General features: G+C 37.2%; 2 protein-coding genes across 2 annotated transcripts; one reads left to right on the top strand and one right to left on the bottom strand.

Annotated features, from left to right (window-relative positions):
- Window positions 1–43,318: 43,318 nt before the first annotated feature.
- Window positions 43,319–43,714, bottom strand: LOC110608871 (secreted RxLR effector protein 161-like). Its single transcript, XM_021748157.1, has one exon. It carries the CDS (start codon window positions 43,712–43,714, stop codon window positions 43,319–43,321), a length of 396 nt encoding a protein of 131 aa, XP_021603849.1.
- Window positions 43,715–59,091: 15,377 nt separating this feature from the next.
- Window positions 59,092–66,896, top strand: LOC110608868 (probable disease resistance protein At4g27220). Its single transcript, XM_043953817.1, has 6 exons — window positions 59,092–59,218; window positions 59,311–61,930; window positions 62,859–63,422; window positions 63,560–64,078; window positions 65,194–65,866; window positions 66,724–66,896. Exons 2-6 carry the CDS (start codon window positions 59,810–59,812, stop codon window positions 66,750–66,752), a joined length of 3,906 nt encoding a protein of 1,301 aa, XP_043809752.1. The 5' UTR covers window positions 59,092–59,218; window positions 59,311–59,809; the 3' UTR covers window positions 66,753–66,896.
- Window positions 66,897–72,089: the final 5,193 nt, after the last annotated feature.

The raw sequence follows: 72,089 nt of genomic DNA, 5'->3' as shown, positions 1-72,089 counted from the left end.
GCGGCTTTAAGCCGACCTGAATCCTAGCGCCGGTGACGGTCCATTTTGGGGTCGTTACAGATTGGTATCAGAGCCCTAGGTTCACATGATCGGACCTATAGAGACAGTGTTGGGCTCAGACAGGTTAGAAGTGGTCAAGCACAATAGGAAATCATGTCCACTAGGATAGGGTCTTGAGTCCTATCTGCTATGATATGCCATGAGTGTTGTATGTGTATGATTGATATGTGCTGTTTATGTGCTAAAGTGGTATGTTATATGTTGTGTCTCCAGAGTAAAGATGCGAGGAACTCGTCGATCAGCTCGATTGACTGGAGTCCCACCAGAGAATGAGAGACCAGCTGCTCGTCCTCCTGCATTGCCAAGGGCAAGGTCTCAGAGATCTAGCAGGGAAGGTACGTCAATAGACCCTTCAGTATACAGTGTACAGGGACAGTCCAGCAGAGTACAGGAAAAGTAAAGAGATCTGTAATAGCTTAGAGTGGACATGTAATATTAAAGAGATGACCTAGTGATGTATGTTTTGTACATGATCTGTATATGTATATATGTTTTCCTGTATGTGAAAACCAGGCTTAACAGGTATGAGTTAACCCATCTAGAGCAAGCTCTAGTCAGGGATACAGAGTACAGAGTACATGAGTACAGAGTACAGAGATAGTGCATGCACAGGTTAAGCCTTGGTTCAGAAAAGAGTTTTATTTTCACAGAAAATGTATGATCATGTATGAGGTTTATAGGTACACAGAGAGTATAGCAGGCTTGCTACGGGTTCTGGCGGCCTTAAGCCGACCTGAATCCTAGCGCCGGTGACGGTCCATTTTGGGGTCGTTACATCTACTATCTTTCCATCAAGCTTGGATTACAGCTTTGGACAAGATAGTACCTTTTAGTCTAAAACAGCTCTGAAATAGCCTCTGTTAGTTCCTTTTCACACTTTTAGTTCTAACTCTATCCAAAATCAAAATCAAAGTAAAAATCCTATTGTTTACCATCAAAATCATAATAAAATCATGGAAACTAATATGAAAAAAGTGGTGAGTTTTACAACTCATCAAGGAATAATTTATATTTACACAAAAGCTCCTTTAGAGCCTAAACTAATAGGGTCCTCTAATTTCCGAACAATTTCACACTAAAGTCATCATGGCGATTCAAGTGGTTTTTGAGCCATGTCAGCCTTAGCAGAATAATCACTAGTAATGCTGATCACTATATTAGAAAAATAATCCCCAAATGATCATAAGTTAGCCCACTAGATGGAGGAAAATGATGATGCCAAGTTATTTTCAAAAAGCGTATTTTCATAAACTTTATCATGAACACTAAGTCAACTATATAAGTCAAAAAATAATTTATCACGATCTTGCTCCCTCAAAACAAAATAGGCAAGAAGCAAAACCTTATGGTGAGGCCTTGGATGCTTCTTGTTATTTGGCCATATGAAAATAATAGCCATGTCTTACTTTGTTGCTTAAATGAAGTGTGTGCAAAGGTGTTTAGCCAAACTGGGAAGCTCACTTTGTCTATATCCTTAACACATGAAGCAACTTAATTATGCAAGCACAACAGAAGATTCAATATCGAACCAAGCTGTGGAATGCGTCTTGTTCAACTTCCTGATTTCAACTTGAATTCCTTCTGCGACTTAGATTCATGGTTGAAAAAAGAAAATAAAAGGCAAGAAACCAGATAAAATATAACTCCAATCCTAAGAGAATAATAAAAACTTCAAACCTTAATCACGTCGTAAACTTTCGAGCTATTCCAATCATATTGATGCATAAATACCTGTGACCTATTTTAGTTTTCTTCTGTTACATAAATTGCCCTTGAAATTTAGTTATTCACAAAGCAAAGCAACCCAATTAGTAATTGTCTTCCAGTCATCATAAACCCAAAGCATATTCAAAACCCTTCTCTCTTCTTCCTCTCTTTCTCTCTCTCTTTTCTATTCCTTTCTCAATCCCTTTTATTCTTTAAATTGAAGAGATTGCACTAATCATTTTATTTACTGTAGCTCAATTTTATATCCTTTAATTATTTAATTACTTATTTGTATTCTTGTCAAATACTCTAAATAATAACAAAGTTAAATTTAAATGGAATGCATTATTATTTTAAAATATAACTATATTGACAAGATATTCATTAGTCTTATTGTAATTTTTTTTAATAAAGAGAAAAATATCATTAATTAACTCAAATTAGTAATAATAAATGGTAAAAATTCACTAGGAAAATCCTTAACCCACACATGAATCTCATTGTAAAATGCAATATGATAAGTAAGAAAATCAGCTACTTCATTTCATGTTCAATGAACACAGGACTATCGGCAAGCTTTAAAAGTATGAGCTATCACATGACAATCCTGAACAAAAGACCCTATGGAAAAAGGATGGAAAATCTAACTTTTTAGAATTTGTTTAGATGTTGGCATTCAAAGTTCCATATAATGAAGAATCCTGCTTTGAAGTTAGCTGCTGCAATTTCTCAGGTATGAAAAATCAACAGAAAACTCATGAAATAAGTTATCATTAGCTATTACTTTTATTTTACTATTTTCAATTATAATAACTCTGTTTTTATATAAATATCTCAGTTTCAATGATATAAATGGATCAACCTATTAACACCCAAAAGACTTTTTTTTCCTCTTCATTTGCTTTTGCAAATTTATTTATTGCAACAACTCCATTAACTTTGTTCCAACAAGTGGTATTAGAACCCCAGTTGGTCTTAGAGGATCTGTAAAAAAAATAATCCCCAAAAAACACCTTTTAACCTAAAATGTCAGCCAATAATGGCCTTTCTTCAATAGTAAAAACTATCAAATCTAGTCAGTAAAAATGAAAACCTACTTAAAAGCCTTTGATCTTTAGGAGGTTGTAGTTGAAGATAAATCTATCTCTCCTCTCTTAAGAGACCCTACCTTAGCACACATCAAAGCCCACTCTAAAGAAAAAAAAAAAAACAAAAGGTCCAAAGCCAGGACTATTATTCAATAATCTGTAGGAGATTCAATCTTCCCCTCAAATCATAGTATGCAAGACTGCTAAAGAAGCTTGAAATAGACTTAAAATGAAACATCAGGGAAGTGATAAGAGTAGAAAAATGCAGGTTTTGAATTTAGAAAGGGTTTTTAAAGCTTTATGCATGAAAGAAGATGAATTTATAGACAAATACTCTAACAAAATTTCCTTAATCGTCAACTAAATTTGATTGCTTGGTGAGGATTTTCCAGACAACGGAACTATGGAAAAGGTTCTAATGACACTTTCAGAGAGGTTTGAATATAAGATTTCCTCTATAGAAAAGTCCAAGGATCTTAGCAATATTTCAATGGCTAAATTGATGGGCTCTTTAAGCTCAAGACCAAAGGAAGGCCATAAGACAAGAAAAAATCATTGAATTTGCCTGTCATATGCAAAAATGGCAACGTGATAAAGTGGAAAAAATAACTCGAAGAAAAGCAAAATTATGAGAGTTGTATCAAAGAAGGATCTAAGCAAAAGAAAAATATATATACAAAAAAATTAACAACAACAACAACTCATTTGAAGAAGTATTACTGGAAAAGACCAAATGAAATATGTGGCAACTGTAAACAACTAGGGTATGTTGCTAAAGTTTGTAAACAAAAGAACAAAGGCACTCAATTTCAACAAGCACATGCGGCAAATGTAGAACCATAGGGGGAGCATTTTATATCGCATCCCATGTCTGGAGTCATGATTCTTGTAAAAATTGGCTTATTGATAGTGGATGTATATACCATATGTGCCATGATGCTACTATGTTCAAAAATCTTGATAAATCCTACAACTCCAAGGTGAATTTGGCAATCGAGAATATGTAAAACTTAAAGGAAGAGAGATAATATATAGTTGTAAAAACAAATTCAAGTATCAAACCTATTTCAGATGTGCTATCTGTACCTGATATAAACCAAAACCTGTTGAATGTAGACCAAATACTTGAGAAAAAAATAAGCTTAGCAATTCAAAGGCAACCAACGGACCATTATTGATCCCTTAGGAGTAGAACTGATTTCTATAAAGATGAAAAGAAAAAGTTTTATTATCAATCGAGAGTAGATTGCTGAACATGCCTCCATTGGAATACTCAAAGTACTTCAAACCTATGGCATAAAAGGTTGGGACATTTCAATCAAAGGAGTTTGGTATGTTTAAATAAGCAAGAGCTGGTGAAAAACATGCCTAATATCTTTGAAAAAAAACTGAAATATGTGAGACTTGCTAACAAGGCAAACAAGCAAGGTTTTCGTTCCTAAAAGATAAATCTTGGAGAGCCATTGAGAAGCTTCAGCTTATGCACACTGATGGCTACGGTCCCATGAAGGCTAAACCACTAAATGATAATAAATACTTCACTCTCTTCATTAATGACTATACAAGATTATGTTAGGTATATTTTATTGTACAAAAAGGTAAAGTATTTTATATTTTTTAGCAATTCAAAGCCATTATGGAGAATCAAAGTAACATAAAAATTAAAATTATGCGATCTGACAACGAGACCAAATATACCTATCAATTTGTTGAGTTTTGTAGCAATTTAGATATAGAAAATCAGCTTATGACACCATACCAGTTACAACAGAATGGTGTTAATGAAAGGAAAAATAGGACAATAATAGAGATGGTCCCTTTACTCTTACTTGAAAAGAAGAGGTTAAGCAAATTTTAAGGAGAAGTTATTAACATTTCAGTGTACTTGCTGAATAGGTTTCCCACTAAAGCATTAAAGAATATAACACTATATGAAGCATGGTACAGTGTTAGACCATTGGTGAATCTTCTTAAGGTGTTTGGAAGCATATGTTATTTTCAGGGCATTCTTATTAGTTATGGATCATTAACCAAAGGTTGTCAAATTTTTTTTTTTTCAAAATAACAATTTTATTTTAAGTAGGGATTTCAAGGTTGAGGAGGCAACAACTTAGGATTGGACAAAGAAAATGATTATGCAATCAAATGTTACAATTAGACATCAAATTCATGAAGAGAACTTTGATAATATACTAGTAAGAGGCACAAGATCCCTGCATGAAATCTATTAAAGTTGCAATTTGGTAACTTTTGAACCTACAAGCTACCATAAAGCAAAAGATTCTCAGAGGAGAGTAATGAAAGAGGAGTTGGAAAATGATAAATATCTACAAAACCTGACAGTTAGTGGAAAGACCCAAGAATCAGAATGTAATTAGAGTCAAATAGTTCTTGAAAACAAAACTTAATCCTGATGGTGCAATTTGTAAACACAAAGCTAATTGGTGGTGAAGGGCTATACTCCATAATATAGTATCGATTACTAAGAAACTTTTGCTCCTGTGAAAATATCTGCCACTGTCAAGCTCCTTATTTTTAATGTTGCTCAAAATTTTTAGAATATTCAACATTTAGATGTTAAATTAGCCTTCTTGAATGGCTTCCTTAATGAAGAAATATATGTGAAGCAATCTGATGGGGATTCAACTCTAAGAAAGGAAGATCATGTATATCTATTAAAGAAGGCGTTATATGGGCTTAAAAAAGCTCTTAGAGCTTGGGATGAGCGAATTGATAAGCACATAAATTAACTTGGGTTTAGTAGAAGTCAAAACAAAGCAGCTTTATATGTTAAACAGAAGGAGTTTAGTTGTTAATTCTCTACTTACATAGATGATGTGCTTGCAACTGAAAATTAAATTGAAATAATTCAAAGGTTCAAGGAGGAGATGAAGAAAGTATTTGAAATGACTGATTTTGGAATTATAAATTATTTTTTAGGCATGAAAGTCATACAATCACATTTGGACATCTTTATATGTTAAAAGAAGTATGCCATGGATATGCTTAAAAAAATCAAAATGCAGGATCGTATGCTCGTGTCCACTCCAATGAAAATAAGTGATAAGCTAAGCAAGGATGACGGATTGAAAAAAGCATATGAAAGCTTGTATAGAAGTTTAGTTAGTAGCCTTTTGTATATAGCGACTAGGCCTGACATATTGTTTACTGTAAACATACTTTTCAGGTTTATGCATTCATAAGTGAAAAGCATTTTTCTATTGCTGAGAGAATATTGAGGTAAATCAAAGGAACTATTTCCTTTAGAATAAAATTTTCTGCAGGTGCAAATTAAAAGTTGATAGGCTACTCTAACATCGATTGGAGAGGTTGTTTCGATAGTTTAAAATGCAAATCAAGATATTTATTTGCTTTAGACTCTAGTTTTTTCACTTAGAGCTCAAAGAAACAAGAACTCATGGTAAAGCAGAATATATTATTGCCATTGTCGCTACAAACTATACAATTTGGTTATGAAAATTATTGAAAGATTTGGATCATGAACAAGTTGGGGCAACCAAGATTATGTGTGACAACAATTCTGCAATTTCAATTTCAAAATTATAGTATTTCATGATCGAACAAAGCATATCCAAATTAAGTTTCACTTCATTAGAGAAATTCAGCAATATAATGAAGTGTTACTTATTCATTGTTCATCAAAAGACCAACTAAATGATATCTTTACTAAGCCACTACCAGAAGAAGGGTTTGAAGTTCTTAAGCAAAAATTAGGTATTTGTCACTACTTAAATGTTGGCATTCAAGGTTCCAAGTAATGAAGAATTATTTCTTGAAATTAGTTGTTGCGATCTCTCAAGCATAAAAGATAGAAAAAATCATGAAATAAGTTAGTATTAGCAGTTATTTTTATTTTATTATTTTCAATTGTAACAACCTTGATTTTAGCAAAAAAATTAGCTTAAGTTGTTACTAATTTGTGTATAAATATCTAAATTTCAATGAAATAAATGAATCAACTTTTTAATACCAAAATACTTTTTTTTTTCTCGTTACAAATTTATGTATTGCAAGAACTTTATTAACTATATTCCAATAATGTTTATAACCTAAATATTATTAAATTTAACTACAAGTCAGCGAAAATCCAAGTTTATTGCCACATGCAAACTTTCAACATCCCATAGCTTTAAAGATTGTTGGAGTTCAAGCACCATATACCCATTTTGTCGCTACAGAAAGAAACACACCGTCATAGTCTGAAACATGATGCCTATACTAATAAAACCAATATCTAACAAACCCACATGTATATTCATTTTCACAAAATCAAAAGTAATGTGAGATTAATCACATTGTAGCACAAGTCTAAATATCGATAATGATGGGGAGATAGAGCAACACAACTAGGAGTATTTAGCTAAAAGATAAAAGAATTAGTAACTAATCTCATGTGCATCTACCTACTTCCATTCAAAAAGCAACTTGTTTCTTCCTAGCCAAATAAGAGAGCAAACACAAGTAGTTTTAACCAATTCATCAAGAGACAACATAAAGATACGATCCATCCACCATTGCTTAAAAGATATGATATCTGAAGCTCTCAACCTATTGATACGCAACAAATTATACACATCACATAATGGACTACATACACAAAATAAGTGCATTAAAGTTTCCAAAGAACTACTAACCATACACTCCAAGGCAACTTGTGATAAATGAGCATGAAATAATACTCTCATTGGCACAATGTTAAAAGGCAACCCTCTAGATAAAATTGAAAATTTTAGGAGGCAAATGCATTTTCAAATAGAGTTCTAAAAGCATGAATCATCCTAGACGAAGAGGCCTAAGTAATATGAGATCTCCCTGCTAAAATTAACATAATTTTATAGCCACTTTTTATAGAATAATAGCCTCTAAAATCAAAATGTCATGCCTATAAATATAACCTACTCAAGGGGTTAAGATTTTTCATTGCAATTGGGTCCATATGCATTCGATGAAAAATGCAAGATTTCAAAGTCCAATTTCATTCCCTGGTACTAAGAAAAAATAACTCTGAAATAGTTACATCCTCATGAAGCTTAGTATGTGGAGAATAACTTAAAAGTATGTGGTTGAGTTACTTAGGTATCTTTTCAAATACGCATAATAGACCTATCTCTCACCGTTCAACTTAAACCCCATTAAGCATATCCTTTCTAAAAAGAATACTTCGCCATATAAAGCTTGGAGTAGCACCCATTAAAGCTTCTAGAAAATTCAAATGAAAAAAATACCTAGCTTGAAACAACCAGCCAACCAATGAATGAGACAATTTGAGAAGTCATTGGCCCTCCTTAGCTAATAACAGTTTGTTAAAGCACTCAAAATTGTGAAAACTCAAACCTCCCTCATCCTTAGGTTTGTATAATTTGGACTGAGAATGTACATAAAGTTACCTCTCATCATGCTACTAACCCTACCAAAATTTAGATTTCATCATCCATGGCTTATTACATAATAAAATTGAAAACTGAAAGTATTGTATAAGATAAGTGGGAATGGCCTAAGCGATAATCTTAATAAGCAAATCCTTAGCAACCTTTGTTAAGAACATTTCCTTCTAACCTTGGAGCTTGTTTCATACTTTCTCCTTTAGCTTGTGAAACCCTAATCGTTTATATCCACCCACAAAGGTAGGTAAGCTCAAATATAGTTGATGATTGGTTAGCATCGCAAACACCCAGTGTAGAAACTAAACTTTATTTAAGCTCATTCGACATTTTATCTCCAAATAAAAGCTCAAATTTCTATCCGTTCACCTTTTACTCAAATAGACATAGATACATCTTTAGTACTTTAGTAATAATAGACACTTTATGATTAGAAACACATTAAAAAAATTAAATTGTCATCCATGAATGAAGATCAAAGACCAATGTAGCTCTCCTATAAATTCAGACACCATGTAAATTACTCTTCCTAATTTTATGATTTAGTAACCCTATTAGCTTTTTAGTGCATAATAAAAAAGATAAGGAGAAAGCGAGTCCCTTTATCTGATTCCATGAGATGGTAACTCCAGGACCACTTGCTTCCTATTAACCAATATTAAATAGCTTATTGATGTGACATACTGCATAACAAGAGAAACTCAAACTTGAGAAAATCCTAACCGCAACAATTTTTTTTGCAAAAAAAAATCACTTCGCTCCATTTTAAGCTTTGGTCATGTCCAACTTTAGAGACATAGGAGGTCGAGCCAAGCGTCCCCTTATCTTCATATGATATAAAATCCCAAATGCCACTAAGACATTATTTATAATCAAATGCCCATAAACTCATCTACAGCATGACCCAAATTTTTTTTAGCCGATTAGCACTCATCTTGTTATAATCTTAAAAAAAATCTCATTGAAAAGGCTAATAGGGTATATTTCACTAATCTGCTAAGGCCTCTTCACCTTTAGGATGAGACAAATATGCATTTGATTAAGCTCAATAAGGATAGCACCACCATGCAATACATGTGAAGCCAACCAAAAAACATCAACCCATGTATCACTAAAAACAATGGAGGAAGGCCATTCCATCTAAGGACTTTATTTAAATGCACATATTTAACTAAGTAATGAATCTGCTTAGAAGTGTATGTCTATAACAACATTGCATTCATGTACTTAGATACTTTATCAACATATCAATCTTTTATAGGGATGTAAACGGATAGAGTACCCGCAAAAATTAAACTACCCGAACCCGAACTTGATTTATATTAGTAATATCCGAACCTGTTCCGAACCTGATTAAAAATTAATTTAAACCATCTGAATCCGTCTCAAACCCGATTATTATTATCCGAATAAAACCCGAACCCGTTTAATCTTATATATTTTAATTAATAATTTATATAAAAAATATTTTTCATTAATAATTTTCATTTAAAAAATCTAATACTTCTAAAGAATATTTAAATTTAAATTTTTAAATAAAAATATATAAAAAAAATTTATAAATATTATTGTAAAATATATTTTTTATATTAAATTAATTATTTATATAAATGGATTCGGGTAGTGGGTACCATGTACATAAAACCCGAATCCGATCCGAACCCGCAACGGGTATTATTTTTAAAACCCGAACCCATCCCAAACCCGGCAATAACTACCCAAATCCGTTCTATTAGGGTTCGGTCGGATCGAGTACCCGAAAATACTCGATCGATTGCCATCCCTAATCATCTATTCCGCCACAGTAATTTGGATTAGTACTCAGCCAATACCTACATGTAGTAAGAGTATGGATAGAGCAACAGATTCTCAGTCTTGGAGATACCCGATTTGTTGCTAAAGACTCTCTTGTCCTGTAGGGAAATATTTTTGAAAAAGTAGATGTGATTTTTGTCCAAATTTACCCTCTGGGTAGAACTAGTGCATAAATCCTTTAAAACATTAATAATAGTTTCTACTTGTGCGCTTGAGGCCTCTGCAAAAAGAATAAGGTCATCAGCAAAAAGTAAGAGGGAAATGGGAAGGCTACCTTTACCAAGAATGATGGGTCTCTAGTCTCCCTTATTCACCACATCATAAATGTCATGAGCCAGTCTTTCTATATAATTGATGAATAAGTAAAGGGATAGAAGGTCTCCTTATCTTAAACATATGGTTGGATAAAATTCTTCGGTCAAAGCTCCATTCCATATACCCTACATAGAAATTGAAATAACATAGTTTATGATTGTACATATGAAATGTGAAGGGAGAGCTGCTTCAGAAAGCATCTCCTAGAGGAAGGCCCAACTAATTATATCATAGGCTTTTTCCAAATCTATTTTCATAGCAAGGAACCCTTTAACTCTGATTTTTTGGGGCATGGAGTGAATGACCTCCTGCGCAATAATGACATTATCAGTAATTCTTCTTTCAAGAACAAAATTGGTCTGGTTGGGGCCAATCATAGAAAGGAGCAGAGGCTTGAGACGATTGACAATAACCTTAGTAATAATTTTATACATGACAGAGCATAAAGCAATAGGTTTGAAATGTTTGATAGAAATAGGAATGGGGACTTTAGGGATATGGGAGATAAGAGTATTATTTATATTATCATTAAAGGCACCTATTGTAGAACTTTGTTTACCTCGGCACAAATGTCCTCACCAAATGAGGGACCAATGGTTCTGGAAGAATCTTGGATGAAAGTCATCAAGGCCAGAAGCTTTTTAGGGCATCATTTCAAAGAGGCCTTTCTTGACCTCATCAGTGGCTACTAAAGAGATAAGACCTATCACAGAAATTTGAGAGAGAGTAGGAAACTTACATGTGATTCCATAAAGGGGGGCGCAGAATCTCCAGCCTAGAAAAGCAAACGAAAAAAGTTACAAGTATGGCTGCTGATAGAGCATAAATTAGTCCATTTTATATTAATATTATTGATGAATATTTACAAGATTTCTGCTTAATTTAGTGCTTTTAATATTATTTTGCAGAAAATAGTATAAAAGGACAATTTGGAGAAAATCCCCCTAAAACTGCCTTGTTGGAGCAAAGAGAGTAAGCTTGCCAAGTTGGATTCAAGTCAAGCTAAATGAGGAAAAGATTTTGAAGCTTAAATATTCAAGCACTTGGGCCCACGCACTTGGACAGCCCAAGCTCTCTTCACGTGGATCAAGCCTGCACCGCCACTGTAACAATCCGAAAATCGGACCGCTACCAGCGCTAGGATCCAGATCGGCTTAAGGCCGCCGGGACCCGTAGCAAGCCTAACATACAATCTGTATACCTGTTTAATCCCATACATGATCAACATATACATAAAAATTTTGAACTTTTCTCATTCATTTACCAAACTCAACCTGTGCATGCACAATTAATGATCATAATCATCAACCCCACATTGGAGTCCTCATCTATGCTCCAATGGGGTAACATAACATAATAAAAGTTTGGTTAAACCTGAATATCATAAAAACATTTTATAAATCATGTATCAAAGGGGATAACCATACACATAGGGTCAAGCACAATTCTAATCCTCAATATCATTATTACATAACTAATCAATACTTTACAATTCATCATATCCACATCTAACTATTACATAAACATAACTTTACTCTTCTTGATCTCCTGGCCTATCCCGTACCTGCATACCTGTGGGATTAGGGAAATGGGGTGAGCTACTAGAGCCCAGTGAGCAGAATAATAAAACATTTAAAACATATGCTATAATGGAATGCATCACATCACAAACAAATCATATCAAGGATGGACTTGTCACCAGTAGTCCTCTACATAGTCTAACTGTGCCAGGGGCGTAGAATGGGCCTCACTGGTCTTTCTCTTACTGACCAAGCATAATTTAGCCATGTTTTTAATATATTATTTACTGTTTATTTACACATTTTTCTAGCTTAAATTGTGTTTTTGTTATGTTTTTGTAGAAAAGGAAGAAATTGAAGAGTTGGAGAAAAAGTGCAGAAAATGACAGCAAATATGATTTGCCCAGTGATTTGCCCAAATCACTCGAAGAAACTGGGCAAATCACTTGCAGCGACAGAGACAGAAACTGGACTGAATCCCAGAGAGCGATTTGCCCAGTGATTTGCCCAAATCACTCGCAGAAACTGGGCAAATCACCTTGACAGCAGAACTTGACAGCAGAGGCGGGAAAACAGCTGGAAACCGAATTTTGAGTTTTCAGAAGTCCAAATCCAACTCAATCACTACCAAATCAATTCCAAGAGCCACGAAAGAGTCTCTCACTTAAGGAATTCCAGTTGCAATTAAATTCAACATCAAAAGAGGAATCACAAGCCAAATTAAAAAGGGATTTCAAAACCCTAGAAGGAGAGATTTCTTCAGCTATAAAAGGGCAACCTCCAAACCAGCAAGGCATCATCTGGGATCAGCAACTCAACTCGCCAGAAACTCTCCAGCATTTTTCTTCCTTTCTTTTCTTTTCATCTTTTTGTATTTAGTCCACCATGAGTGGCTAAACTCTTTCTTTTCTAGTTGAAGTTGGTGAATTTCAGATTTTGTGATGAATTGGGAGATTTAAATCTCCATTGTTAAACTTCTATTTATTTTCAATATTTATGCAATTTGAGCTTTCCATAAATATTACTTTGCTTTTAGAATCAATAAGGGCCCATTGCTTTTAAATTGCTTAAGTAATATTGTTTGAATGATTTAGGTCCGTAATTGCTTAGGTTGTTCAAATACACATTTAATCAAATTGCATAATCTAAACTTGACCACGCGGTTGGCAAGGATAGAATTGGGTTTCTCTAAGTCTTAATGCAGTCAACAGTTGTTCGATGCTACAATGCCCCAAGGACGTTCCTTGGCAACTTGTTGATTAGTGTTTGATTAGCGAACGTTTCCTAATCAAACTAGAACTAAGGAGGAATTTGGATTGTGAGAAGCGTCTTCCACATCCAAAACTAATTTATTGGAATAAATAGGAGAGTTAAAGAATCAATGATCAATTCTAAACAATCTGAAATAAGATCCATACTTCAACTAGAAGCTTTTCTCTTATTGATTTACTCATCTTTAAATTATTGCTTTCTTTTGTTATTTAGTGTTTATCCATCAACTCAAAACCCCCCTCTTTTAATTATTTGTTATTTACTTATCTTGGTTATTATTAGGAAGATCTTTAGTGTCAATTCCCTGTGGTTCGACCCTATTGCCACTATCTACAAGTTTATTGTTGATTGTTTAATAGGTTTATTTTTGACGGCTTCGACAACCGCCTATCAAAAATTGGCGCCGTTGCCGGGGAATTGATTTAAACTAACGTATTTTCCCTTTATGACCAGGTCTGGCCGTAAAGACACTCTTCTTTACGATCCGGAGATTGAAAAAACTGCCAAAAGCTTAAGGAAGCAAGCAAATTTGAGGAACCAAGCCTCAAGACCATCTTCATCAACAACACCATCTCACAGACCACCTACTGCCCCTACTGAAGAAATTTCTGCACCAGCAGAAACTTCCATCACCGCACTTGCTACAGCAAAATTTCTACCAGAAACTGAATTTCTGGACATGGCAGAAAATCCAGCAATGGCAGCACCACCTGCTGCACATGTAGAAGCTGAAAATCAAGCAAGAAACGTGCCCATCCAAGAACCACAGCCACGGGAGAGAACTCTCGGAGAGTTGGCTGAACCAGCAGGAGATCAAGCACCCTTATGCATTGAATATCCCCTATTGACAGCACCATTCGAGCTAAGGACAGGTCTGATTCATCTCCTTCCTAAATTCAGAGGCCTAGAAAATGAAGATCCTCACAAGCATTTGAAGGCATTCCACGTTGTGTGCTCAACCATGAGACCTCAAGGCATTCCAGAAGATGATATCAAGCTTAGAGCCTTCCCTTTTTCCCTTGAAGACTATGCCAAAGAATGGCTATTCTACTTGCCACCCGGATCCATCACATCATGGGCTGATATGGTAAGAGCATTCTTGAGAAAATTCTTTCCAACCTCAAAAGCCATAGGCATCCGTCGAGAAATAAGTGGCATAAAGCAAAAGCACTCTGAAGGCTTGTATGAGTACTGGGAGAGGTTCAAAAAGTTGTGCACAAGCTGCCCTCGGCATGATATTTCTGACCAATCTCTTATTGAGTACTTCTATGGAGGTTTGCTACCTTCGGAGAGAAAATTTATTAACGCAGCCTGTGGAGGAACAATTGAAAAAAAATCACCTCGAGAGATGAGGGACTTAATTTCCTCCATGGCTGCAGCTTCTCAACAATTTGGAGACCAAGAGCTGCCAACAAGGAATGTAAATGAGGTGAGTAATTCCATTCTATCATCCCAACTTTCTGAACTCACCAATGCTGTCCGTAGCCTTGTTGTGAGTCAAACCCAACAAGTCCAGCAGATTCAGCAGCCCAAGACATGTGGAATATGTGCCAGCAACCACCCAACTGATCTATGTCCTTCCCTTCAAGAGGAGGACCAGCAAGTCAATGCTATTGGAGGCTTTAATGGGCAAAGAAGGTATGATCCCTATGCAAATACTTATAATCCAGGTTGGAGGGACCATCCAAATTTCAGTTATGCAAAGGGACAGCAATATCCAAGCTACCAGCAAAGGAATCAAGCTCAAGCTCCACCTCAGAATCCCAATGCATCTCTTGAAGAGATTGTGAAAAATTTGGCAAATACTGTGCAGAATCTTGAGAAACAAATGGGGCAAATGGCTTCATCCTTGAACAAAATTGAATCTCAAGGAAAGCTACCTTCCCAAACTGAGATAAATCCAAGACAAAATGTTAGCGCCATCATATTAAGGAGTGGAAAGGAGTTGCAAGACAATAGGGCTGAAAAATTGCAAAAACAGGGCATGGAAGAAATTCTGCCAGAAAGTGATCAGGGCAGTGATTTGCCCAGTTCACTAGTAGAAACTGACCCGATCGCTGGGCAAACTGAGATGTCCAGCACTGATTTGCCCAGTCATTTGCCCAAATCACTGGGCAAATCACCCACAGACCAGGCAGAATCCAGTCAAGGGCAGAAACAGCTACCAGCTGAGAAATTCAAGGTACCTCCTCCCTTTCCCAAAAGATTTGCAAGATCTCAAAAAGAAAAAGAGGAAAAAGAGATACTTGAGACCTTTCGCAAAGTGGAAATCAACATACCCCTACTTGATGCTGTAAAGCAAATACCAAGGTATGCTAAATTTCTCAAAGAGCTATGCACCAATAGGAGGAAACTTGCTGAACATAAAAAGGTAAGTGTGGGGGAATGTGTCTCAGCTGTCATTCAAAGGAAACTTCCCACCAAATGCAAGGATAGAGGAATGTTTGCCATTTCATGCAAGATAGGCAATGTGGGGATAAAGAAAGCCATGTGTGACCTTGGAGCTTCAATTAATGTTATGCCCCTTTCTATTTTTAACTTGTTAAATGCAGGTACACTCAAGGGCACCAGCATTGTGATCCAACTGGCTGACCGATCCATTGTCCACCCCAAGGGAGTGCTTGAAGATGTGTTGGTGCAAGTGGACCAACTAGTCTTCCCAGCTGATTTTTATGTGATTGACATGGAGGAGGATAAGGGCAACATCACCTATGATATCTTACTTGGGAGACCATTCTTGAGCACAGCAAGAACAAAAATTGATGTGCATGATGGCACATTGACCATGGAGTTTGAAGGGGAAATTATAAAATTTAATGTTTATGATGCCATGAAATTCCCCAATGATGTTTCTCCTGTTTATGGCCTTGATGTTATTGATGATTTAAGTCAAGAAGTTTTTGATTTTGATCAAGAAAACTTACTTTATGAAGGTCTTTGCAGGAGAGAAGAAGTGGACAGCAACACCAAGACAGACCAGATGGAGTACTGTTCACAGCTGGTTACAGGTGATTTGACCAGTGATTTGCCCAGTAAATTGGGCAAATCACCCCAAATCAGTGAGCAGACAGACTTAACAGAAGGTGATTTGCCCAGAAATTTGCCCAAATCACTGGGCAAATCAGACAGCAAGCAGACAGGAAACCAGCAGACAGCAGATACACCAGATCTGAAACCCTTGCCTAGCCACCTCAAATATGCCTACTTGGGAGCTGGAAATACACTTCCAGTAAATATTTCCAACCAGCTCAGCCAAAAAGAAGAAGAAAAGCTCCTTGATGTGTTAAGGAAGCACAAAAAAGAAATTGGGTGGACCTTGGAGGACATAAAAGGCACTTCAAGACCATTCGGTGGAGGCTCAAGACAAGATGCAGCACATGGAAAGCATGTTGCAGCTGCTGGTTCAATATTTTTCTGCCCCAGCACCGTGACAGATAGCGATTTGCCCAGTGATTTGCCCAGTGCTTGCCCAAGTCACTGGCCAAATCACCCACAGGCCAGGAAGTCCTTTTCCCTTTTCTTCTTAATTTTTTTATATACATGCTTACACATTGAGGACAATGTTTGTCATAGGTGTGGGGGTATTGTTAGGTTACTTTTGCATTGATTCCATCATCTATTTGTTTCTTTTTGTCTCTTTTTGTTTCTTTTTGCATTATTCTTACCCCTTTTTGCACACACACAGAATTTTGTCTTAGCTTTTTTCTCTACTCAACATAGATAACAAGGTTAAAAGAGCTTCCTTATCTCATGACCCCATTGATTTGCCACCCCTTTAAGCCTAAATTGAATCATTCACAGTATGTTACCTTCAATTAGGGAGTTTTTCTCTTGAATTGAATCCTTAAATTTGCTAAGGTCAAGGGGAATAAAAATACAAATACATGCAAACTAAAAGCTAGTGTAATCCCCTATGAGTTGATTTGCCCAAACTATCATGAAAAACCAGCACAAAGCACAAATCATAAACTTGTTCCAATGGTCTAAAACTATGAACTGAGCCTAATAGCCACTTGGAGAAGTGACTGACTGAGTAACCGGGGGTGTATCACCCATGTACACAATCGCGTAAAAAGGTCAGTAACTTTTTCAAGCAAATAAAGTTTCGATGGTCTAGACTATGAACAGAGCTAATAGCCACTTGAACAAGTGACTAACTGAGTAACCGGGGGTGTATCACCCATGTACACAATCGCGTAAAAAGGTTAGTGACTTTTTCAGGCAAGGATAAGAATAAGTGCTGCTGAAAATAAAAATAAAAATAAAATAAAAAGGAGAAAGAGAGAAGGTGGCAAGTCACTCCTAGGGGTTGCATTAAACCTAACATAAAAGAATAAGCATGATTGAGTCAAAAACCTTTCTCTTGACCATGGTAGGTGAAAGGAAACAAGGAAAGGAGAGGATGACCTTGGTGCATGTACTCTATACTATGATACTTCAATTTAGGAGTCTAGGGAGGGCTGATTAAGTGGTACTTAGGCTCAAAAGAAAAAGGGGGGCTTGATTGGCTAAGTTATTTGTTGCTTGAGGACAAGCAAAAAGCTAGGTGTGGGGGTATTTGACCAAGCATAATTTAGCCATGTTTTTAATATATTATTTACTGTTTATTTACACATTTTTCTAGCTTAAATTGTGTTTTTGTTATGTTTTTGTAGAAAAGGAAGAAATTGAAGAGTTGGAGAAAAAGTGCAGAAAATGACAGCAAATATGATTTGCCCAGTGATTTGCCCAAATCACTCGAAGAAACTGGGCAAATCACTTGCAGCGACAGAGACAGAAACTGGACTGAATCCCAGAGAGCGATTTGCCCAGTGATTTGCCCAAATCACTCGCAGAAACTGGGCAAATCACCTTGACAGCAGAACTTGACAGCAGAGGCGGGAAAACAGCTGGAAACCGAATTTTGAGTTTTCAGAAGTCCAAATCCAACTCAATCACTACCAAATCAATTCCAAGAGCCACGAAAGAGTCTCTCACTTAAGGAATTCCAGTTGCAATTAAATTCAACATCAAAAGAGGAATCACAAGCCAAATTAAAAAGGGATTTCAAAACCCTAGAAGGAGAGATTTCTTCAGCTATAAAAGGGCAACCTCCAAACCAGCAAGGCATCATCTGGGATCAGCAACTCAACTCGCCAGAAACTCTCCAGCATTTTTCTTCCTTTCTTTTCTTTTCATCTTTTTGTATTTAGTCCACCATGAGTGGCTAAACTCTTTCTTTTCTAGTTGAAGTTGGTGAATTTCAGATTTTGTGATGAATTGGGAGATTTAAATCTCCATTGTTAAACTTCTATTTATTTTCAATATTTATGCAATTTGAGCTTTCCATAAATATTACTTTGCTTTTAGAATCAATAAGGGCCCATTGCTTTTAAATTGCTTAAGTAATATTGTTTGAATGATTTAGGTCCGTAATTGCTTAGGTTGTTCAAATACACATTTAATCAAATTGCATAATCTAAACTTGACCACGCGGTTGGCAAGGATAGAATTGGGTTTCTCTAAGTCTTAATGCAGTCAACAGTTGTTCGATGCTACAATGCCCCAAGGACGTTCCTTGGCAACTTGTTGATTAGTGTTTGATTAGCGAACGTTTCCTAATCAAACTAGAACTAAGGAGGAATTTGGATTGTGAGAAGCGTCTTCCACATCCAAAACTAATTTATTGGAATAAATAGGAGAGTTAAAGAATCAATGATCAATTCTAAACAATCTGAAATAAGATCCATACTTCAACTAGAAGCTTTTCTCTTATTGATTTACTCATCTTTAAATTATTGCTTTCTTTTGTTATTTAGTGTTTATCCATCAACTCAAAACCCCCCTCTTTTAATTATTTGTTATTTACTTATCTTGGTTATTATTAGGAAGATCTTTAGTGTCAATTCCCTGTGGTTCGACCCTATTGCCACTATCTACAAGTTTATTGTTGATTGTTTAATAGGTTTATTTTTGACGGCTTCGACAACCGCCTATCACTTACATTGTGCCAGGGGCGTAGAATGGGCCTCACTGGTTTTCCATACCGTATCATCATCATATCATATCATACGAGGACTAAAGGATCATCCAACATCCATCCACATCAACATCAAGTTATGCAATGCAACATATTCGTGAATTCTAATGCAAACAACCTAGAATATCTCATGGCATTCATGATGCGTGAATCATGCTAGAACTTTCATTAATTTAAAACATGGAGGTTTATTCTACTCACCTCTGGTAGACTCTGAAGTAGCTAGCTCACTGCTGGGGTCCTCGGTTCCTCGGGTCCGAACCTACACAGTTGGACTCAAATGAGGGACCAAACATACATGAACATGACTCTAAAATACTCCCCAAAAACCCCCTAAAACAAGTTAAAACAATCATAGAAATCATGCAAAGGAAGGCTGGACAGGGCACTTTCGGAGGCAGGTTCGGCGGCCGAAAGTCCCTCCAGAGACGAAAGTCATGCACCTTCGGCGGCACTTTCGGCGGCCGAAGGTTCCTTCCAGAGACAAAACTCATGCATGTTCGGCGGCACCTTTAGCGGCCAAAACTCCCTTCCAGAGTCGAAAGTCCACTTTCGGAGGCAGGCTTTGGCAGCCAAAAGGCTTGCCTCCACAGGTAGGTTCGGCGGCCAAAAGTGCCTTCGGCTGCCGAACCTGAGTTCTTCCAAAGGGCAGAACTCAGCCTCCAACAATGCACATTTCCTCCCAAACCATTCAATCATGCATTTACCTATTCTACAACATGCAACTCAAACCAACAAGCATATAGGGGTCTCAAACTAACCTAAACCCCAACCAAAACACTTCAAACAAACATAAACAACCCACATTGCTCAAAAACTCAACATTAACCATAAAACCAACATACACCCTAATATGCATTTCTACCCCCTATAAAACTCATAAAACTTGTTTAAAACATACAAGAATGGTAGGATCGAAGCTTACCTCTTGAAGATCTAGAGGAGAAACAATCCTAACCTGGAGATGGGGGCGATTTAGCTCCTTGGGTCTCCAAGCTCCAAAACTTGCTCAAAGTTCACAAATCTTCAAAAGCCAAGCAAACACTTGTTAAAACTTGAAAGATTGGAGGAAAAATCATCAAAACGACCATGGGAGAGCATGGACTCACCGTTGGCCGAAAATGGGGAGAAAACTCGCCTGTTTCGGCCATGGAGCCCTTTTATAGGGCTGGCCAGACCACCCTTCGGCAGCCTAAGGTGCCTCCAAAACTCATGCAAGTTCGGCGGCCGAACATGAGGTTCGGCGGCCGAACCTGAACTACTTTCGGAAGCCTAACTTGCCCCCCTAAACTATCCCATATTGGCGGCCGAACCTGGAAATGCCTCCATGGTATTTTTCATTCAAAACTCAATTTCCTTCTTACTTAAAATCATAAAATACATTAAAAAATTTCATAAAAACATGATTTTACCCTTCTAGAGGTTTCCGACATCCGAGATTCCACCGGACGGTAGAAATTCCGATACCGGAGTCTAGCCGGGTATTACATTCTTTCCCCCTTAAGAACATTCGTCCCCGAATGTTCACCAAACAACACATGCATAACATAAAACATGGACATACATACAAAGCACATAAAACTCACCTTAGAAGAGATGAGGATATTGCTGGAGCATGGACTCCCGTGTCTCCCAGGTACACTCCTCGACGTTGTGGTGATTCCAAAGGACTTTCACCATCGGGATTTCCTTGTTTCTTAGCTTTCTGATCTGGGTGTCTAGGATCCGTACTGGCTGCTCAACATAGGTGAGATCTTCTTGGATCTCCACATCAGGCTCACTAAGAACCTTGCCCGGATCTGACACGAACTTTCTTAACATGGAAACAAGGAAAACTGAATGGATTCTCTCCATTGAAGCAGGTAAATCCAGCTTATACGATACACTCCTGATCTTTTGTAAGATTTCAAAGGGTCCGATGTACCGTGGAGCTAGCTTACCTTTCTTCCCGAACCGAATCACCCCTTTCATCGGAGACACTTTGAGCAATACCAAATCCCCCTCCTGAAACTCTACTTGCCTTCTGCGGACATCTGCATAACTCTTTTGCCTGCTCATAGCAGTCTTGATCCTTTCTCTGATTATGGGCACTACTCTGCTGGTGATCTCTACTAGCTAAGGCCCTGCCAAGGCCCTTTCTCCAACTTCTTCCCAACAGATAGGTGACCTGAACTTCCTTCCATACAAAGCTTCATATGGAGCCATCCCTATGCTAGCATGATGGCTGTTATTGTAGGCAAACTACACCAAAGGTAGATGCTGCCTCCAAGAACCGCCAAAATTCAGCACACACATTCTGAGCATATCCTCTATTGTCTGGATGGTCCTCTCTGATTGTCCATCCGTCTATGGATGGAAATCAGTGCTAAAATCCAACCTGGTACCCATAGCATTCTGCAGACTCCGCCAAAACCTGGAGGTGAACTGGGGTCCTCTGTCAGACACTATTGAAACAGGAACCCCATGCAACCTGACAACCTCGTCAACATACACCTGCGCCAACTTGTCCACAGAATAGCCACTCCTGACAGGGATGAAGTGAGCAGATTTGGTCAGTCTGTCCACAATCACCCATATGGAGTCCAATCTGTTGGACACTACCGGTAACCCCACCACGAAGTCCATAGCTATGTTCTCCCATTTCCACTCTGGAATAGGTAGTGGGTTAAACATTCTAGCTGGCTTCTGATGTTCTAGCTTCACAATTTACTATTGTTTGTTCATCCATGAGACCTCAAGGTATATCTGAAGATCATGTTAAGTTAAGAGCTTTTCCCTTTTCATTAGATGACTATGCTAAGGATTGGTTATTTTATTTGCCACCTAGATCTATCACTTCTTGGGATGATATGGTCCAAACTTTTTTGGACAAATACTTCCCACCATCTAAATCAATTGACATAATAAGAGAAATCACTAGCATAAGACAAAAACAAACTGAGGACTTATATGATTATTGGGAAAGGTTTGAAAGACTATGTACAGGTTGTCCACAACATGATATGTCTGACAGGTCTCTCATACAGTTCTTCTATGGAGGATTGCTCCCATCAGAAAGAAAATTCATAAATGTAGCTTGTGGAGGATCCATTATAGACAAGACACCGAGGGAGATGAGAGAGTTGATATCGACCCTTGCAGCCTCATCTAGGCAATATGGAGAAGAGAAGCAACTACAAAGGGCCAATGAGGTAAGTTTTCCCACTATTTCTGAACTAACATCTGTTATGAAAAATATTATCGTAGACGTTGTGCAACAGATTCATGCACCCCAGCCACCTAGGCCATGTGGTATTTGTTCTTATGTGGGACATCCAACTGATCAATGTCCTACACTCCAAGAAGACCACCAGCAAGCAAATGCAATTGGAGGGTACAACAACCAGCCTAGACATGATCCATATTCCAACACATACAATCCAGGCTGGAGAGACCACCCCAATTTCAGCTATGGGAGAGCTAACAACCATCAGAACTACCATAGAAGCCAAGCTCAACCAGCGCCTCCAATTGACAATAACACTCTTAATGAGGTAATGAAGAATATGCAAATGATGCAACAACATATGGGACAAATGGCCACCTCCATAAATAGGTTGGAAGCTCAAGGAAAGTTGCCATCCCAAACTGAGACAAATCCCAAACAAAATGTTCGTGCCATCACTTTGAGAAGTGGAAGAGAGCTTGAAGAGGCCATGACTGATGAAAGAACACCTCCTGCACAATCTGAAAGGGAGATCTATGTGCAAGAACCAACTGCAGGAGAGCACATTGCGCAAAGACCCATCCCGAAAGCCACTCCTGCGCAATCTGAGACACCTCTCGCGCACAAGGCTGATCCGAAAGTAAGTTTTCACATTCCACCTCCTTTTCCCAAGAGATTTGAAAGAACACAAAAAGAAAAGGAAGAAAAGGAGATTCTTAATACTTTCATAAAGGTGCAAATCAATATACCTCTGCTAGATGCTGTTAAGCATATTCCCAGGTACGCTAAATTTCTAAAAGAACTTTGCACTAATAGAAGAAAGCTTGCAGAAAGAGAAAAAGTAAGTGTAGGTGAGGTTGTGACTGCTGTTATTAAAAGAGAACTCCCTACTGAATGCAAAGAAAAAGGTATGTTTACTATCTCTTGCAAGATTGGGAATGTTGGAATTAAGAAAGCCATGTGTGATCTTGGTGCATCCATAAATGTCATGCCTCTCTCCATCTATAAATCTCTGAATGCATGTGCACTGAAAGACACAAGAGTAGTGATACAACTAGCTGATAGATCTGTGGTATATCCCATAGGTGTACTAGAAGATGTGTTAGTGCAAGTAGATGAACTAGTCTTTCCTGTTGATTTTTATGTGATTGATACTAAGGAAGATAGTTGCAATACTAGTTCTGATATACTTCTTGGACGTCCTTTCTTGAGTACTGCTAGGACTAAAATTGATGTGCATGATGGTACTCTAACCATGGAGTTTGAAGAGGAAGTCATTAAATATAATGTCTATGATTCTATGAAATATCTACATAATATGTCCCTTGTTTATGGTCTTGATATTGTTGACTGCTTGAGCTAGGAAATTTTTGATGAAAATCAAGATGATATTCTTAATAGTGATTTCTGCAGAGATACTGATCAGGTACAGATTGAGAATCAGAAAGAATCAAAACTGAAAGAGACTGTCTGTAGCATCCAACAGGTAGTTGGCAGTCAAGCACAAATTGAAGGAAACCCTGTTGCACCACTTCAGAAAGCCCTTGCGCAGACTAAGGCCACTGCCTTTCAGCCGCCGAATCACTCATCTCAGTCTGCAACACAAGCCAGCTCTTCTAGTACTCCTTTGAAGTCAAACCTTGTGCAAAAGGAGAATTCTGAAACTACCTCTGCGCAGACACCTTTGCAACACTCTCCAGATCTAAAACCTCTTCCAGACCATCTGAAATACATGTACTTGGAAGCTGATAAGACACTACCAGTAATAGTATCCAATGAATTGAACCAACATGAAGAAACAAGCCTTCTAAAAGTACTGCAGAAACACAAAGGAGCCATAGGATGGACCATAGATGACATAAAAGGTATTTCTCCTTCCACATGCATGCATAGAATTCACATGGAGGAAGAATGCAAGCCAGTCAGAGACGCTCAAAGAAGACTGAATTCACCTATGATGGAGGTAGTGAAGAAAGAAATAGTCAAGCTCCTAGATGCAGGTATTATCTACCCTATCTCTGATAGCAAATGGGTAAGTCCTGTGCATGTAGTTCCAAAGAAAACTGGAATTACCATTGTTCCAAATGCTGAAGGGGAACTTGTCCCCACTAGAGTTCAAAATGGATGGAGGGTATGCATGGACTATAGGAAGCTTAACGCTGCAACAAGGAAGGATCACTTCCCTCTTCCCTTCATTGATCAAATGCTAGAAAGGCTTGCAGGTAAGTCCCATTACTGTTGTCTTGATGGTTATTCAGGCTTCTATCAAATTCCAGTTGCTCCTGAGGACCAAGAGAAGACCACCTTCACTTGTCCTTTTGGCACTTTTGTCTTTAGAAGAATGCCATTTGGACTATGCAATGCACCTGCCACCTTTCAGCGATGCATGATGAGTATATTTTCTGATTATATGGGTAAGACAATTGAAGTGTTCATGGATGATTTCACAGTGCATGGTAACTCTTTTGATGAATGCTTTGCCAACTTGGAAAAGATCTTGCAAAGATGCATTGAGACTAACCTTGTGCTTAATTATGAAAAATGTCATTTTATAGTTAATCAAGGTATGGTTTTAGGACATGTTATTTCAGCTAAGGGCATTGAAGTGGACAAGGCTAAGGTGGATACCATTAAAAATCTGCCTTACCCCACTAATGTTAGAGAAATTCGGTCATTCCTTGGCCATGCAGGATTCTATAGAAGATTCATCAAAGATTTCTCAAAAATTACTTTGCCATTATGCAGATTGCTCCAACAGGATGTAACATTTGATTTTGATGCATATTGCAAAAAGGCATTTGATTTGATTAAAGAATTGCTTGTGACTGCCCCAATTATTTAGGGACCTGACTGAAACTTGCCTTTTGAAATCATGTGTGATGCAAGCAATTATGCAGTGGGAGCAGTCTTGGGGCAACGTGTAGGAAACTCACCCCACGTCATTCACTATGCCTTTCGCACACTGGATGCTGCACAAAGCAATTACACAACAACTGAAAAAGAACTCTTGGCAGTTGTGTTTGCTTTGGAAAAATTCAAACCCTACCTCTTGGGTACCAAAGTCATTGTCTATTCTGACCAGATATCTGATCAAGAAAAAGGAAGCAAAACTGAGACTCATTTGGTGGATTCTTCTCCTACAAGAATTTGATATAGAGATAAGAGATAAAAAAGGCAAAGAAAATCTTGTGGTTGATCACCTCAGTCGGCTTCCATCCAGTTCTGCGCCTTGTCCAGTTGAGGAAGCCTTCCCAGACGAACATCTGTTCGTCACTCATTCTGCCTAAGAGGATTACACCATGTGCACCTACACCCCAGGGGAGTATTCAGATTCCTTTGTTCTCTTCTTTTCTTTTACATTGAGGACAATGCATGATTTAAGTGTGGGGGTGTATATCCATTCTCTTCTCTCCTTTTCCTCTTCTCCTCCCTTCTCTTTCAGATTTGCAAAATTTCCTTTCAGTTTCTTCATTTTGCGTCTCTTTCAGTTTAATTAGCCACAGTCTAAATTTTTTTTCATTTTTGTTATTTTTGCTTTCAATAAAACACACACAACCACAACCTTCTTCTTCTTTTTGTTTTGCTCTACTCAAACTGATGAACTATGTTGGATGAGTTTTTCTTTCCATGACCCCATTGATGTGATAACTCTTTAAAATTATGTTGAATCAATTGCAGTGAGTTATATTCATGTTTGAGAATTACCTTTTGAATTGAATCTTTGAGTTTGCCATGGTGAAAAATATATTGATGACACTCATTAGAGAGAATGAATTGAAATTGTGTGAATGAACTTAACATGACTTGATTTAGCAATTGGTGTTGATTTGCCCAAATCATTGAGAGAAAGAAATTCACAAAGGCTTAGACTTCAAAAGCACAAATTGAAAACTGTTCCAATGGTCAAAAGACTATGAACAGAGCTAGTAGCCACTTGGACAGGTGACCAACTGAGTAACTGGGGGTGGGTATCACCAATATGTACCTTCACGTCAAAAGGTTGGTGACTTGTTTAAGCAAAATTAAAAGTGCAAAAAGCTGAATAAAGTACTTCAAGGTAAGGGCAAGTCACTCTGAAAGCTAGAAAAAGTCTCATATGAACAATTAATATATGCATGAATGATCTCTCGCTTGAATAAAATAAACCCTAGCCATGGTAAGTAAAGGGAAACAAGGAAAGAAGGTGAGTAATCTTCATGCATATATTCTTCACTGCAATGATTCAAAATAGAGGTCTAAAGTAAGAGTTTAAGTGGAAATAAGGATCTAGAGTAAGAAATCTTATTTAACTATGTTTATTTGCTTGAGGACAAGCAAAAGGCTAAGTGTGGGGGTATTTGATAGAGCATAAATTAGTCCATTTTATATTAATATTATTGATGAATATTTACATGATTTCTGCTTAATTTAGTGCTTTTAATATTATTTTGCAGAAAATAGTGTAAAAGGACAATTTGGAGAAAATCCCCCTAAAACTGCCTTGTTGGAGCAGAGAGAGTAAGCCTGCCAAGTTGGATTCAAGTCAAACTAAATGAGGAAAAGATTTTGAAGTTAAATATTCAAGCACTTGGGCCCACGCACTTGGACAGCCCAAGCTCTCTTCACGTGGATCAAGCCCGCACCGCCACTCGCAAATGGGCCAAGGGCAAATTCTCGCACATTTACTTCACGCGGACCAAGCTCTTCACGTGGACCATTCTTCACGCACATGGCCCGCTTCACCATTCCCATGCACGCTCTCATACACATGGACCAAAGCACTTCACCTGGACCCGCCAATTCACTCCACCGTGGGCCAATCACCCGCACATGGACCCAGCTCATGCATATGGACCCACCAATGCAATTCACCGTGGACCGCACATGGACAGCTCACTCCCACTTCGACCATTCACAAACACGCACGTGGGCCCTACCAAGGCGTTTCAGCAACTACGCACACGATGGCCCATTCCCGCACGATCACTTGCACATGGGCCCGCACACTTCCTCAACTCACACACATAGGACAGCTCAGCAATTGGAAACCTAAATCAGCCTCTCCTCTTATTTAAAGGACCGTAAGTTGCAGAAAAAAAAACATCTCATCACTCGGCAATTTCCGCAGCCCGGCGCAGAGGCAGAATTGTGATTCCTCTCCCTCTTCAGTTTTCTCTTTTCCTTTTTATTTTTCTGTTTTTAATTCAGCCAATGAGTGGCTGATTTCTTTAATCTAGTTGAATATTGGTTGAAGTTTTAGTTGATTAATGGATTGTGAGACTTGATCAAATATTGTTTAATTTTTGGGAGTTCAATATTTATGCAATTTCATACTTAATTTTCATGTTATTTTGTTATTGAGATCTACGTTGATTTTTAAATTGCAAAATAATTATTTGTTAGTTTGAATGATTTAAGTCCGTAATTGCTTAGATTATTCTTACATAAGAACAATTGGGACATGATCTAGCGTTATCTCCATACGTTTGGGTAGCTAGGATTGGATCTCTCTATTTCTTAATGCAATTGATAGTTGTTTGTTGCCTGAGGCCCAAGGACGTTCCTTGGCAACTTATTGATTAGTAATTAATTAGAGGACGTTCCCTAATTAATTTAATAATAAGGAGAGATAATGGTGGTGAGAAGCGTCTTCCATCTCCATAACTAATCTATTGAATCAACCCAAAAGAACAAAGTGTCTGTGATCAATCCCAATAATTAAAGTGGATCCAATACTTCAACTAGAGCTTTCTCATTATTGATTACTTTTTATTTAATTATTTGCTTTCCATTATTATTCTCATTATTAGTTTACTACAATCAATCTCAAAACCCCCCTGTTATTTTGTTGACAGTTTTGATCCCAATTTTCAGTTTATCTCATTTGATCCCACTTTCAGTCTTTTATCTCATTTTTAATTTATTATCGTTTCAGTTTATTTTCTTGGTCATAAAAAGAGAAATAGGTGAGTTCTCAATTCTCTGTGGATTCGATCCTTTCACCACTATCTGCAGTTGTAAATTGTTGATAACCAGAAATGTTATTTTTGACCGGCTTCGACAACCGCGAGTCAGCTGCTAAAGTCATTTTGATCATCAATCCACCTGCCTTGGTCATTTTGTAATAACTCAATGCGATTCCTTTTTCTTCTCAATAAATTTTTGGTGTGAAAGAATGTCTTATTTTTATCCCTTCATTGAATCCAATTCGCTCTAGATTTTTTTATACCAGATGATCTCCTCTCGAAGCATGATGATATCTAACTCTCGCTAAAGATCAAGCTCAAGTTTTGGAAGGGCACCAGAGAATCTCACTTCTTGTGTATGTTGGATTCCATCAATGCTGGCCAAGAGTAGATATTTTTGTCGAAACACATTCCTAAACATACGCATGTTCTAAGATTTCAACTTAGTTGTGAGATTGCCAAGATTATTCATAATTAACTCATTAGGGATCCAATTATTTTCTAATAGGGAGTGAAAATCATTATGAGTCATCTAGGTAACCTGAAATCCAAATGGTGGTTTAGTACCTAAAGTAGGAAAAAAACTTTAAAACTTGATGAGAAGAGGTCTACCATCACTTTTAAGTGCAGGGGAGGTAAAAAACACAGGCTTCTGGGTACCTTAACTGGCATTGCTCATTAGAAATAGCTCTATCCAGCTATTGCAGCAGAGTACCTCTTTGCCAAGTAAATGTGGAAACCCTATAACCCAAATCAATAAGATGAGAGTTGTAAACCAATCAACAAAATCACAAGAAATCATTATCATGTGGGATGAGCCACCCCTTCTTTCTTCTGAATTTAGAAGAGAGTTGAAATAACTGGCTAAAAGTCAAGGCCTATTCATAAGCAAAAGAAGTGATTGTATATTTTTCCAAAGAAGCTTCCTTGAATAAGCCACCAGGCTCCCATACGCAATCGTTAGATACATGAGAAAGGTATTGTTATCAGAAATAGCCATATGCACAAATTTCCCATTATTAAGAATAATTTGAATATCCCAATTTCCTATCCACAAGAGCCATATACCCCCAGAGAAACCCTGAGCTTCAAATCTGTGAGTATAAGGGAAACTCGTTTTTCCTATAAATGTATTTGCTTTCTCACCATTGATTCGTGGTTTCAAAAACACGACTAGATCCGATCGATGTTTCTCCACAAATAACCTAAAAGCATTAAAGAAAGGGGAGCTTCATGCTCCTTGGCAGTTCCATATAAACACAGACATATTAAAAATGTAAGAGAAGAGAGAATGGGAAACAACGAAACCAAACCTCAGTCCTGTAGGTAAGGATCCACAAATGGTTCCTTCTCAAAATCACTACAAATGTTGACCTGGTCCATATCTTCGCTGTCACCATTTTGGTCTTCCCTCATTTCCTCATCCACAGCCAGCTGAGTGGAGATGGATGGTAAAGCTTCCTACATAAGAGCCCCATCACTAGAGAGTAAGCTTGGTATAGAGGAAAAGGGAATCAAATAGGTAAGCTTGGTATAGAGGAAAAGGGAATCAAATAGGAGCTAAGGCTTGTGTTTGGTGGTTTGCTATGCACAATAGTGTTCTTATTTTTAACCAAGGTCCCACTCTTATGGCTTTGGTTAAGGGCCTTCTTATTTATGGCTTTCGTCGAGGGCCCAATACTAACGACAAAATTATTCATAGGGTCTAAGGAAGTCTTCATGCATGAGATATCTGCATGAGGACTCTAAATGGGATTTGACATATGTGGGGAATCTGCTAGCGTTGATATGAAGGAGCATACCTTTTCCTAGGATCTCCACCTTGTCCTTTTTGCTTCGATTGTGCCCCTACCCGATGTATATCTACCTTTTTAGCATATTTGACCCTCCCTTTTTCATGGGTATCCATTATAAGGACAGGCCTAATACTAGCCACAAATAGGGCATCAACTGATTAATTCTCATAAGCTAGAGTTTCCATCTCTACATCTTTTGTTAAGGAATCAAATTGAGATCCATTACTAGCCTGATTGATGCTCTCCGAAACTTTCCTAGTATGCACTTTCCTTCCTCTACGAGTCACAACCATCCATTCCTTATACGCACTTTCTAGCATCGGAGGAGTCTACTTTTTTGCATTTAAGCTTCTAGATATCTCAGAGCAACCCTTTCTGAAAACGTAGGTAAGTATAGAGTGTCTTACCCGTCAACATTGAAAAAAAAATCTGAGGTAGGTTTTTATACTCAATCAACTGAACTCTACCCCTAATATCCACTTTAGAGAAATGCGGCTTGGTGAGATTCACTGACATAACCATTCTCCCATACTTCCCTTTTAAAGCCACAGAGGTGGTTTCAACGATTTTAACAAGCTTACCAACTGACAAGCCAACTTTATGGAGCATTTTCTTGTTGTAAAGATGCAGGGGTAGGCCATGTAATCTGATCCAAACCGCTACTGATTCCACAACATTGGACGAAATATCAAAGGAGGGATGCCATGATTGAATCTATAAGTAGCTTCCTAGCATCACCTAAGGCCCCTTTACAAGGGCTCTGCAGTACCCTTCATCATAAAAAAAGTTGGCTAGAAAGAAGTCGTTGCCGAGATCAAGGAGATTGAACTTCATCATATTCAAAAGCTCCTTGAGGTATGTCTCAAGGTCTTTGAAGCCCATCTTTCTTCCTAAAAGGCGATGATAAGAGCTTTGTTCTATTTTCTTACTAGGTTATTCTCGAACTCATTCGAGAAAGAAATGACCGGATAAAGGCTTATCAAATCAATAGTAACCTCCGATTTATTAAAATCAAAATCAGTAAACTGACCTACCAATGATTTATGATCCATATATGCAACTCCTAGAACTTTATCCTTGAAAGACACATCAAATTATACAAATGAGGAGATGTGATCCCTATGCTTCACCTTCTTTGTGGAGTGATTAGAGTCAGGATTGGAATCATCTAACCCTTTTTGTCGGGAGAGCGAGAGGAGCCATACTCATTTTAATTTTGCTAAACTATAATTTTTCATAAAATTTAAAGTAAAAATTAAAAAAATTAGCCTTATATTCTATTTGTCCTTTCTTAGACACTTTTTTTTGAGACAACAACTCGTCTTCCCTCTTTTATATATACTAATTTTATTTACGTGCAACACATGTTTTTTTACTCGTTTTAATTTTTTATATATTTTTATTTTTTATTCTTAAAATATTTTTATTTTTTAAAAAATATATTACTTTTTAATAGTTATTAATTTTAGTCTTTAATTGTTATAATTAAAATTTTTAATTAATGACTAAATTTTATATTAGTTAAAGATTAAAAAGTTTAATTTTATAAGATATGTAAATATTTTAATCGCTTGATTTATAAATAAGAACTATATAGTTACTTTTAACAAAATAAGAAGCTATTAATAATTTATCCTAAATAAAAATTACAAATATATGAAAATAGGGGAAAAAAACTTTGTTATAAAAATTAAATTTATAACTCTTACATTTTCTATGAATATATAAATTTAATTATATCAATAATTAATAAATTTTCTATATAATTTTATTATTAGTTTAATATTTATAAGATAAATAAATATTAATCAAAACAATTTTTTAAATAATTTAATATTTTTATAACCATATACTTTTAACTTATAATTGAAATTAAAAGTAGAGATGCCAACAGGTAGACTACTTATAAATATTATTATATTTGAAGGCAAACTCAATTAATATTTTCAATATTCGATTTCATTTTATTTTATATATTTTCATTAATAATTTATATGAAAAAATATTTTTAATTAATAATTTTCTTTTAAAAAAATTTATGTAATGACCCGAAAATCGGACCGCTACCGACGCTAGGATCCAGATCGGCTTAAGGCCACGGGGACCCGTAGCAAGCCAAGCATTCATCCTGTAAACCTGCTTAATCCCATACATGATCAACACATACATAAAAATTTTAAACTCTTCTTTTCATTCATTCACCAAACTCAACCTGTGCATGCACTATACATACATTAAGTTTGGTTTTCAATAATCATCATTAAACATTTGAGATCATGTACTAAAAAGGGATTAACAACATACTATGGTCAAGGACAACTCTAAACTTCCATAAGCATCATTACATAACATTTCAATACTTTACTTTTACATTACAACATATTCATGTCCACAACTAGCTATTACATAAAATAAAACTCTACTCCTGCTGACCTCCTGGTCTACCCTGTACCTGCAAACCTGGGGGTTAAGGGAGAGGGGTGAGCTATAAAGCCCAGTGAGCAGAATAATTAAACATTCAATTTAAATTTCATGCTTTCATAAAATGCAACATATTACAAACAATTCACATCAAGGATTAACTTGTCACCAATAGCCCACTACTCATTCCAATAGTGCCAGGGGCGTAGACTGGGCCTCACTGGTCTTTCTCTTACATTACATTCATAACATAACATTCCAATATGCCAGGGGCGTAGAATGGGCCTCACTGGTCTTTCTCTTACATAGTGCCAGGGGCGTAGAATGGGCCTCACTGGTCTTTCTCTTACATAGTGCCAGGGGCGTAGAATGGGCCTCACTGGTCTTTCTCTTACATAGTGCCAGGGGCGTAGAATGGGCCTCACTGGTCTTCCATACCGTATCACATCATATCATAACGTAGTGTGGCTAAAGGATCATCCAACATTCATCCACATCAACAACATATTATGCAATGCAACATATTCGTGAATTCTAATGCAAGCACCTTAGTATATCTCATGGCATTCATGATGCGTGTATCATGCTCAGAATTTATTTATTTACTTTGAAACAAAATAAGGTATTCCACTCACCTCTGGCTGAAGCTCTAACAGACTCAGAAGCAGCTGAACTCACTGCTGGGATCCTCGGTTCCTCGGGTCCGAACCTACACAGGTGGACTCAAATGAGGGACCTAACATACATAAACATGACTCTAAAATACTCCCCCAAAACCCCCTAATCCACCTTAAAATAATCACATAAATCATGCAAAGGAGGGCTGAACAGGGCACTTTCGGTGGCAGGTTCGGTGGCCGAAAGGCCTTCCAAAGTCGAAAGTCATGCACCTTCGGCGGCACTTTCGGTGGCCGAAGGTTCCCTCCAGAGACGAAACTCATGCATGTTCGGTGGCACCTTCGATGGCCGAAACTCCCTTCCAGAGCCGAAAGTCCACTTTCGGGGGCAGGGTTCGGCAGCCGATACATGCTACCAAAGGCAGGTTCGGCGGCCGAAAAAGCCTTCGGCTGCCGAACCTGAGTTCTTCCCAAAAGGGCAGAAACTCAGCTCAACATGCATAAACGCCTCCCAACTCATTCAATCATGCATTTTCCTATTCTACAACATGCATACTCAAGCATACAAGCTCTTAGGGGCTTCAAACTATCCTAAACCCCATCTACAACACATCAAACATGCATATCCAACATACATTGTTCATAAACGCACAGTAAACCCATAAACTCCACATAAACCTACACATGCATTTCTACCCCAAGAAACTTCATAAAACTTACTTAAAACATTAAAGGAACTATGGATCTACTCTTACCTCTTGAAGAACGAGAGGAGAGACGATCCAACTTGGAGATGGGAGAGATCTCAACTCTTTGGTCTCCAAGCTTCCAAAACTCGCTCTTTTGTTCAAATATCTTCAAATCAACATAAAGCTTGTTAAAACATGAAAGATCGAAGGAAAAACATCTAAAATGAACCACGGGAGAGCAAGAACTCACTGTGGCCGAAAATGGGGAGAAAACTCTCCCGTTTCGGCCATGGAGCTCTTATATAGGGGCTGGCAGACCACCTTTCGGCAGCCTAAAGTGCCTCCAAAACTCATGCAAGTTCAGCGGCCGAACATGAGGCTCGGCGGCCGAACCTTTGAAACTTTTGGAAGCCTAACTTGCCCCCCTAAACCATCCTACGTTCGGCGGCTGAACTTGAGGTTCGGCGGCCGAACCTGGAAATGTCTCCTTGGTCTTTTTCATTTAAAACTCGATTTCCTTTTTGCTTAAAACCATAAGATACATTAAAACATTTTATAAAAACATGATTTTACCCTTCTAGAGGTTTTCGACATCCGAGATTCCACCGGACGATAGGAATTCCGATACCGAAGTCTAGCCGGGTATTACATTCTTCCCCCCTTAAGAACATTCGTCCCCGAATGTTCACCAAACAAACACATGGCATAGCATAAAACATAAACATTCATACAAAGCACATAAAAACTCACCTTAGAAGAGATGAGAATATTGCCGGAGCATAGACTCCCGTGTCTCCCAGGTACACTCTTCGATGTTGTGGTGAGTCCAAAGGACTTTCACCATGGGATTTCCTTGTTCCTTAGCTTTCTGATCTGGGTGTCTAGGATCCGTACTAGCTGTTCAACATAGGTGAGATCCTCTTGGATCTCCACATCAGGCTCACTAAGAACCTTGCCCGGATCTGACACGAACTTCCTTAACATAGAAACATGGAAAACCGGATGGATTCTCTCCATTGAACCAGGCAAGTCCAGCTTGTACGATACATTCCCAATCTTTTGCAAGACTTCAAAGGGTCCGATGTACCGTGGAGCTAGCTTACCTTTCTTCCCAAACCGAATCACCCATTTCATTGAAGACACCTTGAGCAATACCAAATCCCCCTCCTGGAACTCTACTTGCCTTCTGCGGATGTTTGCATAACTCTTCTGTCTGCTTGCAGCAGTCTTGATCCTTTCTCTAATTATGGGCACTACTCTGCTGGTGATCTCTACAAGCTCAGGCCCTGCCAAGGCCTTTTCTCCAACTTCTTCCCAGCAAACAGGTGATCTGCACTTCCTTCCATACAAAGCTTCATATGGAGCCATCCCTATGCTAGTATGATGGCTGTTATTGTAGGCAAACTCCACCAAGGGTAGATGCTGCCTCTAAGAACCGCCAAAATCTAGCACACACATTCTGTGCATATCCTCTATTGTCTGGATGGTCCTCTCTGATTGTCCGTCCATCTGTGGATTGAAAGCAGTGCTAAAATCCAACCTGGTACCCATAGCGTTCTGCAGACTCCGCCAAAACCTGGAGGTGAACTGGGGCCCTCGATCAGACACTATTGAAACAGGAACCCCATGCAGCCTGACAACCTCATCAACATACACCTGCGCCAATTTGTCCACAGAATAGCCACTCCTGACAGGGATGAAGTGAGCAGATTTGGCGAGTCTGTGCACAATCACCCATATGGAGTCCAATCTGTTGGACGTCGCCGGTAACCCCACCACGAAGTCCATAGCTATATTCTCCCATTTCCACTATGGAATAGGTAGTGGGTTAAGCATTCCAGCCGGCTTCTGATGTTCCAGCTTCACCCTCTGACATACTTCGCAGGCTGACACAAAATGTGCCACTTCCCTCTTCATAGCTGGCCACCAATAAACTCTCTTCAGATCTTGATACATCTTGGTGGCTCCGGGGTGAACGTTGTATCTGGCATTATGAGCCTCTCTCATAATGTCTCCCTTCAGCCCTACGTCATCTGGTACACACAATCTGTTTCCATAGCGGAGGATCCCCTTGCTGTCGAATCTGAACTCACTATCCTTGCCTGACTGAACAGTCCTGGCAATCTTCACTAACTCTGGGTCCTCATACTGTTTCTGAGCCACCTGCTCCAGAAACACGGGTGCCACTCTCATCTGGGCAACTAAAGCACCTGTACCAGACAACTCCAACTGTAGACCTTCATTCATGAGCTCGAAGAACTGCCACACCACTGGCCTCCTCTCTGCTGAAATATGGGACAAACTGCCAAGTGATTTTCGGTTTAAGGCGTCTGCTACTACATTCGCCTTACCCGGATGGTACTGGATCTTGCAATCATAGTCACTAAGTAGCTCTACCCATCTTCTCTGCCTCAGATTTAACTCTCTCTGACTCAAGATGTACTGTAGGCTCTTATGATCGGTGAAGATCTCACATTTAACCCCATAGAGGTAATGCCTCCACATCTTGAGTGCAAAGATTACTGCTGCCATCTCTAGGTCATGTGTAGGGTAATTCAACTCGTGCTTCTTTAGCTGTCTAGAAGCATAAGCAATCACCCTTTCATTCTGCATTAGCACACAACCCAGTCCCACACGGGACGCATCGCAAAAGACTGTGAAGTCCTTATTACTAGTCGGTAGAGCTAACACCGGTGCTGAAGTCAACCTCTTCTTTAGCTCCTCAAAGCTCTCTTCACACTGGTCGGTCCACACGAACCTCTGGTTCTTCTTAGTCAATATGGTCCTGGGAGCTGCAATCTTAGAGAAGTCCTGAACGAACCTCCTGTAGTAACCTGCCAAACCCAAGAAACTCTTGATCTCTGTCACCGTAGTGGGTCTAGGCCAATTAGCTACAGCTTCTACTTTCTTGGGGTCTACCTCGATTCCATTTTCTGACACCACATGCTCCAAGAAAGAGATGCTCCTCAGCCAGAACTCACACTTGGAGAACTTGGCATACAAGCCATGTTCCCTCAAGGTCTGCAGAACTAACCTCAGATGATGGGCATGCTCCTCTGCATTCCTGGAATACACTAAGATATCATCTATGAAGACAATAACAAAGTGATCCAGGTACTGGCTAAACACTCTATTCATGAGATCCATGAATGTTGCAGGGGCATTGGTTAACCCGAACGGCATCACAAGGAGCTCATAATGCCCATATCTGGTCCTGAATGTTGTCTTTGGTACATCCTCTTCCCTTATCCTTAGCTGATGGTACCCTGATCTCAGATCTATCTTGGAGAAACAATCTGCTCCTGCTAGCTGGTCGAATAGATCGTCGATCCTTGGCAACGGGTACTTATTCTTGGTAGTGACCTTGTTCAACTGCCTGTAGTCGATACAAAGTCTAAGGGATCCATCTTTCTTTTTCACAAATAGCACTGGAGCACCCCAAGGTGAGGTACTCGGTCGAATGAAACCCCTATCTACCAGCTCTTGCAACTGCTCTTTCAACTCTTTCAATTCTGCTGGTGCCATCCTGTAGGGAGGGATAGAGATCGGTCTAGTTCCAGGCATCAATTCAATTTCAAACTCTATCTCCCTAGTAGGTGGTAAACTTGGCAGCTCGTTTGGGAAAACATCTAAGAACTCTCTGACCACTGGCACTGAGGCGGGCTCTCTAACATGACTATCCAGCTCTCTCACATGAGCTAAAAAACCCTGACAACCCCTCCTGAGCAGCCTACGAGCCTGTAGGGCTGATATCAAACCTCTAGGTGTACCCCTCCTGTCTCCTCTGAAGACAACCTCTGACCCATCCTGATATCTAAACCTAACTACCTTGTCTCTGCAATCCAAGGTAGCACCATGGGTAGATAGCCAATTCATCCCTAGAATGACGTCAAAATCTGTCAAATCCAGAACCACAAGGTCGGCGGACAGGCATCTTCCCTCCACAAAAACTGGACTACACTGGTAGACTGACTCTGCCACTGACGGGTCACACTTGGGTCCATTGACCCATAGGGGACACTCTAACCCAGAGACCATCAATCCCAATCTCTCGACGGCCCTCGGAGCAATGAAAGAATGAGATGCACCAGGGTCCATTAATGCATACACATCTGAACAACCAATGATGAGATTACCTGACACCACGGTGTTGGATGTGTTCGCCTCCTGCTGAGTCATGGTGATGATCCGTGCTGGAGCTGATGGGCCTTCACCCCTGAAACCCGCTGAAGAAGAGGCTGCCCCTCTTCCTCTGCCTCTGCCACTAGCCTGAGTCGCGGCTGGAGCTACTGGCTGAGCCACACTTCCAGAAGCTGTCTACTGAGACTGTGCCACAAAAGCTGCCCTAGGACATTCTCGTGCTATGTGTCCCTTCTGTCCACATCTGAAGCAGGCTGACGTCCCAACCAGACATACTCCTTTGTGCGGCTTCCCACACTTCTTGCATACTGCATTATCTGCACCTGAGCTCGAACCACTTCCTAATCCCAGACCAGACTTGATCTTTTTCCAGAACTTGTTCTTCTTTGGCTTCTTGGTGGTACTGCTCCACCTCTTACTAGCTGAACTCAGAGAAGAAGGGTCCATCCTTCCCCCACCTGGGGTCTTGGAACCAGAAGGCTGTGCCACTAACTGTTTGACTTTCCCTTCGATGATTGCACTAGCCTCCATCCTCCAAGCTATATCCACAATGGCATGGAAACTCTCCCTCTCTGCTGACTGAATCAAGGAGGAATACCTGGAATGGAGCTTCATGATATACCTCCTTGACTTTTTCTAATCTGTATCCAGATTTTGCCCGGCAAACGGCAACAGCTCCAAAAACCTGTCTATGAACTCATCCACACTCATCTCATCCGTCTGCCTCAGCTGCTCGAACTCAATCATCTTCAATTCTCTTGAACTGTCAGGGAAAGCCCATCCTGCAAACTCATTTGCAAACTCCTCCCATGATAGGCTGTCCAACCTCGGGTTCACATAGTTCTTAAACCACTCTCGGGCCTTCTTGCATTCTCGTGCTATGTGTCCCTTCTGTCCACATCTGAAGCAGGCTGACGTCCCAACCAGACATACTCCTTTGTGCGGCTTCCCACACTTCTTGCATACTGCATTATCTGTACCTGAGCTCGAACCACTTCCTAATCCCAGACCAGACTTGATCTTTTTCCAGAACTTGTTCTTCTTTGGCTTCTTGGTGGTACTGCTCCACCTCTTACTAGCTGAACTCAGAGAAGAAGGGTCCATCCTTCCCCCACCTGGGGTCTTGGAACCAGAAGGCTGTGCCACTAACTGTTTGACTTTCCCTTCGATGATTGCACTAGCCTCCATCCTCCAAGCTATATCCACAATGGCATGGAAACTCTCCCTCTCTGCTGACTGAATCAAGGAGGAATACCTGGAATGGAGCTTCATGATATACCTCCTTGACTTTTTCTAATCTGTATCCAAATTTTGCCCGGCAAACGGCAACAGCTCCAAAAACCTGTCTATGAACTCATCCACACTCATCTCATCCGTCTGCCTCAGCTGCTCGAACTCAATCATCTTCAATTCTCTTGAACTGTCAGGGAAAGCCCATCCTGCAAACTCATTTGCAAACTCCTCCCATGATAGGCTGTCCAACCTCGGGTTCACATAGTTCTTAAACCACTCTCGGGCCTTCTTGCATTTTAGTGTGAACCCAGCCATCTGAATGGCTCTACTGTCATCAGCTCCTATCTCATCTGTAATTGTCTTGACCCTCTCAAGGTACACAAACGGGTCATCACCGGTTTCAAACTGGGGAGCACCCAGCTTCATGTAATCGGTCATCTTGACCTTGCTCCCCCTAGATGAGCTAGGTTTAGGCATTTGGGTTTCTGGGACAGTAGGTGCTGCTGGTAGTGGAGGAGGTGCAGCATCCCCTGGGGTAGGGTTTGCTGTACCTGGATGGTAGGGTGGGGGTGGATACATAGGGTACTGTGGGTACGGTGGATAGAAAGGTGGGTATGGCATCTGAGAGTGATAAGGGTTAAAACTGGGGTAATCTGATGTACCTCCCATCGAATATCCGGAATTATGTGAAAAGGGTGGGTAGTAAGGTGGCTGAACAAATCCTGAGGCCTGAGTGCCTCCTTGGGACTCTCCCATTCCCTCTTCCGACACACTTACTCCGAGACTGCCATCCCTCCTCTGATCCATATCCATCTGATCCCCCACATCCTCTGACTTATCCCCTTGCATTGTTCCCCTCACTGATCTACTTCTACCCAGATCCAAAGACCTTCTAGGGTCTCTTACTGCTCTTTCTCTGCTGGACCTACTTGACATTGCCCTAGGCAATGCAGGAGGACGGGCATCAGTGCCCTCGTCCTGGGGTGGTACTCCAGTCAATCGTGCAGATCGACGAGTTCCTCTCATCCTGTTTTCTGAAAAACAGCGTACATCACATAGAACATTAGCATCAAATGGTTCATGTGCAAACACATGAACCCGCATCACATACATCACATATCAAAGCATAACATTAATGCACATGCATAAAATCATGGCATTTCACATCATCATTCAAGACATGACTCTTCATCCTATCCTAGTGGACATGATTTTCCTATTGTGCTTGACCTTCTAGAACATCTATGAGCCCGACACTCTAGGTCCGACCATATGAACCTAGGGCTCTGATACCAATCTGTAACGACCCGAAAATCGGACCGCTACCGGCGCTAGGATCCATATCGGCTTAAGGCCGCTGGGACCCGTAGCAAGCCAAACATTCATCCTATAAACCTGCTTAATCCCATACAAGATCAACACATACATAAAAATTTTAAACTCTTCTTTTCATTCATTCACCAAACTCAACTTGTGCATGCACTATACATAATCATAATCATCAACCCATACTGGAGTCCTCAACAAAGCTCCAATGGGGTAACATACATACATTAAGTGTGGTTTTCAATAATCATCATTAAACATTTGAGATCATGTACTAAAAAGGGATTAACAACATACTATGGTCAAGCACAACTCTAAACTTCCATAAGCATCATTACATAACATTTCAATACTTTACTTTTACATTACAAAATATTCATGTCCATAGCTAGCTATTACATAAAACAAAACTCTACTCTTGCTGACCTCATGGTCTACCCTGTACCTGCAAACCTGGGGGTTAAGGGAGAGGGGTGAGCTATAAAGCCCAGTGAGCAGAATAATTAAACATTCAATTTAAATTTCATGCTTTCATGAAATGCAACATATCACAAACAATTCACATCAAGGATGAACTTGTCACCAATAGCCCACTACTCATTCCAATGGGGCCAGGGGCGTAGACTGAGCCTTACTGGTCTTTCTCTTACATTACATTCATAACATAACATTCCAATATGCCAGGGGTGTAGAATGGGCCTCACTGGTCTTTCTCTTACATAGTGCCAGGGGCGTAGAATGAGCCTCACTGGTCTTCCACACCGTATCACATCATACCATAACGTAGTGCGGCTAAAGGATCATCCAACATTCATCCACATTAACAACATATTATGCAATGCAACATATTCAAAAATTCTAATGCAAGCAACCTAGTATATCTCATGGCATTCATGATGCGTGTATCATGCTCAGAATTTATTTATTTACTTTGAAACAAAATAAGGTATTCCACTCACCTCTGGCTGAAGCTCTAATAGACTCAGAAGCAGCTGAACTCACTGCTGGGGTCCTCGGTTCCTCGGGTCCGAACCTACACAGGTGGACTCAAATGAGGGACCTAACATACATAAACATGACTCTAAAATACTCCCCAAAAACCCCCTAAAACACCTTAAAATAATCAGATAAATCATGCAAAGGAGGGCTGAACAGGGCCCTTTCGGTGGCAGGTTCGGCGGCCGAAAGGCCTTCCAGAGCCGAAAGTCATGCACCTTCGGTGGCACTTTCGGCGGCTGAAGGTTCCCTCCAGAGACGAAACTCATGCATGTTCGGCGGCACCTTCGGCGGCCGAAACTCCTTTTCAGAGCCGAAAGTCCACTTTCGGGGACAGGGTTTGGCAGCCGATACATGCTACCAAAGGCAGGTTCAGCGGCCGAAAGAGCCTTCGGCTGCCGAACCTGAGTTCTTCCCAAAAGGGCAGAAACTCAACTCATCATGCATAAACGCCTCCCAACTCATTCAATCATGCATTTTTCTATTCTACAACATGCATACTCAAGCATACAAGCTCCTAGGGGCTTCAAACTATCCTAAACCCCATCTACAACACATCAAACATGCATATCCAACATACATTGTTCATAAACGCACAGTAAACCCATAAACTCCACATAAACCTACACATGCATTTCTACCCTAAGAAACTTCATAAAACTTACTTAAAACATTAAAGGAACGATGGATCTACTCTTACCTCTTGAAGAACGAGAGGAGAGACGATCCAACTTGGAGATGGGAGAGATCTCAACTCTTTGGTCTCCAAGCTTCCAAAACTCGCTCTTTTGTTCAAATATCTTCAAATCAACATAAAGCTTGTTAAAACATGAAAGGTCAAAGGAAAAACATCTAAAATGAACCATGGGAGAGCAAGAACTCACCGTGGCTGAAAATGGGGAGAAAACTCGCCCGTTTCGGCCATGGAGCTCTTATATAGGGGCTGGCAGACCACCTTTCGGCAGCCTAAAGTGCCTCCAAAACTCATGCAAGTTCGGCGGCCGAACATGAGGTTCGGCGGTCGAACCTTTGAAACTTTCGGAAGCCTAACTTGCCCCCCTAAACCATCCCACGTTCAGCGGCCGAACCTGGAAATGTCTCCTTGGTCTTTTTCATTTAAAACTCAATTTCCTTTTTGCTTAAAATCATAAGATACATTAAAACATTTTATAAAAACATGATTTTACACTTCTAGAGGTTTCTGACATCCGAGATTCCACCGGACAGTAGGAATTCCGTTACCGGAGTCTAGCCGGGTATTACAATTTATATTTCAAAAAAATTATAATCTATTTTTTAAATAAAAATATATGTAATAAGATAAAAAATAATTGGGCAATTTCAGTTTATCTTCTCTATTGAGGTAAGTGTGTATATATACAGATTATAAGGTCTTATTAAGATAACTCCTAAGAATTCTCTATCAATTAATTAGCCTAAGATTATGTAATATTCTAAAATTATGTAATCTTCTATAATTATATACAAATTATGTTCATACTTTAGCACTCTCTCTCAAGTTGGAGTATAGATGTTTATCATGATCAACTTGTTAGAAAGGTATTCTATTTGAGACCCATTTAAAGTTTTGGTGAGTAGATCGCCAAGTTGCTCTCTTGTCTTTACATAACTGATGGAGATTAAATTTTCTTGAATCTTCTCACGGATGAAATGACAATCAAATTCAATATGCTTAGTTTGTTCATGGTATACTGGATTGGAAGTAATATGAAGAGCGGCCTGATTATCACACTAAAGTTTCGCGGATGACGTAACATCCATACTAACTTTCTTCAGCAGATGATTCATCCATAGAATCTCATAAGTGGATTGAGTCATGGCCCTGTATTCTGATTCAGCACTGGATCTGGATACCATATTTTGCTTCTTACTTTTCCAAGACACTAGATTTCCTCCAACCAATACACAATAGCCTGTAGTCGACCTTCTATCACTTTTGGATATCACCCAGTCAGCATCAGAAAAATACTCAAGTGCAGTATGCCCATGATCATTATAGATTATACCAAGTCTAGGAGTCCCTTTTAGATAACATAGAATTTGTTCTAGAGCAGTCCAATGTTTCACATATGCAGATATGAACTGGCTTACAACATTTACTGCAAAAGTAATATTTGACTGGGTCATCACCATAAGGTAGTTCAACTTTCCAACCAACCTCCTATACCTCTCTGGATCATCATAAGGGTCTCAATCATCCTTTATGAGACATATATTATATTAGGAATCATTGGTGTGCTACATGGTTTAGCTCTCATTTTTCCAGTTTCTGCAAGTAAGTCAAGGATATACTTTCTTTGAGACAGGAAAATTCCTCTTTTACTCCTCAAGACTTCGACTCCTAAGATATACTTAAGCTAACCCAAGTCATTGGTATGAGAACTCTCATGCAAGTAATTTTTGAGAGAAGAGATTCATGTACTATCATTTCCTACAATATCATCAACATACACAACAAGGAGAATAATACCAGTATCTGAATTTCTATAGAAGACTGAATGTCACACTTGCTTTTTTTCAACCCAAATTTTTAAACAACTTCACTGAACTTGCCAAATCATGCAGGGGGACTCTGCTTCAAACCATTCAAAGATTTCTTTAAACAGCAGACTTTCCCATACTCCCTCTATGCAACAAACCTTGGTAGTTGCTCCATATACACCTCATCTTGGAGGTCACCATGTAAAAATGCATTATTGATATCTAACTGGTGTAAAGGCCAATGCTGAGAAGAAGCTAGGGAGATGAACAAGAGAACTGAGGTCATTTTTACCACAGGAGAAAAAGTGTCAGAATAGTCAACGCCATAGGTTTGGGCATAATTTTTGGTGACAAGATGGGCCTTAAGCCTTGCTACGGAACCATCTAATCAACTTTGATGGTAAAAACCCATTTACAGCCCACAGCCTTATTGCTAGAGGGTAAATCAACTAGTTTTCAAGTATGATTTTCATCTAGAGCCTTGATCTCCTCAAACATTGCATCACACCATCTAGAATGGACCAGGGCCTCTTTAACTGTCTTAGGCAAAGAAATGAAATCTAGAGAGACATTTAAGGAGGTAGAAGAAGGAGACAAGTGATCATAAGACAGAAATTTAGCAACATAATAGATAGATTTACATTGTCATTTATGTAATACCCGGCTAGACTTCGGTATCGGAATTCCTACCTTCCGGTGGAATCTCGGATGTCGGAAGCCTCTAGTAGGGTAGAAACATGTTTTCATAAAATGTTTTAAGGTATTTCATGGTTTTAAGTATGAAAATTTAATGAGTTTTTGCATGAAAAGTCTTTGGAGGAAAACCCAGGTTCGGCCGCTGAAAGTGAAGTTCGGCCGCCGAAAGTGAAGTTCGGCCGCCGAACATGCATGTGTTTTGGAGGCACGTTAGGCCCCCGAAAGCATGAGTGAGGGAAGTTCAGGTTCGGCCGCCGAAACCCAAGTTCGGCCGCCGAACATGACATGCATGCGGAGGCACTTTCGGCCCCCGAACGTGGCCTGGCCAGCCACCTATAAAAGGGTCCCTTAGGTCCGAACGGGCGAGCTTTTCCTCCCCCGTTGTCGGCCAAGGTGAGTCTCCGTCACCCCTCCCTCGATCTTGAGTGTTTTCCTTAGATCTTCCATGATTTTCACGGGTTTTAACTTCTGTTTTGAAGATCTGTGAGAAAAGAGCAAGTTTTGGGTACTTGGAGGTTCAAAGAGCTCAATCTCTCCATCTCCAAGCTAGGATCGTCTTTCCTCTCGTTTCTTCAAGAGGTAAGCTCGGATCCACCCTTGTTATGTGTTTTAAACAAGCATTAAGTTGATTTATGGGTAGAGATGCATGTTTAGGCTTGTTGATGAGTTATGGGTTTTGATGTTTTGATGAACAATGTATGTTGATTTTTGTGTGTTTGAAGTGTTGTAGTTGGGGTATTTGCTAGTTTGAGACCCCTAGGTGTAATGTATGGTATGTATGCATGTTTTAGAACTAGTTTATGCATGATTGGTGAGTTTGGAGGCAAAAATGCACAAAGGAGCCAAGTTTCTGCCCTTTGGCAGAAACCAGGTTCGGCAGCCGAAGGCACTTTCGGCCGCCGAACATGGCTGGTGAGGCAGGCCTTTCGGCTGCCGAAGTTGCCCCCGAAAAGAGACTTTCGTCTCTGTCTGGGACTTTCGGCCGCCGAAGGTGCCGCCGAACATGCATGAGTTTCGCCTCTGTCTGGGAGTTTCGGCCGCCGAAGGTGCCGCCGAACCTGCCTGACTTTCGGCTCTGGAGGGACTTTCGGCCGCCGAACCTGCCGCCGAAAGTGCCCTGTCCAGCCATTTCTTGCATGTTTTTATGTAGTTGTTTTATGATGTTTTAGGGGGTCTTTGGGGAGTACATTAGAGTTATGTTTATGTATGTTTGGTCCCTCATTGGAGTCCACCTGTGTAGGTTCGGACCCGAGGAACCGAGGACCTCAGCAGTGAGCCAGCTGCTACAGAGTTTGTCAGAGCTAGCCAGAGGTGAGTGGAATAAACCTTAAGTTTTAAAATAAATGAAATATGAATTTCGAGCATGATCCATGCATCATGAATGCCATGAGATATAGTAGGTTGTTTGCATTAGTATTCACGAATATGTTGCATTGCATTTATGATGTTGATGTGGATTGGTTATTGGATGATCCTTTAGTCCTCATATGGCATGATGATGTTACGGCATGATATGGTATGGAAGTCCAGGTTGTACCCATTCTACGTCCCTGGCACGATGTAAGAGAAAGTCCAGGTTGTACCCATTCTACGTCCCTGGCACATTGGAATGTTATGATATGTTATGTTAAGAGAAAGACCGGTTGTACCCATTCTACGTCCCGGCACTTTGGACTATGTAGAGGACTATAAGTGACAATACCATCCGAGATGTGATTTGTTGTGATGTGTTGCATTACATAATGGCACGAGATTTTTAAATATATGTTTTCACTATTCTGCTCACTGGGCTTTGTAAGCTCACCCCTCTCCCCTAACCCCGGATGTGCAGGTACAGGGTAGACCAGGAGGTTAGCCAGAGTTTTGAAGTATGCTTATGTAATAGTTAGACTGTGGACATGACAATTGTATTATGATGTAATGTAAGAGTTTTCAGTATGTATGTAATGAGGTATATTGAGGTTATAGATGTGCTTGACCCTATGAGTATTGTAATCCCTTTTGATGCATGATCTTAGATATTTGTTGATACAGATGTAAGCCAACTCATCTCATGTTATAGTGCTCATTGGGGCATTGTTGAGATCCCACAGAGGGGTCATGATTATGGTTATGTAATGTATGTTCAGGTTGAGTTGGATGTATGAAGAAAAAGTTTAAATTTTTATGCATGTTGTTGATCATGTATGGGATTATACAGGTTTACAGGTTATATGACAGGCTTGCTACAGGTCCCGGCGGCCTTAAGCCGATCTGGATCCTAGCGCCGGTAGCGGTTCGATTTTCGGGTCGTTACAATTTACCTTTACGAAGACTAATGGGGAGGTCAAGGTCACTCGGTAGTGGATCCGATGGCGAAGAAGATTCTGATGCAGGACATGTATTATCAGGTACTGGTCTCCTAGAGTAAACTTAAATAACTGACGGTTTAATATAAGGCTAAGTACTAGGAGGAATGTTACCATCAGATTATACAGCGGAAGACATACTCAAAGAGATCCCACTATCAGATATGATTCTATAGATGAGCCACTCATCATCCTCCTCTTGATTAGGAGAGATTTGTGTAACAGGATAAAAAAGAAATTTGTTCAGAAAAGGCTACATCTGTTGAGACCAAATATTTGTTGAGGTCTGGAGAGTAACACCGATACCCCTTCTGAAGGCGAGAATATCCCAAAAAAACAAACTTCAAAGCTTTATGATTAAGTTTAGTCACATGAGGTCTGACATCCCGAACATAGTAAGTGCTGCCAAAAAGTCATGGTTCTAGAGGAAATAATAGCTTCTTAGAAAAGAGAACATTATAAGGAGTATTATTATTTAGTACTGTGGAGGGCATGCGATTAATGAGAAAGCATGCAGTAGAGACAGTATCGGCCCAAAATTGCTTAGGAACTTGCATTTGAAACAACAAAGCTTGAGCAGTCTCAAGGAGATGTCTATTCTTCCTTTCAGCTATCCCATTTTGAGCGGGTGTATCAATACATGACGATTAGTGAAGAATACTATGTTGAGTCATATAAGCCTGGAATGATTCTGACATATATTCTTTATCATTGTCGCTCCGCAAAATTTGCACAGAAATATTAAATTGAGTCTTGATTTCAGAACAAAAAGCAGAAAAATGAGAAAACACTTTCGAACGACGTTTCATAAAATAAATCCCAGTCATTCTAGAGTAATCATTCACAAAAGTGATAAAATATCAGAATCCAGTCTTAGATACAACCGGACATGGGCCCCAAACATCTGAATGAACTAATTCAAAAGTAGACTCTGCTCGTTTATTGACTCTAGGACTTAAAGAACTTCGATGATATTTTACAAAATGACATGATTCACATTCCAATGAAGATACCTCATGAAATTGAAGGTATAGCTTCTTCAAAATCGGTAAAGAAGGATGTCCCGACGGACAATGTGCTTTAAATGGAGACACGACACTGGAGCAGGCAACAGACTGAGGCACCCATGCATCCAAAATGTAGAGACCTCTAGATACATGTCCTTTGCCAATAATCTGCTCCGTCACAAGATCTTGAATGAGACAATGATCACGAAAAAAGGAAACACAATAATTTAGGTCTTTGGTAAGTTTACTCACAGAAATTAAATTAAAAGCAAGATTAGGTAAACTTAGCATAGATGATAGGGTAATAGAAGGAGTATGTTTAACAGTCTCAGAACCCTCAACATTATAGGTTAACCTATCATTTATAATAACAGGAGAAGGTGCTTTATGAGATCGAAAGCTAGTAAAAATATGGGGATTACCTGTCATGTGATTTGTGGCACCAGAATCAATGACCCATTTATATGAAAAGAAAATAAGACAAGTTTTACCTGTCTCAACCACTACTGAAGGCATTGGGATAATTTTAACAATATGGGCCTTACTTTCAGAAACCATTTCAACCAAAATCCTATACTCCTATACGTTCAAACGAATTAAAGAAAGATACCAAAACGTGAACAGTAGGCTACCACTGAAGAAACAGGACGTGAACAGTACCAGAGTGCGATCCAAACCAAAAACACCTCCACCCAATACACAAACGGCAAACGGACCACAGATTTGACGTGGGGACTTCAAGGTGAGTGAGAAACAAATATTACCTATACGGGTAATATGAAAGAACAGGAGTTCTAAGTCTCCAAACAAAACAGAAAAAGAAAAAATTCAAATCTCTACAGGAGAGACTCTGGTACCATGTAACAAGATAAGAAATAATTGGACAATTTCAGTGTATCTTCTCTATTGAAGTAAGTGTATATATTCAGATTATAAGGTCTTGTTAAAGCAACTCCTAAGAATCCTCTATCAATTAATTAGCCTATAATTATATAATCTCTTATAATTATATACATATTATGCTCACACTCTAATAATATATAGAAGAAAATTTCTAAATTATATTATAAAATATATATTTTATATTAAATTAATTATTTATAAAAATAGATTTAGATGATTGATATAAAAAAATAAAATTAAGAAAATAATATTCTTCACAAATAAAAAAGTATGAACTTAAATTAATTATCATTACACCGAACAAAATTTAAAAATTAAAAAAATTAAATCATTTACAAATTATTTAACCAATATTATGAAATAATCATATTAAATGGAAGTAATAAATATCGGTTTGATTGAGTTTAATAAAAATTGAAATCCTCAATCATATACAATCAAGATTCCCAACAGTAAAATTGCTGTAAGAAAATATCATAGTTTTAAATAAAAATCAAATTACGATGACAGATTGTATTTTAATATTTGAGCTTATTAAAGAAACAATAATATAAGTAAATGATCTCTTTAAATTCTCGATAAATTTTTAATTATTTACTTAAAATTTTAATAAATTTTTTTATTTATCAAAACCCGTAACTTATTAATAATGAACAATTAACAATTAATTATAATTAAAAAAATTAAATTAAGCAAAAATAAAATATGTGATATTCACATTGCTAACAGACGTTAAAAGAGACTTCTCTTTCTCTCTCTTTCTTCTAGCTTCTTCTATGAATTTCTATAGGTTAGTTGTTATGTTTTTGTTGTTATACTTTTTAAAAATTACTGTGTTTTTCTTTAGTAAGGAAGTTGTTTCTCAATTTTTATGAAGGAAAGAAAAGAAACTACAGAGAAAGAAATAGAGAAGAAGAAAACATATTGTGATTGAAAAGGTGAAAGAAATAAAGCATCACTAATAGGACGAAATCCATCAACCAACTACTGAAAATCATCAATCCAATCAGGTAAAATAAAAAAATTCATTCTTCAAGATATGATAATTATCAGCCTCCAAATTCTTATAATATTAAAGACACTAGCAAAGGCGATACACTCGCTGTTAGGGGAGCAATGAGCAATGATGGCTTGATAATCATGGTCGCCACAAATGGAAATATCAATGGTTATTGAGGTTAAGGATGAGAACTGATTGGTTGTTGGTGAAGATGATGTGTGAAAACGGAGACTCGCATAATTTGGGAATGAAAGTTCTTGTCCCCTTTCATTGACAGGAATGTGACAATATATACACTAGATTTATACCTGTTTAGGAAAACTCAATAATGTAAAACTTTCTATACAGTACAAGCAAGGCTTTCTATGTTGTACAAACTAAGCTTCCTATACGAGACAAGACAAAGAAGGAAAGGAAAGATATTTACACACAAATCAAGCCTGAAACCGTAAAAGGTCGATAGGACGTCAAGGCATCAGACAGGTCAATACAGGTTGATAGGTCGTTAGGACATCAGATAGGTCGGTACAGGTCGACAGGTCATCAAGACTGGTACAGGTCGACAGATCGTCAAGACTTCGGACAGGTCGATACAAGTCATTAAGAGGTTGGACTCTCAAGATGTCTGGTAGACATTGGTTGATAGGTCACTTATAATACCCCCTCAAGATGGAGCATGAAGTTTCCGAATGTCCAACTTGCCAAGAAGAAAATGAAATGGATCGTTGCCCAAGGCCTTGGTGAAGATATCAGCCAGCTGGATGAAACTACAAACATCAGCCGTGCGAATGTTGCCACTGAGTATTTCATTGTGAATAAAGTGGCAGTCCACTTCGATATGTTTGGTGCGTTCGTGATAGATAGGATTGGTTGTAATGTGTAGAGCAACTTGACTATCACAATATAATTGTATAGGCATAGTATGAGACACTCCAATAGAGATTAGGAGACCTTTAAACCATTTAAGTTCACAGGCGCAGTGATCATGGACCTGTATTCAGCCTCACAGAGGAGTGGGACACAGTTGGCTACTTCTTAGTCTTCTAAGAAATGGGAGAGCCAACCAAAAGAACAAGATAGCCAATAAGAGACCTGCGGGTCAAAGAGTAACTAGCCCAGTCAGAGTCACAATAAGCAGTCAAGGCAAGGTTAAAATTGGCAAGAATTAAGATGCCCTGGCTGGGCTAGGCTTTGAGATAACGGACTACTCAGAGAGCAACCTCCCAATGAATCTGCAGTGGTCATTGCATGAACTGCACAAGAATATGCACACAGTAGGACAATTTGGGTTGAGTAATGGTGAGATAAATAAGATGATCACCAAGCGCCGATAGGAAGTAGGAGAAGCAAGGCAGCATCCTTCGCAAAAGCCAGCTTATGATTTTGTTATAGAGGAATGGCAGTCGGTTTGAAACCCACCAAACCAACATCAAAAATTACATATAAGGCATACTTATGTTGACATAGAAAAAGGCCTTTAGTAGTGTGGGTTACCTCGAGTCCTAAAAAGAATTTCAGGGTTCCCAAGACTTTCATGTGGAAACAGCAGCTCAAGTACTCAAGTACTCCTTGAATTTTTGAACAGCAGAAAGATCATTGCCTGCGATAATGAGATTATCAACATTAACAAGAACAATCAAATGAAGCGATCCACATGAAGAATGAATAAGGAGTAATATGAATAGAATTGTTGAAATCCATAGGCTCGTAAAAAAGCAACTAGCTTCACAAACCAACAACGAGAAACTTGGCGCAAACCGTAGAGAGACTTGCGGAGGTGACAGACTTCACTAGAGGAGGAAGAGCCAAAGCCGGATGGCATTTCATGTAGACTTCTTCCTGCAAGTCACCGTGTAAAAAAGCATTATGGACATCCATTTGATGTAATTTCCAATTCTTGGCAGCTGTGACTGCAAGAAGAGTACGCACAGTACCCATTTTCGTTGTGGGTGCAAAGGTGTCCTGATAATCAAGCCCTTTAACTTATTTATTGTTCAAGATAACCAGTCGTGCCTTGTATTGTTCAATACTCTCATCAGAATTATACTTGATTTTGTATATCCATTTGCTGCCAATTGTGCGCTTCCCAGGAGGTAAAGCTTGACTGTCCATGTACCATTGTCTGTAACGACCCGAAAATCGGACCGCTACCGACGCTAGGATCCGGGTCGACTTAAGGCCGCCGGGACCCGTAGCAAGCCTGACATAAAACCTGTAAACCTGTATAATCCCATACATGATCAACAACATGCATAAAAATTAAAACTTTTCTTTCCATAAACATCAACCAAACTCAACCTGTGCATAAATATGAACATAACTTTGATCCCTCTGTGGGATCTCATCTGTGCCCTCAAAGGGTAACATAACCTGTGTTGAGCTGGTTTACATAAACATCATCAAAACCTCTAAGATCATGTATAAAAAGGGATACAACATTCTATGGTCAAGCACACACTAACATCCATAAAACTCATTACATAACTATACTGTACTTTTACATTACAATTTGATCATGTCCATTGCTAGCTATTACATAGGCATGACTTCTTTACTCTATCCGGACTCCCGTACTATATCCTGTACCTGTAAGCCTGGGGGAAAAGGGAGAGGGGTGAGCTAAAAGCCCAGTGAGTAGAGCTATTAAAACACATCAACACTATGCTCTATGAAATGCATCATAACACAAACAATTCACATAAGGGTTGGGCGAACTCGTCACCAATTAGTCCAAGTTAACTCTGTGCCAGGCCTGTAGAATGGGGTCCTGGTCTTTCCTGTCAGAACATACATTACTTACCATTTTCCCAGGGCCTCCTCTGGCTCCTGGTCTTCAAGTCCCATAACCGTGCCTTACTCTGTGCCAGGCCTGTAGACTGGGGCCTGGACTTGTTTACTCTGTGCCAGGCCTGTAGCATGGGGCCTGGTCTTCCTGTCTTGAACTAACTGGGTCATCCGACATTCACCCACAACAACAACAATTTATGCAATGCGGCATATTCGTGAAAACTAATGCAATCATCCTATTGCATAATCATGATGCATGAAACATGATAAAGCATTTAATTTAAAAGATTAAGTTATAGTTCCACTCACCTCTGGCTGACTCTGACAATACCGAAGCAGCTGAACTCACTGCTGGGGTCCTCGGTTCCTCGGGTCCGAACCTACACAGGTGGACTCAAATGAGGGACCAAACATACCTGAACATAACTCTAAAATATTCCCCAAAAACCCCCTAAAACATCCTGAAAATATCACATAGAGATATGCATGAAATGGCTGAACAGGGCACTTTCGGCGGCACCTTCGGCGGCCGAAAGTCCTGGACAGAGACGAAACTCAGGTAGGTTCGGCGGCACCTTCGGCGGCCGAAAGTCCCAGACAGAGACGAAAGTCTCTTTTCGGGGGCAACTTCGGCAGCCGAAAGGCCTGCCTCCCCAGCCATGTTCGGCGGCCGAAAGTGCCTTCGGCTGCCGAACCTGGTTTCTGCCAAAGGGCAGAAACTTGGCTCCTTTGTGCATTTCGCCTCCAAAACTTCCAAACATGCATATTTTTCAACCAAAGCATGCATACAAGTTCCTAGGGGCCTCAAACATGCATATACCCCATCTACAACACTTCAATCACACACAATCAAGCTACATTGTTCAAAAAGTCATCAAAAACCCATAGGTTCAACATATGCCCTAACATGCATTCTATCCCTTAAAACTTCATAAAACTTGTTTAAATCATACATTGAGCTTAATATCGGCTCTTACCTCTTGAAGATCGAGGGTTGAGGAGATCTAAACTTGGAGATGGGAGAAGTTCCAACTTTTGGTCTCCAAGCTCCAAAACTCGTTCTAAGCTCAAAGATCTTCAAAACCAAAGTTATAAACTTGTAAAGATCATGGAAAAAGGAAGGAAAAACTCAAGATTGGGGGAAGGATGGTGGAATGCTCACCTTGGCCGAAATGGGGAGAAAAAGCTCGCCCATTTTCGGCTAAGGGACCCTTTTATAGGTGGCTGGCCAGGCCACGTTCGGGGGCCGAATGTGCCTCCGCATCCATGCAATGTTCGGCGGCCGAACTTGACTTTCGGCGGCCGAACCTGGACTTCCCCTCACTCATGCTTTCGGGGGCCTAACGTGCCTCCAAAACACATGCATGTTCGGCGGCCGAACTTGACTTTCGGCGGCCGAACCTGGGTTTTCCTCCAATGCTATTTTCATGCAAAAACTCATTTTATTTAGTACTTAAAACCATTAAAAACATGAAAAAATTTCATAAAAATATGATTCTACCCTTCTAGAGGTCTCCGACATCCGAGGTTCCACCGCACGGTAGGAATTCCGATACCGGAGTCTAGCCGGGTATTACATTGTCCTTCAAAGCTTGAATTTTTGTGCGCATGGCCTCTCTCCATCGGGCATCTTGAAAAGCTTCAATATAAGAGGTGGGTTCATGTCCTGCAGTAATCGCTCTTAAGAAACACCTATGTTGTGTAGAGAATTTATCATAACTCATATAATATGCTATAGGGTAAGGAGTACCTGAAGAAGAAGCTAATGGAGAGGATGAGTATGGCGAGGGGCTTACATTGATCGCGTGAGTCACATAGTCTTTTAAATGAATCAAAACCAGAAGCTATATCACTCCTTCCGACCTCTTTATTGCATCCCCTTCCTGACTGCTCGGGAGCTACTTCACTCCTTCTGACCTCTTTATTGCATCCCCTACCTAACTGCTCGGGAGCTACATCACTCCTTCCGACTTTCACACTTTTGGCAAATTAACATTTGATCATGGCTATAAATTTCTTAAGAACACATGTCCCGTCACTTTTGTGATTGAACAAATAAATCTATATAGCACGCAAAATAGTCATTAACTATGGTCAAGAAATAACGAGCTCCACAAGAAGCGAAAATTGTATAGGGTCCCCAAAATTCACAGTGTATTTTGTCAAAACACTATGTTGCTTTATTATTACTAGAAAAGACAGCCTTTCTCATTTGTTTTGCTCAAAAATAAACTTTACAAGTTTTATTAGTTTGTCTATTCAATCTATTAGTTTCTGAAATCAAGTATGTCACCTTAAATGACAGATGTCCCATTCTATTATGCCAAAGCTTAAAGGTTCCTCCACTACTCAGCTTGTAAGCATGAACTGAAGCGACTCCTTTGAGAAAGTAAAGCCCCTTTCATTGCTCACCCATTCCAATCAGAATCCTCAAATTTGGGTCATGTATGGCACATTTTTTGTTAGTGAGTTGAATAACCAAATTTGAATCATTAAGAAGCTGAGAGACATAAATTAGATTGCATTTCAGATTTAGATCAAAAAGAACTCATTGTAATTTTAAATTCCCGCCAAGCAACATGGTTCCTTCTTTGACTACCATTGTTTTCTCCCCATTAGGCAATCCAACCGAGCATGGTACAATGTCATGTAAGTTGGTTAGAAAAGCCTTAGTTCCTGTCATGGGAGGCTCCTTTGTTAATAATCCAAAGGAAATTTCTTTAGTTACCTATTAACCTCTCATTAGTATTCTGATGAGAGTTTAACATACTTAACAGAGCAGCCCATTGCTCATCATTTAGTCCATTTAACCCCTTTCAATATGCATCTGTCATTGCTTTTTGTCTAGTATCAACTGCAGCTGCTTGTGCTGTATGTGCACGCACAACACCTCCTTTGTTACGTCCTCCTCCAGTCCCACACTTTTGAGTACTACCACACACACCTAAGTTGCCACGAGGCCAAGCACCCCACCATTCTGGATAGTCTATTAACTAAAAATAACTTTTAGTGTCATAACCCTTTCAATTGCAATGAGAGAAAATAGAAGTTTTATATTTATCCCCTCCTGGATTCCAAACATTAGCCTGAATTACAAAACTCATAGGGTTGTCCTGTTCATTTTTGCTTCTCGTCACGGTTCTCACTCGCTCTTGCTGAACCACCATAGCATAAGTATGATTCAAATTAGGCAAAGGGTCAGTGCTCAAGACATAGGATTGTACAATACCATAACCTTCTTCTTTCAAGTCCATCAGAAACTAATGAACTCTTTCTTCTTTACGCTTTCGTTCCATTTCAATGGTAAGATTTCATTTGAAGCCTGCACATGCTCACTTCGGTATCTAATCATAGTTATTAATCTCATCCCATAAGGTTTTGAGTTTACCGAAATAAAAAACAATAGATTGACCATCCTGCCTATAGTTTGCTAGGTCAGATCTCAACTGCTGCATTTGTGGTCCATTTCTAATTGGGAACCTCTACTTAATATCTTTCCACAGATTCTTCACCTTTTCGGTAGTAGAGATAGTCGATGGAAGTGTTGGTTTAATAGTATTGAATACCCAAGAAACCAACATAGAGTTAATTGTCCACCAATCTTCGAGTTCCGGTGCATGTCCTTTGGTTGTTTGACGGATCCATTGATAAAACCGTATTTCTTTTTGGCTCTTAGCGCAGTCTGCATGGCCCTTGCCCATTCTTTGTAATTTTCTCTTTTAACTTCACTTGGGTAATCAAATTTTCTGGGTTGTCATTGAAATTTAGTGTATAAGGATTAAAAGAGTTTTTCACTGTTCTTGAATTCTTCCCGTGTTCCTTTTCAATCTCCATGGCTCTGATACCATGTGAAAACGGAGACTCACACAATTTGGGAATGCAAGTTCCTGCCCCCTTTTATTGACCATAATATGACAATATATACACTAGGTTTACCCTTGTTTAGAAAAATCCAAGAATGTAAAATTCATATACAATACAAGCCAAATTTCCTATACTGTACAAACTAAGCTTCCTATACTGCACAAGACAACGAAGGAAAGATAAGATATTTGCATACAAATCAAGCCTAAAACCGAGATGGGTCGATAGGTCGTCAAGATATCGGACAAGTCGATACAGGTCAACAGGTCGTCAAGACTTCGGACAGGTCAGTGCAGGTCATTAAGAGGTTGGAATCTCGGGACGTCTGGTCGACAGGTCGCTTCCAATATGATGAAATTAAATTTTGAATTGTAGGAGAGGATTGTCATTTATAGAGAAAATTAAGATTTTTAAAGAAAACGAAGATCTAATTGAGAATGAAAATGACGTTTAGAGAGGAATCGATTGCTTGATAATCATGGTTTCAGAGAGAAAGAGGATTGCCATGGGAAGTGGAAATGGAGATTGATTAAGAATGGAGTTACGTTATACATGAGGAGAAATGTGAATAGGTGATTAGCAAAGACGACTAATAGTAGGGTATAATAAAAATAGACATTTTGAGTTAATTGTTCATTAATAGGTAATTAGTAAAGACGACTAATAGTAGGGCATAATAAAAATAGATATTTTGAGTTAATTGTTAATTATCGATAAGTTCGGGACTTCGACGAACTTATCAATAGACCAAAAAACTTATTAGAGGTTTAAGTGAACAAATAAAAATTTGTTTGGAATTTAAAGAGGCTTTTACCAATTATATATATATAGTCTGTGTTCAGTTCTCAACAAACTGAGATGCAAATATACAACCTCAATATCATTTGAATTTATCAAAGGAACAATAAAAATCAAACAATCCAATTCCAAGTGATAATTAAAAATGCAAAATAGTGCATATCACATGCTTTAGAATCATAGATTTTGAATCTGTCGTCATGGAATTTTTCAACAAAATAAAATGCAGATTTTAAAGAAATACAAGATGGAAATAATTAAAGAAGAAACCCATTATAGCATCTCATTGCATCTCAGATGATCTCTCGTCATCTGGAAATCCACAAAATAAAAGAACTAGCTCTAAATCAGGTCATGAGTCCTATCACCTTCTAGTCGACTGCTCTATGATAGATCTCCCTGTCTTTTGCTTGTTCAAAAGATGCTCATCTTGAATACGCTATTAGTGAGATCTCAAAAAATTATCAAAATCCATCATATGTATGAGATTTTGCCAATATGGTATAAAGCAAAGAAGAAAAAATAATTAAACCAAGACCACCAAAATAGAAAAGGAAGAAGAAACAATAAAAAAGAGAAGAAAGAATTAGTGGGGCAAGTGGTGGTAAAAAAAACAGTATTAGGTTAGGGGACTTGAAAAAATATTACATATATATACTACGACATAATAATGTATTTTACTAATTTAAGTTCCCTTCTATTTCGAAAATTAAGAACTCCATAAAATACTAATCCAACCACAACAATTTAATTATAAAATTAAATATAACTGATTTAGTTCGATTTATTTTTTCAGTTAGCACTGAAAAAGGCTTAGTCCTAAACCAAATCAAACTATGATAAGGCATATTAAGCTAAATATGCAATATGTAAGCAACCAACCTAGTAAATACGCGATTAATCTTCAACTCAAGTATCAGTAAGTAAGATATCACAATTTAAATCAGAAAAATTAAGAAGTTGATTCTTCAATTTAATTCAAAAATATCTCAAGTAATAAATTGCAACACAAGATACATTAAACTACAGAAGTGCTGAAATTTAAAGGGAATAGGATAAGAAAATAAAAAATAAATGATGTATAGTGATTCGCCTCATTAGCCTAAAATTAAATTTATATTAAAATAACAATAATTAAATAATTAATATATATATTCTCTTATTTTTAATATGTAATTAATTTTCAAATAATTTTAATAAATAAATTAAAATTTTGATTTATTTTAAAATAATTAAAAATTAATTAAATATTATAGATTAGAGAATATATGTGTTTTAAATAAAAAGTGAGAGGATTTTATATTATAAAATGAAGTTTATGTAACTTACTGTTATGTATTCCAAATTAGTGTAAAAATATAAAAAGAATTGACTTTCTTCACATGAACTCTTTTTTAAAGATTAATTTCAGTCGGTCGTTATTAATTTGGACATCAATAATATTCTTGATCTTTGTTATTATTATTTTTTTAACTAGAAATTGAGAATTGAGGAGTAAAATTTAAGACTTTATTCAAATATACTTACCACATAAAATTTTATTCAGATACACTTACTACCACATTAAGTTGTGAGTGCGATCTTTGTTATTATTTAATTAGTATTTATTTTATTGGTTATTTATTGCTTTTAATGTTCAAATTCAATGAAAATAAAATGTTTTTAAATGATTGGCTGATTTTCTTTTGCAGATTAGTGTACGCATACTTCTCTTTGCAGATCTATTAGCAATCCATCCTTGGATTTTGTAAGATTTTAATATACTTATTGTTTAATTTAAACTGTGTTTTACTTTTCTTGTCGTGCAATTATATTAATTCTAGGACTTGGTTATTGTAGAAATATAACAAGAGAAATGGAGGTTCTCCTTGCCATTGGAGGTACAATTGCTGGTGAAATTGCTAAAAACTTGGTGGCGCCTATTTGGCGACCGATTTATTATCTGATTTACTACAAACATAACATCGAGAATTTGAAAGAGGAGCTTCAGAAACTGGATGACAAGAGAACTGAGGTGGGGCTACGTGTGAATAACGCCAAAAGCAACTTGCAGGTGGTTGTTGGTTCTGTAATTCGTTGGCAAGAGAAAGCAGATGGCATTGATAGGAGGAGTAAAGAATTTCTTCAAAATGAAATGAACGTGAACAAGTGTTTGAACCGTTCTTCCTTGAGTAGAAAAGCTAAGAAGATGACAGAAAATATGCTTGCTTTGCTCGAAGAAGCGAGGAATTTTGGTGAAATAGCCTATCCTGATCCTTGTCAAAAGATAGAATTATAGTTCAGTGATGAACGCATCAAGAATTTTAAATCCAGGGAATCAATTCTAAATGACATCTTGATGGCCTTAAAGAATGACGATCTTCGTGTGATTGGGATTTGCGGAATGAGTGGTATCGGTAAAACCACTATGGTAAAGCAGCTTATGAAAAACATGGAAACAAAGAAATTGTTTGACGAGTTCGCTATGGTAGCCGTGTCTGATACTCCTGACTTCAGAAAGATCCAAGATGAAATTGCATCTTGCTTGCGATTGGAACTCAAGAATGATGAAAGTGAGGTGGTAAGAAAAAGCAAACTGCATCAGAGGCTTACCAACTGTGATAAGAGGATCCTTCTAATATTGGATGATGTTTGGAAGGAGGATGGTTTAGGAGAAATTGGAGTTCCTTTAGGTTGCAGGAGAAATGGATGCAAAATCGTGTTGACTTCACGAAATGAATTTGTGTTCTCTAGTTTGGGAAGTCAAAGAAATTTCCTAATGAAAGTTCTGAATGATGAAGAAGCTCTTGTTCTTTTCAAAGAGTCAGCAGGCGACTCAATTGGCTATGATTTACTCGACACGGTGAAGGAGATTGTAAATGAATGTGAAGGCTTACCAATTGTCATTGTAACTCTTTCCAAGGCATTAAAAAACAAAAACAAACACATTTGGAATGATGTGCTTCGACATCTAAAGAATTCTAAGCTGGAATATATATCAGGAATGAAGGCAAAGGTGTTTTCTGCAATTGAATTAAGTTACAACTATTTGGAAGATGAAGAGGCCAAGTCATGCTTTTTGCTTTGTAGCTTGTTCCCTGAAGATTTCAATATTCTGGTTGAAGATTTGCTTGAATATGGAATGGGCCTAAGGCTGTTTAAAGGTGTTGAATATGTGCATGAAGGAAGAGATAGGATCTATAAGCTTATTGATATGCTCAAAGGGTCAAATTTGTTGCTTGAAGTTGATGACAAATGGAACGAGTCTGTCAAAATGCATGACCTTGTCCGTGATGTAGCCATATCACTTGCCTCCAGAAATAAGCAGTGGCACACATTACAAAGTCAAGCTAGAATAAATGAGTGGCAATATGATGATGGGTACAAAAATTGCACTGCAATTTCACTTCTGTGTGAAGACATCAAAAAACTTAAAGATCATTTAAAGTGTCCGAAGCTTGAACTCTTACAGCTTTGGCATGATAGTCAGTTAGAAAGCCTTCCAAACAACGTGTTAGAAGGGATGAAAGGACTCAAAGTTCTATCTATAGGCTCCCGTATCCCATCACTGCCACAATCAATTGATGTCTTGAAGAATCTCCAAACCTTATGTCTTTGGAATGATTGGCTAAACGAGATGCATACAATTAGAGATCTCGTGAAACTGGAAATACTTGAAGTTCGTAGTTATTGTTTAGAAGAGCTGCCAGCAGAAATAGGATCACTGAAAAATCTAAGGTTGCTAAACCTGCGCAGGGTCGTGAACCTTAGATACATTCCACCAGGTGTATTATTAAGGTTGTCCAAACTAGAAGAGTTGTATCTTCCACGTAGATATATGATGAAATGGGAATGGAAGGAAGACGAAGAGAAAACCAATGCAAGCCTCAGCGAGCTAGAGACTCATCATATAACTGCATTGCATATTACTGTAGTAAATGCCTACATTTCACCTAAAGATTCAGTCTTTAGAAACTTAATAAGATTCCACATTTTTGTAGGCAAATCAAGGCTTTTTACTGTGCACAAAGATTCAGAGAATGTGTTGCATCTTAAAGGAGATGCAAGTGATATTAAAGGGAGTGGGATATGTGTTTTGTTGAAGGAAGTTGAAGTCTTGTATTTGGAAGAAGTGAAAAATTTGAAGAAAATTGTAAATAAGATAGAAGATAATAGTTATGCTAATTTGAAGCGAGATGAATGTGTTGATGCACTAGTGAGAATTCCAGAGTCTCCAAAAAGTCCCCTCTCATACTTGAGCAATTTAAGAAAAGTAGAAATATATGGATGTGATGAGTTGAAGTACTTTATTCCACTATCCATGGCTAGAGAGTTGAGGCAACTTTACAGCATGACCGTAAGTTTGTGCAAAAAGATGGAGGGAATTTTCTACAGAAACAAAGTGAATGATGAGATTGAGTCGCCACTTACAACTCTCTGCTTGGATGACCTTCCAAACTTTATTCGATTTATCTACAAGGTAAGCTTTTATATTTTTTATAATTAAAGAAAATTTTAGTTTAAATATGAAGACCATTTTATAATTTTACTTGTTTTTAAACTTTTAGTAATTATTTTTATTACTTAAAAAAATATTTCATTATTTTAAATATGTATGAGTAATCCTTGAAGAAAACATAGTATTTTTATAATTTTTTTTTATCACTAATATGATTTGGCGACAAATTAATGAGGAAATTTTTTCTTGTGAAGCCCTCACACTGACATATTAATCCCTTGCTTCATAGCGTGACTGAAAAAAAAAATTAAAACTTTTTAATAAGCTCTATTTGTTTCAAAAAAAATAATTTTTAAAACAATATTTTTCATTTTTTTAAAAAATTTAGTTAAAAAAAATATTTTTCTAATAAAAAAATAAACCAAGAAAATAATTTTTAGTTTTAAAAAAATAAAATCAATTTTCACATCTTAAAATATTTATCAAGACATTTATATATAAATTTATTAATAAAATTTTATTTTTTAATTTAAAATTAAATAATAAAAAATAAGTATTTCATTAAAAAAAAATTTTAAAAAAACATTTTTTATAAAAAAAATTTTTTAAATACAAATTATTTTTTACATATAAATAAAACCTTAATCGGTATATGTCTCCAATGCATAATTTACTTTATTATTATTTCATAAAACTCACTTGACACATTATAAATTTACTCAAAATTGCACTCACAGACTTAGTTTGATGGTAAATGTATCTGAGTAAATCTGAGATATTTCAGATTCTACTTTTTCGATTTTTAAATTCTCATTTAAAAAAAAATAAAATTTACCCAAAATTATCTGCCCATTACTGATATATGTTATTTTTCTATAATTATTTTCATCCATACCTTCTACGTTTGCTAATTATTTTCATTTTATATAGAATAAATTGAGTTTGACAGGATATAGAAGAGTCGAGTGCATCTGAAATAAACAATAGGATGGAAATTGTTCAATCTAAAACTGAACCAGTGGAAAAGATTTCTATATTTTTTTCTTCTCTTTGGCTACGGCTATCAAAGTTGCAAAAGCTTACCTTGCGTAATTGTGGTTTGGTAAAAGCACTGTTTCATCCTTTTGTTACCCAGCAATTTGTGCAGCTTAAAGAATTAAATATCTCAGCATGTTGTAAGATGGAATATATAGTTGCAAAAGCAAAAGAAGAAGAAAAAAACAAGGGCATAAGCAAAATAGCGTTTCCTAATCTAACTAAGCTTAATCTTGATGATCTACCAGAGCTGTTGGCTTTCTTTGCGGACAATGATATTTCTTTTGAGTTGTACTCATTAGTATATTTGAAGATATGGTCTTGTCCTAAACTGAAGACACATTATTGTGAAACTCCAGACTCATCAACTTTGAACAAAAGTTACAATCAAAGTGAGCTCAAAGTCATGTTCCCAACAAGCTCAATTGCTCAACGCTTACTAAGAAGAGGAAAGCCAAAAGATGTTTCCAAGAAAAAGGTATGTACTCATTGAATTTCATAACGTAATGCCATTGAAATTGTTGAAATTTACTTTAGGGTTTGGGAGTTAGAAGCATTAATTACACCTACATTAGCAATGAATGAATTAGATGATCTCCCTAATAAATTTGGCAGGATATGGAGATGGAGCAGCCAAGCACATCTCAAATGAAAAGTGGACCAATGGAAATGATTTCTACATTTTTTTTTCCACCAAGTTCACCATTATTAAATTTGCGAGAGCTTCATATCTGTCACTGTGATTTTCAAGAAGCAGCCTTTCCTCTCTCTGTAGCTCAACAATTGGTGAAGCTTAAACACTTAACCATTTTGTCATGTGAGAAGATGGAATACGTTGTTGCAAAAGATAAGGGAAGAAGCAAAATAGTATTGTTTCCTAGCCTAACTGATCTTCACCTTTCGGATCTGCCAAATTTGATGGGTTTTTGCAAAGATAATAATGTTTCTCTTGAGTGGTCTTTGTTAGAAAAATTTTGGTTTTGTGAATGTAGAAAAATGAAGACATTTTGCATTTCAATTCCAAAATCATCAACATTGAGTACGAGTGCTGAGGTTGATCACCTTGATACTACCTTTTGTGCTACATTAATACCACGAGGAAGGAAAAAGCAAGATAATAATTTCAGCAAAGAGGTAAGAATAAATTATAATTATTTGAAATGAATAAATGTGAATTTGAATTTAGTATTTATTTAATTTCTCAATTTTCATTTATTAAAATTTTCAAATCAGTTATATATTTTATTTTTATTTAAAAATTTCATATTTTTGTAGTTAAATAAAAAAATTCACATTTTCTAAGTAACATATTATAACTATTTTATGCAACACACATGATATATTTTCAAATTTTATATTTTATAAAAATTTATTCAATATCTATCAGTATAATTATTTTTCTGCTATATTGGATATAAAAAAATAAATAAATATTTACACAAATTCATATTTATATAAATTTTTTTTAAGATAAAGGTAAAATATTAAAATTTAGTACTGAATATATACTAAGGCCTTTAAAGTTTTATTTTATTAATAAAATAGTCCTTTGAACTAAATATTTTTATTTAATCATGTCTATTAAATTCATTCATATTTTTTTATTAGTTTATTATTTTTGCTTCTTAATAATTAAAAATTTGTGAAAAATAACTTCAAATCAAATTAATGTATTTTAATTTTTATTAACATATATTAAAATAACAAAATGATGTTTTTAAATTAATTTTAACAGTATTTTATTTTTAATTTTTAAAACTTATGTACATAATTTTTAATATTATTAAGCATGGAATATGAGCATAAATATTGAATACAACTTTTGATAGATTAACTTATTGATACTCAATAATATTGAAAATCATGCATGTAACTTTTAAAATGTGTGGAATTCAATTTAAAACTTATTTTCTATAATGTTTTAATTATTGAAGAGAAAAATATTATAATTGATGAAAAAGTACACAATTGACTTTAATAATGACAAAAAATGATATTATCAAAATAAAAATATTTATTTCAAATGTCCATATTTTAATTTTATAATATAAGTTATCGTTAATTTTTTAAAATTCAATTTAGTTTATTAGCTAATTAATATTAAAATTTTAGTTTTATTATTAAAAAAATTATCTGTTTATGTTGTTTTATGAGGAAAATTTACCAATCTAATTACTGATTTATGAAAGTGAATCATATTATTAAATGATGTTTTGTATTTTTATAAAATATATATGTTGGTTTGGCAGGTTTCATTAGTAAAGAATCAGAGGGATCCATCTGTTAGCAATATTGATGAAAGTTGTGCATTTCCATCCAAATTGATTCAACAGTTGCAAAATGTGAAACACCTTATGATTAACGGCAGCGATTCAGTGGAAGTAATATTTTCATTTGAAGGGCTGATTAATGGAGTGCTCAATTCAGTGGAAGAGATACGGTTAGTTAGTTTACCAAATTTGAAGCACGTTTGGTTCAAGATTCCACCAGAAATCACAGCCTTCCAAAACCTGGGAAAGTTGATTGTAAAAGATTGTGATAATTTAATAAACCTTTTCTCAATTTGCTCGGCCAAACTTGTAGGAAAGCTACAATCAATAGAGATTAGAAGGTGCAAGAGGATGGAGGAAATTATTGGAAAAGAGGATGAAGAAATTAGCATGCAAAATATTGTGTTCCCTCAACTAAGGTCTCTGACACTTGAGCATTTACCCAACCTCAACAGTTTCTGCAATACGATTTATGCTCTTGAATTTCCATTTCTAGAAACATTGGAGTTTCGGAACTGTAAAAGGATGGAGACATTCTCCTATGGATCATTAAGCATGCCAAAGCTAGAGAAGGTTATGATAAATGAAGGGCGGCATCGATTAATGAGATCTGATCCAAACCTTAATGCAAAAATGAGTGAGTTATTAAGAGGTATGATTCATTTCCTCATGCCTTTATTTAGAATGGTAAATTTTTAGAGAATTCAAGTGAATTAATTTTTTTTTTTTTAATTTTTGTGTTTAGAAAAATTAAGAATATAAGAACTCTTTAAAATTTTTGTGAGAATTGATTTTGAATTAAAAAATAAATCTTGTAAGAATTTTATAATATATGATTTTATTTAAATTTATTTGCATTAAAATTACTTAATTAAGAACTCCACTTTTCTCTTCTTTTATTCTTTTTTTTTTGTTTATTTTTTTTAATTTAATTTAATATTTAATATATTTATAATTGATATGGACAATTTTATTTTATTTTTTTTCTTAAATTATCCATCTTAATGTAATTTTTTAGTAGTAAAAAAGTAATGTAAAGATCATATTTTAAATATTGCAAAATATTAATAATGGTGTTCAAAATTATTTTCAATATGATAAAATGATTGTTATTTATGAAATAAATATTTATATTTTAGTTTAAAAATAATAAGGATAATAAAAAATAAATTAATTTAAATTTATTATTAATTTGTTCAAAATAAAATAAAATCAATTGAATTCTATCATTTTAAAATTTATTTCAAACAAAAATTTTTTTCTATAAATAGAAAAAAAATTGTATTCTAAAGAAGGGGAATAGATTTGACTCTTCCTCTATCTAAGCATTGCTTTTCTTTAGTTATCATATGTCTTTTGAAATTGTGAATTTAGTTTTATTGGTGAATAACCCACACTTGTATAATCTCAGGAATATCTTATAAATAATTAAATATGATAAATAATTTATTTGTTACACAAGAACTTGATGCCACTGGCAATGGTGATTTTGATTATTTCAAATTTCAGATAGAAGGGTAGCTGAGTTTGAGTGGTGAAGAGGAAAGTGATGAAGCTGCTTTTAATGGAGAATAGCATTGGGATCAAGGTGTTCAATGAAGATTGAAGATTTAGGATTTTTTTTTTTCTCTCAGTCTTGAAGTTGAAAAAACTAAATAATTTCCTTCTCCCGTGATTTCTCATCAACATTCATAAGTCGCTTATAAATTCTGGAGCTGGCTTTTATTTTTTGAGTCTTGAAATTCTAAGGCAGGTGTGAAATAGCTTTGCTGCTATTAAAGATATATGAAAGATTTGTTCATGTTATTGTCATGCTATGTTTAGTTCTTTTTCTTAGTTTTTCAATGGGACGACAGACAATTATGTCCATAGTTCATATGGATTGTCTATCATTAGTAAGGTAACTTCTTTGTTTTATTTTATTATTTTGTGGTTGCTAGTTTTATTTTATTATTTTGTGGTTGCTAGTTGTATAGCGCGTGAAATTGTTTGGTTCAATTTTTTTTTGTTTTTTTTAATTTCTATTCTGATAATATTTTTATTGTTTATGAATAAAAAAAGATAAATTATATTTTAATTTTTAAATTTTAATATAATTAATAAATTAGTTCTGTATTTTTAAAATCAAACACTTAAATTCCTATATAATTATTCTGTTTAAATTGGAGGTTTTTCTCTCCATAATTTCATTAGTCAACTGGTCAAAAGAGAATAAACATTTCAAATACCTAAAATATCATCATAAACACTTAAATTCTTTTCAATATAAGTGAGAATTTTATATTATATAAATTACACGTTGATCCTTAAATTTTAGTATAATTGATAGATTAGTCTTTATATTTTTAAAACTAAATTTTTAAATCCCTCTACATTTAATTCGTCTAAAATTACAGTTATTTCATCCATTATAGACATTAGTTCAAAACTAGTGTATGGTCAAAATTTTTCTGAAAGTACAATTTCTTCCTAAAATACTCTTTATAAAAATTTACAATTTACTTAAAGGTTACTTGATACCACTTAAAAATAACTAAAATTGTAAGTATTTTATAAAATTTTTAAAATTATAAGTGTTAGAAGTATTTTAATGAATGGAAATTGAAGCTCAAAAAGTGTTAAAAATTAGTTTAAATGAGATATTATAGATAAAAGTTAATGAAAACCTAAGTATTTTTTTCAAATAAAAAATGAAGGATCAAAATATTTAAATTATAATAAATGAGGATGGACTGACCATAAAGAGATTTAAGAGTAAGATTTTAAAAATACAGGGACCGATTCATTAATGTTAGAGTGTGAATATAATTTGTATATAATTATAGGAGATTACATAATCATAAGTTAATTAATTGATAGAGGATTCTTAGGAGTTGCCTTAATAAAGCCTTGTAATCTGTATATATACATATTTCAATATAGAATATACACTAAAATTGCCCAATTATTTCTTATTTTATTACATGGTATCAGAGTCTCTCCCGTAGAGATTTGAATTTTTCTTTTTCTGTTCTGTTTGGAGACTTAGGGTTCCTTTTAGGTTACCTATATAGGGTTATTTGTTTCTCACTCACCTCGAAGTCCCCTCAGCAAATCTATGGTCCATTTGCTATTTGGATGTTGGGTGGAGATATTTTTGGTTTGGATCGCATTCTGGTATAGGGGTATAGGAGTATAGGATTTTGGTTGAAATGGTTTCTGATAGTAAGACCCATATTGTTAAAATTATCCCAATGCCTTCAGTAGCGGCTGAAACAGGTAAAACTTATCTTATTTCCTTTTTGTATAAATGGGTCATTGATTCTGGTGTCACGGATCACATGACAGGTAATCCTCATATTGTTACTAACTTTTGATCTCATAAAGTACCTTCTTCTGTTATTATAATTGATGGGTCAACCTATAATGTTGAGAGTTCTATGACTGTTAAACCCACTCCTTCTATTACCCTATCATCCGTGCTAAGTTTACCTAATCTTGCCTTTAATTTAATTTCTTGAGTAAACTTACCAAAGGGCTAATTGGTTGTGTTTCCTTTTTTCCTGATCATTGTCCCATTTAGGATCTTGTGACAAAGCAGATTATTGGCAAAGGACATGTATATGGAGGTCTCTACATTTTGGATGCATGGGTACCTCGATCTGTTGTCTGCTCTATTGTCGTGTCTCCATTTGAAGCATATTGTCGGTTGGGACATCCTTCTTTACTGGTTTTGAAGAAGCTATGCCCCTAATTTCATGAGGTATCTTCATTGGAATGTGAATCATGTGATTTTGCAAAACATCATCGAAACTCTTTAGGTCTTAGAGTCAATAAACGAATTGAGTCTACTTTTGAATTAGTTCATTCAGATATTTGGAGCCCATGTCCGGTTGGATCTAAGACTGAATTCAGATATTTTATCACTTTTGTGGATGATAACTCTAGAATGACTTGGATTTATTCTATGAAACAATGTTCGAAAGTATTTTCTTATTTTTCTGCCTTTTGTTCTGAAATCAAGACTCAATTTAATATTTCTGTGCAAATTTTGTAAAGCTACAATACTAAAGAATATATGTCAGAATCAGTCTAGGCTTATATGACTCAACATGGTATTCTTCATTAATCGTCATGTATTGATACACCCGCTCAAAATGGGATAGCTGAGAGAAGGAATCGACATCTCCTTGAGACTGCTTGGACTCTATTATTTCAAATGCAAGTTTTCTAAGCAATTTTAGGCCGATGCTGTCTCTACTGCATGCTTTCTCATTAATCGCATCCCCTCTACAATACTAAATGATAATACTCCTTATAATGTCCTCTTTCCTAAGAAACTATTATTTCCTCTAAAACCACGACTTCTTGGCAGCACTTGCTATGTTCGGAATGTCAGACCTCATGTGACTAAACTTGAACCTAAAGCTTTGAAATGTGTTTTTTTGGGATATTTTCGCCTTCAGAAGGGGTATCGTTATTAATCTCCAGACCTCAACAAATATCTGGTCTCAACAGATGTAGCATTTTTCGAAAAAATTTCTTTTTATCCTGTTACACAAATCTCTCCTAATCAAGAGGAGGATGATGAGTGGCTCATCTATAGAATCATATCTGATGGTGTGACCTCTTCGAGTATGCCTTATGTTGTACAATCTGATGGTAACATTCCTCCTAATACTCAGCCTCCTGTTAAACCGTCAATTGTTCAAGTTTACTCTTGAAGACCAGTACTTGATGATATATGTCCTGCACCAGAATCTTCTTCGCCATCGGATCCACTACTGAGTGACCTTGACCCCTCCATTAGTTTTCGTAAAGGTAAATGATAGTGTAAATGTGTTTTTATTCTATTGCTAACTTTTTATCTTATAATCACCTGTCTCCTTCTTCTACCTCCTTAATTATCTATCTAGATTCCATTTCTTTGCCTAAGATAGTTAAAGAGGCACTGACCCATTCTGGATGGCATGATACAATGTTTGAGGAGATCAAGACTCTAGATGAAAATCATACTTGGAAACTATTTGATTTATCCTCTGGCAAAAATATTATGGACTGTAAATGGGTTTTTACTATCAAAGTCAATCCAGATGGTTCCGTCGTAAGGCTTAAGGCCCGTCTTGTCGCCAAAAGTTATGCCCAAACCTATGGCATTGACTATTATGACACTTTTTCTCCTGTGGCAAAAATGACCTCAGTTCGCTTGTTCATCTCCCTAACTGCTTCTCAGCATTGGCCTTTACACCAGTTAGATATTAAGAATGCATTTTTACATGGTAACCTCCAGGAGGAGGTGTATATAAAGCAACCATCAGGGTTTATTGCTCAGGGGGAATATGGGAAAGTCTACTATTTGAAGAAATCTTTGTATAGTTTGAAGCAGAGTCCTCGTGTATGGTTTGGCAAGTTCAGTGAAGTTGTTCAAAAATTTAGATTGAAAAAAAGCAAGTGTGACCATTCAGTCTTCTATAGAAATTCAGATACTGGTATTATTCTCCTTGTTGTATATGTTGATGATATTGTCATTATAGGAAATGATAGTACATATATCTCTTCTCTCAAAAAATTACTTGCATGAGAGTTTTCATACCAAAGACTTGGGTCAGCTTAAGTATTTCTTAGGAGTCGAAGTCTTGAGGAGTAAAAGGGAAATTTTCCTATCTCAAAGGAAGTATATCCCTGACTTACTTGCAGAAACTAGAAAGATGGGAGCTAAACCATGTAGCACACCAATGATTCCTAATATATGTCTCACGAAGGATGATAGAGACCCTTATAATGATCCAGATAGATATAGAAGGTTAGTTGGAAAGTTGAACTACCTTATGGTGATGACTCAGCCATATATTATTTTTGCAGTAACCGTTGTAAGTCAGTTCATGTTTGCACTTATGATGAAACATTGGATTGCTCTAGAACAAATTCTATATTATCTAAAATGGACTCTTGGACTCGGTATACTCTATAGTGATCATGGGCATACTGCACTTGAGTTTTCTTTCTGATGCTGACTGGGCGGGATCTAAAAGTGATAGAAGGTCGGCTACAGGTTACTGTGTATTTGTTGGAGGAAATCTAGTGTCTTAGAAAATTAAAAAGTAAAATGTGGTATCCATATCCAGTGCCGAGTCAGAATATAAGGCCATGCCTCAATTCACTTGTGAGATTCTATGGATAAATCATATGCTGAAGGAAGTTGGTATGGATGTTGCATCACCCGCGAAACTTGGTGTGATAATCAGGATGCTCTTCACATTACTTCCAACCCATTATACCATGAATGAACTAAGCATATTAAAGTTGATTGTCATTTCATCCGTAAGAAGATTCAAGAAAATTTAATCTCCACCAATTATGTAAAGACAGGAGAGCAACTGGGTGATCTACTCACCAAAACTTTAAATGGGTCTCGAATAGAATATCTTTCTAATAAGTTGGGCATGATAAACACTTATACTCCAACTTTAGGGGAGTATTAGAGTGTGAACATAATCTGTATATAATCATAGGTGATTACATAATAATAGGTTAATTAATTGATAGATGATTCTTAGAAATTATCTTAACAAGTACTTATAATCTGTATATATACACACTTACTTCAATAGAGAATATATATTAAAATTGCCGAATTATTTTTTATTTTCTTCCGCTTTATTCTAAACCATGGCAAATTTGCACTCGCTCCTCATTGATTATAATTTGCTAGGGTATGTCAATTGCGTTCTCGATGTCCACTCCATCTCTTCTACCCAAAGCTCTTGTTTCCACCTCAACTCATTCATGTCAGGGGTGGAAATAGATATTTTTTAATAAAAAAAATTATTAATCGAATTTTCAACCAATTTTAAAATATTTCATGAATTAAACTAAAATTATGAGAGTATAATAAA

This window comes from Manihot esculenta, chromosome 2 (genome assembly GCF_001659605.2).
Source record: "Manihot esculenta cultivar AM560-2 chromosome 2, M.esculenta_v8, whole genome shotgun sequence".
Lineage (NCBI taxonomy): Eukaryota > Viridiplantae > Streptophyta > Magnoliopsida > Malpighiales > Euphorbiaceae > Manihot > Manihot esculenta.
Note: the sequence above shows the minus strand (reverse complement) of the source record. Positions and strands in the feature narration are given on the sequence as shown.

Excerpts from the sequence above, each read along its gene's own strand:
- LOC110608868 (XM_043953817.1), top strand. The coding sequence starts at position 59,810 with ATGGCCTTAAAGAATGACGATCTTCGTGTGATTGGGATTTGCGGAATG. Across the intron at positions 61,931-62,858 it reads TTATTCGATTTATCTACAAG|GATATAGAAGAGTCGAGTGC; the intron begins GTAAGCTTTTAT and ends TGAGTTTGACAG. Across the intron at positions 65,867-66,723 it reads AATGAGTGAGTTATTAAGAG|ATAGAAGGGTAGCTGAGTTT; the intron begins GTATGATTCATT and ends TTCAAATTTCAG.
- LOC110608871 (XM_021748157.1), bottom strand. The coding sequence starts at position 43,714 with ATGACCCAGTCAAATATTACTTTTGCAGTAAATGTTGTAAGCCAGTTC.